Below are 64,529 nucleotides of genomic sequence, written 5' to 3'. Positions count from 1 at the left end.
CGTTTTCCGACTGGTGGGTTTTTTTGCAACACAGATAAATTTAGCTCGGCAGTTAGCCTGCCACCGACCAGGTTAGTTCAGAAGCATATGTTACCCCAGCAACTCAGCTGAGATTCCTGTTAGCGGGAGTAATGGAACTGAACTCTCTCTAAAATTAGCGAGGCTTATCAAAGTTAGCCGCGATTTACGGTTAGCTGCGTTGATGGAATACCCCCCTGGAAATGTCCAACTCTGACAACCACACAAAGCCAGTCCTCTATTTTCCGCATTTTGCTAATCACAATTTACCCAAAGCAAATGGAGTTTGTCCAATCTAGTCTCATGCAAACAATTTGAAATGTAACGTAGCAGATTTCCGCCTGCTTCTTGTAAACAGAACAGAGCGCTGTGACAAACGATCTGTCAGCGTTTCCTGAAGCTCTAACTGGCTTGCCCCATCACATTAGACACAGACAGTAATGTGTACATTAACTGATTACGCGAGACTGCTATCTGCTAGCCAGAGGAATGCACAGAGGATTAAGAATGAGTCCCCAGACAGATCAATACAGGGCTTCTTCTTTTTTTTTTTTATCAGAGAGAGTTACAGAGAGGAGGAAAAGGAGGGATAGCAACAGTGGGAGATAGAGAGAGAGAGAGAGGAAGAGAGAAGGAGTGATAAAGAGAAAGAGGAAGAGAGGAAGAGAGGAGTGAAAGAGAGAAAGAGTGACAGAGAGAGAGAGAAACAGACAAAGAGGAAGAGAAAAGGATTGACAGAGAGAATAAGAGAGAGAGAGAGATAGATACTGTCCTTCTTTCTGTTAAATTGTCTTTTCACCACGGTTGACAGAACTGACATCAGAGGAAAATCTAATGTGCTGTCACACTCGCATTGTTTCCTACCTCAGCCGTGGACTCTTCAAACACAATCTTCAGAAAAAAACACAGACCAAGTCACACACTTTAAACCCTACACACTCCATCACACCGTCAGACACCAGCACACACACACATCACCAAACACACAACCATCAGATACCAACACACGCACACCGCCCAATACACACCATCATATACCCCCCCCCCACACCACCCTACGCACACACCATCAGATACCAACACACACACACACACACACACACACACACCACCCAGCAAAGGCCATCAGATACCAACATGCATACCATCACCACATCACCACATCATCAGATACCAACACACACCTTCATATACCAACATAAACAACACCCAATAAATACTGCGGGAGCCCCAGCCTAGGAGAAGGACACAGCCACTTACAGTATGTGTGAGCTCTATTCACACTAATGTATCCAAGGAAACCAACATTACGCTTGCAAGCATCTAAACATTAAGCTATATTTCGAAGTATAAAAGTGTGTGTGTGCGTTTGTGTGTGAGAGTGTGTGTGTATGGCTTCTCATACCTGCTTCATATGGAGCCTTGCTAAGATAAGTAAAGAAATATTGATCTCCCCTAACCTCCGCATAATTGCATTTCCTCTTCCACAACATTAGTGTCGTGAAACCACACAAATCATCGCTGTAGTTTTCCATGATTATTTTTCATAAACGTTCCTCAAATCCCTTCATTAATCTCCAATCAGAGACTAAAGACTAAAAATCAATACTCTCATCAGATATACTCAATACACACACAAAAAGTTACTCACTGGGGGAGATCATCAAACAAAGTACACACACACACACACACACACACACGCACACACACACACACACACGTGATGCTAAAATGGATCCAAAATTTGATGTTGAAATGGGCACACTCATCTATCTCTGCATCTGCAAGACAAGTGTAGTGCTACAAAGCCCTAGCAGTTGTGTAAAAATGACAGAATTACAGTAAAATATTGTCCATGAGTTCCAACATTCCAGTAGTTTGCAACAGTCAATTTTGCGCCCTTCAAAGGACTGTTGTGTTATCTCTTAATAATGGAGGAATTGAGCATGTAATGAAATTCTCTGACTAATGTGTACAGACACACACACACACACACACACACACATAGATACAGTATGTGCCAATTACACACACTGGTCTCAGAGCAGAGAGGAAGACATTGTAAGAAAATTAAGGACAGGAGGGAGAATAACATAGTCAGTGTGTCTATGTGTGTGTGTGTGTGTGTTCGTGTTTGTGTGCGTGTGCATGTGTGTGTGTGTGTTTGTGCGCGTGTCGTGTGTATGTGTGCATGTGCAGGCGTGTGTGTGTGTGTGTGTGTGTGTGTGTGTGTGACAGAGAAAGAAAAAAGGTTGGAGATAGCAAATTGTAGTTTATGTCTTTTTTTTTTGGAGGGGGGGGTGGGCACTGCCCTACTGTTACCAAGGTAACAAGCAAGGCATTGTGTAGGAATGTATGAGACATTTTAAATGAGAGAAAATAAGACATGGAGAGAATTCACATACGTACATTCTGTGTCAACATCTCACTCACACACACACACACACACACACACACACACACACACACACACACACACATACACACACACACACACACACACACACACACACACACACACACACACACACACACACACACACACACACACACACACACACACACACACACACACATTAAGGCCTGAGTGTGTCGGAATGGTGCATTGGTCATTAATCTGCTGCGGCAGAAGTAATGAGCTCTGTGTTAATTATGACAGGCCCATATGCCTTCACGCGCCTCTCTCCACTGCTCCTGTCACCTGCAGATTTAATCAGGAGATCAGGATGGATGGCAGAGGCCACAGCCCCCCCCCCCCCCCCCCACACACACACACACATTTGAAATGTGTAGAAGCAGGACATCTGCCACATTTGTTTGTTAGTGAGGCAAGGACGCCGTAAGAGGCCATAGACATGATTTCCGATGATGCCATCTGTGGCTGCTGGAGGGTCAGAGAGAGAGCCTCCACTTCTTTCAAAACGCACCCAAACTACGTTATCTGCAATGCATGGAGATACTGTACATCAGGCAAGATCAATAGTACGGTGGCCGAGAAGGGTCACAACACATACATATTCAAAAACATCTGCATTCTCAGGGTCACAACACATGCATATTCAAAAATATCTGCAACCTCAGAAAACACTTTCAAACTCAGAAAACGCGAGCAAATATGGAAACGAACTGCAAACTAGATGGAAACAAACTGCAAACTAGATGGAAACGAACTGCAAACCAGATGGAAACGAACTGCAAACTAGATGAAAACGAAATGCAACTACGAAAACGAAATGCAACTACGAAAACGGAAATGGGGACCATAATCAGTGACGGACCCACACCCTGTTTACGGTGTCCAGAGAAGTGAAAGTGTTTGTAAATCAATTGTATCATATTGATAATGTTTCTGTGAGGCATTTTTGAAAGGCACTGCCAGTTAGTTGACATGTGTCTGGTTTTGTGACCAATAAATTCACCTGAAGTCACGTACTGTAGGCTAGCCATCTGTCATGTTAGCCTTAGCTAGCTAGCTGTCGGCTAATCAGCGGTTTACACACAAATCGTTGACGACCTTTCAAATCCTGAAAAAACGCACGAAACGGACCATGTTGATGTTGTTGTCTTTGTTAGGCAATAGGGTAGCTGTGATATAAATGGTGTAATGAATTTCTAAGTGTAAACTAATTTCGTGTTGAAAATCCTCAAACCTTTCCCCATTTGAATGAATGGAAAACATAGCGTCCATAGGAGATATTTTAAAGTCGAAATATTATTTTTTGTCGGCTAATTGACGTCAGTTCTATGTTAGAATATGCCTATGTATAGTATGTTATGTTATTTGGCATTATTAGACATGATTCTGGCGATTTATAACATGCCCAAAGACGTAACGTTAGCTCTCCAGCAGATTGGAAATTCACGTAGCCCGTCACTGATTATGGTCCCCCAGGAAACATCATCTACTTGCAGTTCGTTTTCATCTAGTTTGCTGTTCGTTTCCATATTTGCTCGTGTTGTGAATATTTGCAGCGTTTTCTGAGTTAGAAAGTGTTTTCTGAGTTTGCAGGGGTTTTTCTGAATTTGCAGGGGTTTTTCTGAGGTTGCAGGTTTTTTTCTGAGGTTGCATACATTTTTGAATATGCATGTGTTGTGACCCTGAGGTTGCAGATGCTTCTGAATATGCATGTGTTGTGACCCTTCTCGGCCACCGTACAATAGAGCACATTTAACTGTATTGATCAGCACCGTGATGATCCATGATAGGTGTTTGAGCAGATTATCATTAGTTGGTTTCCAGGGGAGAAAGATAAACACACACATGCTCATGCACACGCACACGCACAAGCACACGCACACACACACACACACACACACACACACACACACACACACACACACACACACACACACACACAGGCACACGCACACACAGAGAGACAAAGAGAGAGGCATGCAAACACAGAAGCTCACAGACATAAACACACACCTATAGTGAAAGAAACAAACACGATTGCCAAGGAAAATATTGACTCTTTCTGTAGCAGCTGTTACTGTACATACAAACACACACACACACACACACACACACATGGCTGTCCCACACCGCTAACAGGCTTCCTCAGAGATGCCTATGGAGCCAGCAGATGGTGGCATCACCACACGTCCCAGCATTACCCCTCGTTTACCGTCTTCACGCTGGGTAAACTGCATTACAGTCAAGGTGAATTGAGCATCTATGAAATGACCCATATGGCCAGTGGTGGTGTGGCGCAAGTGGCTGCAGTGACCAAACGACAACATACAGTGTGAGTCCAAGTGCCCTGGGCTCAAATCTGACCTGAAGTCCTTTCCCAGTCTCACCGCATCTCTCTCTTCCACTCAATCCCTGCCACTCTTGCCTGTCCTATCTGAATAAATGCAAAAGCCTCAAAAGATACTTTTTAGTGTATTTATCTCATTACACCTGAGGGCCTCGAAGAGTTCTGTCTAAACAGTTTCAAGAGATGAAATCTTAATTTTAGGAGACCCTTCCTTTGTTCAGCCGGGAACTTTAGACCTTTCAGATGTTGTAAAAATATCTCTAAAAAGACTAACCCTGGATGCTAGTAACAACAACAACAACAACAACAACAACAACAACAACAACACACTGCATTTATATAAGGCACTGCTTCATTGCTGCAGTGATGGGGGAACCTTACTAACCACCACCAATATGAATAGCACCCACTTGGGTGATGCCAGTGTAACCTGCGTTGTGTGGAACCACCGCGGTCCAGCCCTGCACACGCCCGGACTCGAACCCGCGAGACAGCAGCACCTCGGATCGGGAGTCGAGCGCGCTAACAATCCAGCTAAAAGCCCAGGCTACTAGCTTTCATGCCAGCAGCGCTCTTGAAGTGTCGGGGAGTGAGGTTTACTAACGTTCCACAGCATAGCTAACCAGCTAGCACCCGTTACACTCACCCCCCTAAACCTCACTCCCGATCCGGGTCACGGCACCAATGTAACCTGCGTTGTGTGGAACCACCGCGGTCCAGCCCTGCACACGCCCGGACTCGAACCCGCGAGACAGCAGCACCTCGGATCGGGAGTCGAGCGCGCTAACAATCCAGCTAAAAGCCCAGGCTACTAGCTTTCATGCCAGCAGCGCTCTTGAAGTGTCGGGGAGTGAGGTTTACTAACGTTCCACAGCATAGCTAACCAGCTAGCACCCGTTACACCAGGTAGCCATCATACACCATAACCCTCACCAAATGTCAGCTTGAGGTGGAGAGTGAGGAAATTAATGATTGAGCTACTTACACCGGGGGATGATTAGTGGACCAGATGGAATAAAGCAGGCTGGGAGTTTGGCCAGGACACTGGAGAAGCCCCTATTTGCTATAAGGGCCACAGGATCTTTAATGACCACTATGAGTCAGGTCCTTTGTTTAATGCCTCATCTGAAGGACCAGAGAATCAAAGCAACTAAAACAAATCACCAACATAACAACCTTCAAAACCAACCAACTGCAAAAATAACTGCGCGAACAGAGCAGCCATAGTGAGCATTTTATTGGGGGTCAATCCCATTTTCTTAAACAAATATCACACAGCCAACATATTGTCATTTGGAGTTTGAAACAAACCTTAATGACCTTAAATTAGACAGAGAGGCTGTCCAAACCCAAACTTCCCAGCTGTGAAATGAAACAACTTCACACAGGCCCAGCTGCATTCTAAATAGAGCGAAAATGAGCAACAGACACTAAATGGCTGATGAGAGAAAAAATTAGTTACAGCTAGCCGCTTTAGGACCAGATGAAGCTAATACTTCTGCCCTCCTCCATTCAAGAAATCCAGAAACAAAGACCTCATAGGCCTACTGGAATTGTCTAACATTTATCCCTTTGGCCAACCATTGGGAATATAGTGTAACATGTGTACATTATGTAGTCATTTATTTGTGTACATTAAGTTTTGTTTTGCTGTTTTCACAGAGGAGGAAACAGTTATTTTGAGGGAGAAGCCACAATCATAATGTTTTGTTTCACCAGATCCTCATCCCAGACCAGATCCCTTGTGTTAGTAGAAGCTCAGTCTGACAGGATACTGCTGGCAGTATCTCTCTCGTTAGAGCCCCACTCCTAACAGGATCTCCCTATTTAGAACCTCACTGTGGGCAGGATCTCCCTCGTTAGAACCTCACTGTAGGCTGTGTCTCCTGCTTCAGAACCCCACTGCTGGTAGGATCTCCTGCTAGATAGAGGCCAAGAGCAGATGGTATGCACACCTGAGTCAAGGGCTTTGCCAGGAGGCTGCTGTGACTCCTCCTCCACCAAAGCCACGTCTCCAAGCAGAGAGAAAAACAACCCTGGATCTGCGCCGGGTTCATTAATGCAGCCATAATTTACTGATGATGCCAGTAAAATGAACTGATGCTGCTCTCATGGCCAGTAATTTGGGGGATTAAATCAAAAGAAGAAAAAAGAAAAAGGAACAATCAGCTGCATATGATCGTGGGTGTCAGCAGACTGCAGACAGCACATCTCAGATGGGGGCTGCTCCTCATGCTTGTCTTCATTTCAGTGAGAAGCCCAGGATCTCCATAGAGAAAAGGGCTACAGTTTCCCCAGGAACATGACCGCTGTTTAAATTATGTGGAGAACATGACTGTAGTTTAATGGTGGAGAACATATAGTTTCATTGTTGAGAAGACAGGCATAGTTTCACTCAAGAGAAGATTGACATAGCTTTACTGAAGCACAGTCACTAACACACACACACACGCACAAGCGCACGCGCACGCCACGCGCACGCCACGCGCACACACACATGCACACACACACACACACACACACACACACTTCTGCAGATGGGGTGGCAGTGAACAGCAGGGTAAGATAAAGGAAATTCAGGCTGTTTTAAAGACTTCATAGCTCTTACTAACTATGTGAGAGGGAAAACAAATTAAGAGACAAATCATCTTCCCATGTGTTTTCGTCAATGTCTTTGCCGTTTGAGTTTGTTTTGACAGCCCTTTCACAGTGTTGTCATAATGAATAAGTATTCCACAGACACACAGGGTGTATGTAATTTTCTCAAATCAACATTCAAAAGTTCACAGAGTTTCTGTTTTGTTTATAATTCAAACCTACCTGTGTTGTAATTATAGCCTCTAAAGTTCTGGAGTGGGCTGTCTAACGAACAGCACACACACACACACACACACACACACACACACACACACACACACTCAGAGGTACAAGTCTTGTTTTTCTTCAATAGAAATATAAACACATTAAGGAGGAGAATGGTAGGGACCACAGGGGATCACTGTGACTGTGGAGGTAGAGCAGACACTGTTTTTAGATAAGGAGGCTGGAGAGGGTCGGGCAGGAAAGGTGACAAGAGGAGATGAGATGGGAGGGGAGGAGAGGAGAAGAGAGGAGAGGAGATAGAAGGGGAGATGAGAGGGGAAAAGAGGAGAGAGGCGCTGGGGAGACACAATCAGAGAGACATGAGAAGATGAATAGGAGGATGACAAAAGGAGAGGAGGAAGAGGAGAGGTGGGAGGGAAGACATGAAGAGGAAGAATGAGTGAAAGAGAAAGAGAAGACATAGAGAGTGACAGATGTGACTCGCTTTTGTAAGAGAGAGAGAGAGGGAGAGAGAAAGAGAGAGAGGGAGAGCTCCTTTATTTCCACGAGTGGACCCCTGCTATTTGAACTGATGGAGCTCTGCTCAGTCAAACCTCTGATTTCCTGCTCAAAGACAGACACTGTGATCAGAACAATCTGCCACAGAGCTGGTGATCTGAATCAGTGCCTTTTGTATATCAAGGGGTTATGTAAATAAAATTGCCTTGTTCTTGTTGTTTTGGCCTGTGAAACGTTTTCACCGGAGACGAGAATGGCATCTATTGTGCTTATAAAGCTCGTTGAGTTTTATTTCAAAACTCAGCAACAACAAATGTAAAGTAAACGAGCTTGGAACGAGCTCACAGATGAGCTATGAAACTGAAGATTATTTGAAATGCCATCACTATCTCCTCTGGTAGTAGTGAGGACATGCTTGCATCCATTTTCAGCCACAGTGAGTATACTGAAGGCATGCTGGGACAAGGAGTATGAGTCAGAAGAAAGAATAAACTGCATATTGACAAGGGCAGCAATGGTGGTCACTCGGGGATCACACTGAATATACCGAAGTGGCAGTGGTAAATATATGTATTATTTCATTGGTACTGTAAGTGGTGTTCAGTATTCATTTCTGTATAACTGAAAGTAACATCCCAGTGACATTGATAAGCCGCGCAGTACACTTCGAGCCAAGTCCAATGCTCAGCTTTCATATCACTAACGAACCTTGGTCAGGTTCTAAATAGGGGCTGTCGCTTTTGTTTGGCTCTCTACTGCTTGTTACAGTAGGGTCATTGGTGTTCACAGTACCACCATCCATCTTGTCCCCCCCCCCATTTACACACACATGCGCGCTGATCCGTCTGACTGCACAGACTTGGACTTCTGTCCAGGGGGCTCCAGGATTGGAGCCATGTTTTGCAGAAAACAAGACACACACTCTCAAAATCAACAGGTTTCAATTGCTCATCATTCGCTCATCATTTGCTTTGGGAGTGCAGGTTGTATTCCTTGTGTAACACTCAGCCCTGCATACTCTCACACACACACACACACACACACACACACACACACACACACACACACACACACAATACTAGACGTGTGCAGTGTGCAGTGCTGAAGTCGCTTCCCCCTCTCCTGTCAGACGTCAAGGTAACCTCCCACAGGGACAGCAGTAATGTCTAAACGTCTGTGAACAGTGCCAGTGGCAGAGGTGGCGATAGTCGTCCCCTACAGTACCTGCAGGCTGCGGGCCTGTTTATGTTGCTTATTGCATATAAACATTGGAAGTGAGCCAGAGTGTGTGTGTGTGTGTGTGTGTGTGTGTGTGTGGCTGGATATGCCTGGGCCTGGGTGCATCCCTGCTGTCATTGCAGCATGTCCCTCAAACCGTCCCCAGAGCCGACAGGAGAGAAAAGGCATTCCACACACAGCCAGTCAGCCTATATCTCACCAGCCCCAATTCCCTGCCCAATCTCCACACCTTTCACACAGCACAGAGCATGCTGTATGTTTGTGTGTGTGTGTGTGTGTGTGAGAGAGAGAGAGAGAGAGAGAGAGAGAGGGAGCAAGATACTAAGGGAATGTGTGTGTGTGTGTGTGTGTGTGTGTGTGTGTGTGTGTGACAGAGGGCAGAGTGGGAGAGGGAGAGGGTGTCTGCAAAATAAAGTGCATGTGTATGTGTGTCTTTGTATGTGTGTGTGTGTGTGTGTGTGTGTGTGTGTGTGTTTCTCTGTGTGAGAGAGACAGAGAGAGAGAGAGGGGGGGGAGAACATTTTGATGAAGGTTTGTGTGTGTGTGTGTATCAGGCCAACCTCTCCGTCTCTCACATGACTGAGTAAGGGCCACTGTGCGGGGATAAAGGGGGGTCACATTCAGCATGCTGCGGACTGATGATCAGGCTCCATTGTCCTCTGTGTGTGTGTGTGTGTGTGTGTGTGTGTGTGTGTGTGTGTGTGTGTGTGTCTGTTTGTGTGGCATGAAGCAAACTGATGATCAGGTGTCCTGTGATAGAGATGCTATGAGTGACCTCTGTGTGTGTGTGTGTGTGTGTGTGTGTGTGTGTGTGTGTGTGTGTGTGTGTGTATGGGAGGGGGGATGTTAGAACAGCAACATGTGACCTCTACTGGTTACATGGTGAAGGTGACGCAAACAAGATGTATGTATGAGTGTGTGTGTGCATGCCAGTGTGTGTGTGTGTGTGCGTGTGCGTGTGTGTGTGGGCACGGTACAGCTCAGTGGGGCTTGAAGGGGACGAAGGGGAAGGAGGCGGTTGGCCAGGAGAGAAGGGGCCTCTTCATCACAGCAGATTGCCTGTCGGAGACGCGCCGGGTGACCATGCATCGCACTTGGACGCCCCTGTATCCCCAATCCGTTTGCCATCGCTTTCCATCAGGCCCTAATGGAGTCCCCAGGAGCTCTGTGTCTGTGTGTGTGTGTGTGTGTGTGTGTGTGTGTGTGTGAGAGAGAGAGAGAGAGAGGGAAGGTGCATGTGTGTATGTGTGTACGTGTGTATATGTGTGTGTGTGTGTGTGTGTGTGTGTGTGTGTGTATGTGTGCGTGTGCGCGTGCGCGCATGTGTGTGTGTGTGTGTGTGTGTGTGTGTGTGTGTGTGTGTGCATGTGTGTGTAAGCGAGGGAGGTTGTGTGTGCGCGCGCGCGCGTGTGTGTGTGTGTGTGTGTGCCTGTGTGTAAAACATTTGGCCCCTGCTAGGTTCCCCTATGTGACATGATCGATGTCTGGAGGAAAAGATGTGAAAAGCAGTTAAAATCCAGAAAACAACGCAGGGATGCTGGAGAGACACTTGTACTTGAAGCTTCCTTCCTCCATTTTTTCTTCTTGCCCCCGTCCATCCCTTCCTCTCACCCACACTTTGAGTCTTGAGTTTCTTGTCTTGGAAAATGATTCTCAGGCTCCATGCTGGTAATCTTCTTTAATTGTCCACTGCTGGACAAGAGCAGTGTCATTTTCGCTGCTGAAACCAGGTTCACTGCTCGGTTCATGAGAAAGAGAAGTGTTTCCACTCAATTGTGTTTGAATGTATGAGTGATGACTGCCTGACTCCGAGATCAGAGGAGCTTTAAAGTGATCCCTTGAACCAATTAGGCGGGTATAGAGGGAACATCTGAAGAAGGTTCCGGGTTCTATGTTTCTCCACGAGTAATGAAGTTCAGAGATCTGTAATGAGCCTGCTGCTTCAGAGGACACCATGGAGACTCACACAGAGGCCGTGTGGAGGTGAGGCACCATCTCATTTAAAGAGTAACTGTCAGGGAGAGAGACATGTCTTTGAAATGTCTCTGCTTTTCCTCTGTGCTTCTGTTCACTTCTCATAAGATGGGGGAAAAAAGTAGTTTTCTCAAACAGGTATCTTAAGTTGTTCAAAGCATTTCAGTGATTGGCCATTTTTCAATGTCCACCATACACGATGCATATTCATTAATCAGGCAGTCCTAGGGAAAGGTAAAACAGGGTATTTTGCACAAGATGCACTTTGTTTTATTAAAAAAAAGGCAATGACGGCAGGAACTATCTCACTTGGAGTTGAACTCTTTTTTTTCAATTTCAGGCGCTGATCCACTCATGAAGCTGCTTCCCTTGGCTTGGCCTGCCTCTGCTCTCACTCTGAGTTCACAGTGATGTATGAGAGGGAGAGATTGAGAGAAAGAGAGAGAGAGAGAGAGAGATGGATGGATGTATAATACATGCCTGGAGAGAAAGACAGGGAGACAGTGGAGCCTCACAAGTGAGGAGGTATATTTGGTTCATTGTGTGTGCATGTGTGTGTGTGTGTGTGTGTGTGTGTGTGTGTGTGTGTGTGTGTGTGTGTGTGTGTGTGTGTGTGTGTGTGTGTGTGTGTGTGCATGTGAGTGTGTGTGTTTGAATCTGTCTCACATACATACACTCACATTTTGAAAGCACAGGAACTATATTTTAGAAGTTACTAAACTCAAGGGCATACAGACCACTGCAGTGCAATGATGTGAGGAAAGACACTTCTTTCTCCTCTCCCTCTACAATCACTCCGTTTCACACAGAGTCCAACGCCACTGGAGCTGTCAGGGGAGCTCTCATAGTCTGCGGTGTTTGGCTGAGGTCTGACACCCCTAGATAGGTTGTGTGTGATTGCTGGAGTGTAATTTGGCAGTGCTGACTGCAGCGAGGAAGCAGAGTGAATTAACTTTGTCTTGATCTTGATCATCGTGAGTCTGACTTGATTAGTTCTGCCTTGTGGATACTTTGAGTTCACGTTCAGCGCAAAGCTTTCAGTGGCCATAATCTGCCAAAAAATATACAACCTTCGATCAGAGACACTCAAAAGCCTCCCAACTCTCCCCTCCCAAATACCACCACCACCATGCACTGCCAATGTACACTAACCAGTAAAGGAGTGAAAATGTGTGTGTGTGTGTGTGTGTGTGTGTGTGTGTGTGTGTGTGTGTGAGAGAGAGAGAGAGAGAGAGAGAGAGGGGTATGAATCCATGTGCCCAAGTCTGTATGCCCATGTGTGTGTGCCTGTGTGTGTGTGTGTGTGTGTGTGTGTGTGTGTGTGTGTGTGTGTGTGTGTGTGTGTGTGTGTGTGTGTGAGGATTCAGGGGGTCCCTGAGGGGTGGAGAAGAGTGTGTGCAGCCATATGGTGAGTAGAAATATAATGAGGTCTTACATCTGTTAGCCTGCACCTTACGCGCCAGAAGAACAAAACTCATGTTTAATAAAGAATCACACTTCCCTTTATGGAGGGCACAAAGTCAAAGCCTGCAGCTGCTGAACTCTTTGTAGCAGGAAGAAAACAAAGATGGGGGAGTCAAAGATGGAGCCGCAACCAACTGCCTGACGGAGTCAAACGGCACCCTGTTGCCTGACAGCGTGAAGCAGCATCCTGCTGTCCGACAGCGTGAAACAGCACCCTGCTAGCTGACTACCGGTAAGTAGAACAGCACCCTACCATCTAACACCTTGTCCTAACCGGACGCGATGTGAACGAACATAGCAATAGAATCGGTGTGTGTGTGTGTGTGTGTGTGTGTGTGTGTGTGTGAATGTTTCATCTGTCAGAGGGCAGTGCCACATATCACTCATTATCACACAGATGCCAGCCCCAGAGAGGCACAAGGATTGGCATCACATCATGCCTTTATAATACATGACAGCTCAGAAGAAAAGCATGTTACTGAATCTATCTGAGGGGAGACAAGTTAATCTTGATGATCGTGAGTCTGACTTGATTAGTTCTGCCTTGTGAATACTTTGTGTTCACGTTCATCGCAAAGCTTTCGTAAAACGTAAATACAGGCTATATTCTACAGGCTATATTCTACAATATTTACACAGAAAATGTGGGGCTGTAAGCACTGAATGGTTGTAGTTTCCCAATCTAATTGACTTGAATCTCTGAGACTTGAAACATGTCCGATTGACTGGTACATCTTTAATGTCTTTCATTGGTTCAGAGTATGCCGCCTCCTCTGCTTTGGATCTTATTTGGACCCAAACCCCAAGATTGGCAAACAGTGCTCAGCAGAACCACAGCTGCACCCAGTTGGGGACAGGAAGTAAATGCCCCTACGGTGTGTGTGTGTGTGCGTGTGTGTGTGTGTGTGTGTGTGTGTGTGTGTGTGTGTGTGTGTGTGTGTGTGTGTGTGTGTGTGTGTGTGTGTCTATTTTACGTATGGATATGTGAATGTCTGTGTGGGTCTGTGTGTCGGTGTGAGTGAGTTGTGTGAATGTTAAATGTACAGTCCTGGAAGCTTCACAGTAGTACACAATAACTTGCTGCTCGATCCTCTAATGTTTATTCCAGTTGGCTATTCCATTACTCCTTTTGGCTGCACAGCCCTGAAACCTGAAGAGAGCTGAACCAAACCCAAACCCTCAACCCTGGCATGCAGTGCCCAAACAGCACCCAGATGGGCACAGGAAAACAGATGCCCACAGGTGCCTGATAGTCTGCCAGGAGCCATCCTCGCATATCACCCTGGCACAGCTGTGTGCCCCTGGGGGGACTGGAGGCTTGGCACACTCGGGGACTCTTATCACGCCAAGTTAATGTGGGGCTCTGGGGCAGAGTCGCTCCGAGCCTCTCGGGCAGATGTGCCAAACACAGACAGCTGTGGGGAGGAGAGGAGAGGCCAGGAGAGAGAGAGAGAGAGAGAGAGAGAGAGAGAGAGAGAGAGAGAGAGAGAGAGAGAGAGAGAGAGAGAGAGAGAGAGAGAGAGGGAGAGAGAGAGAAGGATAGAGACACAGATATAATCAAAACTTTCTTCTCTCAGTGGAAAAAGAGAGGGAGAGAGAGGATAGGCCAGGAGAGAGAGAAAGAGAGAGAATCTAAAGTTTCTTCTCTCAGTGGGTAAGCGAAGGTGGAGTGGTTTTCATTTCATTGACAAAAAATAGGTGGCGTATAACACTTCTGTTGGCTTAAGTAGGTGGAGTATTCTTCATTTCCTCTTTAAATAATCATGTCTGTGTGTGTAGGTGTGCATGTGTGTGTGTGTGTGTGTGTACAGTACCTCGCAAAGTGTGCACACACACACGCACGCACGCACACACGCACGCTCGCACGCACGCACGCACACACACACACACACACACACACACACACACACACACACACACACACACACACACACACACACACACACACACACACACACACACACATTCCATTGAGCCTCCACTGGTGTTGACTGATATTAAAGCCATTTTGTCTTTCAAGTGAACCTGCTATTGATGCACTCCTTCAGCGTAAAACCTTTGGAAGTGCTGTTGGATTTAGAGTCACTGTAAGGCGTAGAGAGACACGGGGCGAATGCAAGGGTATCATTTCAATATAAAAGCCTTGAGAGCCTGAAAAACAGCATAACTCTAAAAGTGAAATTTTCAGACACCTTGAGCACAATAGCACGCACAAGCCTAGATTAGAAAGACACACACACACACACACACACACACACACACAGATATATAGAGAGAGTTTAACATTTCTTTCATGCTGCAATCAAATGTGTGGGTTGAATGTGAAAGGAGCCTCTTGAGCCAGAGGGTCAGTCAGAGACACACTTCAGCTCACACCACATTTCCATCCATCACACAGTGACAGAAGGTGGAAAACTGGGTCACACACACAGACACACACACATACACACACACACACACACACACACACACACACACACACACACACACACACACACACACACACACACACACACACACACACACACACACACACACAGACACTTGAATGCACTCAAAAACACAAGGCCAACCAGATGTAAATTCAGACACACACACACACACACACACACACACACAGGTTGTGGCAGAATCACAGCAGGGTAGATCAATGGCTCAGTGGAGAAGGTGAGGAGGTGCTTATAACAGCTGTCTCTTTCTCACTCTCTCTCTCTCCCCTTCTCTATTCCTCTCTCTTCTTCTCTCTATCCCCCCCCCCTCTCTCTCTCTCTCTCTCTAATTATCAGCAGGCAGATGAGCGGGCAGCACCTGGGTATTGTTTCCACACTGGAGTAACACTGGCATCTGGGCATCTGGACAGACTGGCATCAAGGCCAAAGGCGACACACACACACACACACACACACACACACACACACACACACACACACACACACACACACACACACACACACACACTTATGCCACTTGAGATTGTTACAGTTCCCTTACCTGGTCTGACCTGATGCTACCTCTTCACACCTCTTCGCACACACCCACACATGCAACCCCCCCCCCCCCCCAACCCGCCCGTCCCACACACACACAGACACACAGACACACACACACACACACACACACACACACACACACACACACACACACACACACACACACACACACACACACATTGCAGCTGATTGAAGGGGGAGCATATTACAGTTTTTCTCAAATGCTAAAGCACAAAAGCCAATCCTCTAAACCAAATAACCAGTTGTCTAAACACATTTACTAAATCTAGCCATATTTTTTCAATACCATAAACACATTTCACATGAAGACACAATTCACGAAACACAATCCTCCGTTCTCATAAATCTAGGCACATTTTTCCTTGCTAAAACACATGTTGCAAAACATATTCTCAAATGAAAGCTCATGTTATGCAAAATGCTTGCCACAGTCAGCAATAACTGAACACAATGAACATACCTGGCGTCATTTATTACACACAACGACTCAAAATTCTCTTTTCCAAAACGCTATAAATCTTATTTTTGAAAACATTACTGTACAGTAACAAATCATGTTACTGTATTTGCAGTAATTGTGTGTTTCAGGTAATATCAATAAAAATGCAGCTGTTTTGGTTTTATTGAGTAAAGATAAATTACTGTAACTACTGTAAACATAACCCAATACAGTTTCACTGAGATTACTTGAAAAACTAAATTTAAAAATATATTTATGAAAATTCATTGGTAAAATGGTGGATAAAGCGTTTTGGAAAAGAACTCTTCAAATGCCTAATCCTCTGCGGAGATCTAAGAAGATCCGTTACTCTAAAGTTTTTAAAAAATATGCATTGGCAGTTATGAAACAAAGAACCTTCTCACAAATTGAGCATTGTGTTTTCAATTGTTTTGCTGTAGTGTGTCATGATGTGTATAGTGTTTACATTTTTGAAAGCTTCGAGCTGCTCTTTTGGTGTGAAAGTTTGAGTTTTGAAGTGAGAAGGTGTGGTTGCGCTTATGTAGCTTTAGAAAAGGGTATTGTGTTTAGATATTGGGGAACATGGAGGAAACGTTTGTGAAATGTATTTTAGCATTTGAGGAAAAACTGTAAAGGAGGTCTCCCTCAAGCAGGACATTCTGTAGCCCTTTCAGCGGCCTGGCAGCAGCAATGTGAAGGGCGGCATGCTGAGAAAAGGCTCGCTGGTCTGGAGAGGGGGTCAGTCTGAGAGGGGCAGCAGAGAGAGAGGGGGGCGTTGGTGTGTGTGTGTGTGTGTGTGTGTGTGTGTGTATGAGTCAGAGAGGGACATTGGTGTGTGTGCATGAGGCAGAGTGTGTATGAGGCAGACAGGGACATTGGTGTGTGTGTGTGTGTGTGTGTGTATGAGTCAGAGAGGGACATTGGTGTGTGTGCATGAGGCAGAGAGGGACATTGGTGTGTGTATGAGGCAGACAGGGACATTGGTGTGTGTGTGTGTGTGTTTGTATGAGTCAGACAGGGGCGTTGGTGTGTGTATGAGGCATATACTGTATGGATGTTAGTGTGTGTATGAGGCAGAGAGAAGGAGAGAGAGAGAGAGAGAAATGTTGGTGTGTGTGTATGAGGCATAGAGGGACATTGATGTGGGTATGAGGCAGAGAGAGGGAGAGAGAGAGAGATGTTGGTGTGTGTATGAGGCAGATATAGACAATGGTGTGTGTATGAGGCAGATATAGACAATGCTGTGTGTATGAGGCATAGAGGGACATTGATGTGTGGCAGCAGAGAGAGAAAGAGAAAGAGAGAGAGAGATGTTGGGCAACAGTCTTGAGAGATGGACGTCGTGGAGGGCAGCAGAGATGGTGGGGAGGCTGGTCCATCTCAAATTTGGTAAACAGGTATAATCCCAGCAGTCTGCTCCTCATAAGCACCTCAGCGCAACCAGACCAACACAACTGAACCCACTGATTCCACCGGCAAAGCCCATTGATGACCCGAACCACAGAACCAATTTTAGAGATTCCACCGATAGAGCCCATTACTGACCCAAATAATAGGTCCTGTTTTACAGCGCTGAATGTCCCATTCCAGTCTCAGTGCAGCCACTCCCAAAGAACAAATCCTATCTTAACGGTCCAATCAACAGCACATAGTAGTGACCAGATGCTATTTTGAAGACCTCCCCCAACTGTCATCATGGGCTGGTAAATAGGACAAAATAGGTAATGCAGACACACACACACACACACACACACACACACACACACACACACACACACACACACACACACACACACACACGCACCAAACACGCCCCCCACGCACACACACAACGTCCACCCCCGGGTTTTTGCCCCCGCGCCCCTTTCAAATGGCTCCCTCCAGCCATTCACTCTTGACCAGGTGGAGCACCCCTGAAATGAATATGTAACGATATCTCTTGTAATACGAACACCAAACTCATCTTCACACCTCGATTTGATGAAATGCTTTTGTATACAAAAGTGTGTGTGGGACTCATGCAATATTTATGTGTGACTAATTTATCTGCTGCCACTGGCCACCCACCCTTGCTGAGGCCCTGGCAGTGAGGCGTTAGAGTGGTGCAAATGGGATTGGAGCATCTGCACATGAATGACGGAGTGAATAGAAGCCATTTTCATATTAATGTCCTCCAGCATAGAGAGAGGGAGATGAGTGGCAGAGCATGTTTATGCATATCTCTCTCTCTCTCTCTCTCTCTGTAATTCTCACTGGCTTCCTCCTACCATCCCTGACTGTCAATTTATTAGACCAGAAACCACTTATACAATGTCCACATTCACACATTCTTTCTCTCACTCTCTCTCTTTCTACACACACACACACACACACACACACACACACAGACACACACGCACATGCACACACAAACACACACACACACACACACACACACACACACACACACACACACACACACACACACACACACACACACACACATACACACACACACACACACACACACACACACACACACACACACACACAAACACATATGCACACTAGGGATGCAACGGTACAGTTTTGCCACGGTTCGGTTTGTATCACGGTTTTTGGGCCACGGTAACGGTTCGGTTTCAATATATCAATATTATCTTGGCTCTAGCATACAGGAGGTTATATTTGCCTTTTCTATTTCAAATCAACAATGTGCTTCTACTTACACTTGCAGAGAAAATATTAAATGCATAGCCAGACACAGATGAAGCAGAATCACAAAAATGTAGGCTATTATAAGAAAAGAACACCATCATTGCCTTCTGTCATTAACAGGCAATATTATCCATAGTGAAGTGCAGCATAAAGTAATGTGTAATTATTTATTTATTATACCACTGCTTGGTCAAATTTCCTATTGTGGTGCGCTATTTGAAACGTGCATTATTTTTCTATATACCGCACGGCTATGATGTAGTTCCCTTCTTTTGGGCTTATTACACTTGAATATTAATTCGCCAATGTGAATGTAACGGTAAAAACAGCAATGTTGCATCTAAGACAGAGGCAATATAAATGAAAATGATAGTAGCAGTGGTATATAAGCGGATATCAACTCCGCGCCCTGTGCGTTTCTAGGAAAATAATGCACTTATCGAAGTGTCCGCCTGCGGCGTCGGGTCCTTATTACCACTTCGAACGTGCATTATTTTCCTATAAACGCACGGCGCGTCGTTGATTATCCCTTACCTGTTGTCTTACAGAACATACAGCCCTTTTGTAATATTAAGTAGATTGCATAAAATGTAAACTTTAAAAGTCACTTTCAACTTATCTCTTACACACTTCGTACAGTTCAGGAATCTTACTGCTGAAATGCGTGCCGGAGGGGATACTGAAGCGATGATCGAGAACATTTATCATGTAGCGAAATCCCATACCCGGCAGGGCATCATGTCTTTTCCTATGAACACGCCAATCGCATTCGTTATGTCTTTGTGTTTTTGGGAATTATAGGAATATTGTTGCCGAAAGGCTGCAGCAATGGATGGTTGGGTTTTCGGTGGCAAACTAGCTCTCCGTGCTGCTCCACTAAGGTTACAGCCGGGTGATGGTGGCGCAAATGGGCCGACATGTTGGATGTGTTACCTTTATTAGGTGATCGTTGTGAAGCAGTGCTTGCACACTGTGCTTTGTTTACTGACGGTCTTTTTGACTTGTTCGTAGGCTACTTCGAATGTCGCCATGATCGTGCAGCCGCCGGTAAAGTTTGTTTCTTCTCACATGACTCCTTCATTTGCATTTCAACGTGCCTATTGGGTCTTGGGAAATTCAGTAAAATTCTGATTGGTTGTTGCAAGGTTGACGAGAGGCAAGCTGAACAGTCAGAGAAAACTCATCCCCCGGGTCCTAAGCACTCCTTACTATCGCTCCCAGGCTACGCGCGTGCAATAACCTTGTATTAAATAAAAAGTTTAATGTCTCGTATACCGAAATATTGCGGTTTAGGTGAGTCTATTGAACCGAACAGGCCAAACCGAACGGTTCAATAAATTATTGAAAACCGTTGCATCCCTAATGCACACACAGGTAATGCTTTGTGTAGAAACAAGGTTGATAATATTTATAAGCTATCATGCAGACATGCAAAAAATACATACTGATTCCACTTCCACTTATTTTTTTAGAATAAATAAATTAATGAATAATAATAATAAAAAACATACACATTGTCTTGCCACTGTATTGACAAAACTGATAATTACATGTAAACCTAAAAAACATATTTAGTTTGGCTCACTGTCTACTGCCACTATACCAGCAAGCAGGCCATCCTCAGATGCACTGTGTAATAACTAGTCCAATGGGATCCACAATGGAAAAGCTTTCCCCTGCATGTTAGCAGTATGAATACAGTATGCGGTGTTTGCCAGTGGGGTCAATTGTTTGTATGGCTTCCAATTACTTCCTTTCCCACAATAATGACCAAACCATCTGGTGGAAAAGTTCAGCCTCTCACCCCTGGCCTTCCATTTATCCTCATATCAGTCAGGGAACAAACAACACAGGAAGTAAGTAGCCTTCTAAACCCTCCCAAACCAATGCAATCAGATTTCTGAATGATGACATAACTCGTCATTTTTACTTTCGCATTCTGTATGGGTGTTACTGAGAGAGCTGGTTGAAAAGTTGTGCTTAACTGTAGGCTAGACAAAGTGGAATAGCTCTGAAATATGATATAATATTGTAAACAATATCATTTCTACTCCATCTATCTTCACATCTTGATTTGATGAACTGCTTTTGTATACAGAGTGTCTGTGGAATTCATGCAAATCAGGGAACAGGAAGTACTGTAATTAGCCACTTCTGCTAAACCCTATTGGTATTTCTGAATGAAGACATAACTTGGCATTTTTACTTTCAGATCCCGTATGAGAGTTATTAAGAGTTAGAAAGCTTATTGAAAAACTGCACCCAGCTGTAATGACTTAAAGTCAAGGTGAATATGCATCTACCTGTATACCTGTACCTGCATGTGTGTGTGTGTGTGTGTGTGTGTGTGTGTGTGTGTGTGTGAGAGAGAGAGAGAGAGAGAGAGAGAGAGAGAGAGAGAGAGAGAGAGAGAGAGAGAGAGAGAGAGAGAGGGGGGGGGAGTGGAGAGATAGAGAGATTTTTTGAACGCACCTCACCTTTTTTGATAACACTTTTCATTTAAAGATGGGGAAATTGGAAGCACACCTGCATCAGTCATCATATTCTGCCCTGATGCGGTTCGTCTTCATCCCGTTAGTCTTCCTCACTGCAAACTGTGTGTTCTGCTCTCCCTGTGGTCAATATGAGTATCTAACAGACCAACACGCATGCTGCCCTATGTGCAACCCTGGTGAGTCCTTTTGGCACTGCTGTCCTCTACCTGGAACATATTTGCACATTGGTAACAGACTGAAAAATGGTGGTGGTGATAGCATAGTGGCTTGGGAGCTGGGACTGGGCTAGTAGCCAGAAGAGTTCTGGGTTTGATTACCGGCTGCCTCCTCTATGGGTTACTGTAATTCCCCCGTGAACAAATATTTGCTTATGTTTTAAATTGTTCTGAAATATGCCTCATGCAATTGTCTACAAGAAATGGATATAGAGAGACGGGTGCGCACATCCACAGATTTTCTTAAGCAGGTGCCAGACAAAAAACGTGTCAAAGTGGAAGTGATGGTCTGCACACTGCAATAGCTCCAAAAAATAGTATTTTTATTATTTAAAAGGCAACGTTTCGATCAACAGATCTTCGTCAGTGTGTTTGGGTGTGTGGGTATATGTGTTTGTGTGTGTGTGATTAGAATATGTGGAACACGTTTAATTTTCAGTTAAGAGATTACACAATTGACCACAAATCCTGCACACCCTGCAATTTATGTTTCAAGTATACAAATTCAAAAATTAAACTTGAACTCAAAGCAATTTATATTATTTACTGACACTGTGTGAGAAGTGAAAAGGCCATGCTCTGTTAGCCTCTGGATCTGGTGATGTTTATTAATTTGTTATCTTTATTTATTGGGCTGACATCTTTATCCAATGGGACTTACCGATGTCAATTAATTGCTGGACTAGACTCTCTGGAGCAACTCTGGGTTACAGTAAATGCATTGCTTAAGGGCTCAACAGTGGCAGTTGCGGATGGAGCTCACGACTGCTTGCCAACCCAGCGTCTTAATCACTATACTAGTGTCATAGTTGTGCTGATTTTAACGAAGGGTCATATCCTTGGGATTGATGTGGCAGAGACTACTTTGTAATAGCATGCATATACTCTGCTCTGCTGTATGTCTAAGTGAACTGAACAAACTACTTTTAATGTATGCAAATGTAGGTAATGAAACAGCAATGATATTAGATATCACATCATGATGAATCTATATATTTGTGTTCTACAAAATATGATCGCAGCTGAGTTCTGCACATTCTCTCTGCAAAAATGAATCATGCTTGATTCCATCTCCTATTCCATCCCCTGCTGCAACTTTTATATATGTGAATTAGTGTGTGCCTGTGTGTGCTTGCTTTTGTGTATGCTCTGTCTGTGAGTTTTTGTTTGTGTGTGGTGGGGGTAAAGGGATGTGTGCGTGTGTGTGTGTGTGTGTGTGTGCGCGCGTCTGCTTGCCTGCGTTTATTTGTGTTTTAGGTGTCTCTGTGTGTGTACTGTATGTTCACTTGTGAGTGTGTGTGTGTGTGTGAGTGTGTATGTGTGTGCGTGCATGTCCCCCCCCCACACACAGAAACATGCACACACACACACACACACACGTTTCGGGTGACCCCATCCTCAGTGCCCGAAATGCACATGCACTTTGGGTCTCTTTTATAAGTATGATGGGCCAATAAATCACTTTTTTGTTGTTAACTCCCTTTTTTTTTATATACTTTTTGGGTGGTCACATTGAATGCAGGGAAGGGTGGCGCACATGCTAGCTACTACCACAGAGCAAATAAACAGATCCAAGTAGGAGTGGAGTTCGAAGCTAGCACCAGGACACAGGAGACGACTTTCTCATTTGGCTACCAAATGGAACTTCCAGAAGCTAACATGGTCTTCAGAGGAATGATAGACAGCCGATGCATCATTGGTGGAGTTCTAGAGAAACGTTTGTACCCTCTCCCTGCCACTCTGATCATGGGGGCCTATGTCAATCACCGTGGCGACAAGCTTCAGGTTGGCCTGGGGGTCAATGTTGGCTAAATTCTGTCTCAGGCTTCATGACTCTCCTGCTCCCTTGCACACTAAACTGACACATTGGACTAATGGACCTCCTGTATACTAGCAACTCTGCCAGATGTAGCCTATGTACACCTTAAGGCATTTGGCTGTGGTCGCAACTCAGAGCATTCAACATTGCGGAATTATCTGGACGGCTGGAGCCATATTGGCTGTATGCATGTACCCCAAAAGCATATGGATGGTTTAGTGACTAGAACGCGGACTTTTGGCCAAACTCAGGGTGTGGTGTCAGTAGCCATGGTACGTGCAGAGAGGAGGACTCTGATGTGGTGACTATTAGACACTCTCTGACGCACAGAGAGCTTTGACCTCAAACTATGTTTTCCCCTTTTTAAAGTATACTTGCTGAAGAGTCACATAAAGGTCCTCTGGTTTTCAATCCCCTTTGAGGAAATAAATGAATATTTCACATGCAGAATGTTGAAATATCCCTGAAAGGTCAGAAACACTGTTGGATATTCTCTATTGACCATAGAATATTTTTTTCTCTTCAGAGATATTGTGCATATTTTAAGGTGGTAACGTGTAAGCAAAATGTTGTACAACTTAGAAATACAATACATAATTGTAAAGGTTCACAAAGCTAAGCCATATAGAGAGTTCACATCACACAACACAGTATGTATAAAAAAAGTATAAAACATTGAAAAAACTGCAACTGTCCTGTATTAAAACCGCTGTGCTGTGTTGAAGGCAGTCAAAAAGTCCGAGGCACACCGATAGTGAAAAAAGTTAAAAATCCTTTATTGCATTTGGATAAGCCTACGTGTTTCGACTCTACTGAGCCTTCCTCAGGGCAATCAGTGATCACACTCGCAGGTGTTCTTTATAAAGCAATCAATCACTCTGTGTCATGTGATAAGACACCTGACAGGGCACATTAAAATACCCTAGTTGAAATACAATATTGACAGAAAACAAAAAATAACAAATAAACTTTGGATCACCAAGGTGGAGACTAGACATATTAGAACCCACATAATGCCATACAGAAAAAACCCAGCATACCAGTGTTCTACAGATTACGAAGCATGTAGGCATTATTTCATATAACAAAACATCACATTATTAGTAAACATTTACTTTCAATCACAGAAATGGTGAAAAGTAAATTTCCTCATTGAGGCCCGGGTGTGTGGTGGCTTTAAGTGCATGTATCCAAAATGTTTCCCTTTGTAAGAGGCGCTTCAGTCGGTCTCCCCCCCTGATGTCTTTTTGAACTACCTCAATGACCATGGCCTTGACCTGGTTAGTGTGGCCAGCAGTCTTGTAATGCTGGGCCATTGGATAGTTGGGGTTCTGGGTCCTGATGGCATTTTTGTGCTCAGCCAGTCTTTGTCGGAACTTGCGTTTGGTGCGGCCAACATAAAAGCAACCACATTCACATTCTAACCTATAAACCACAAAGGTGGTATTGCAGTTGGCAAAGCTACGAACTTGGAAACTTCTCTGTAAACCTGTTGTCTCTCACGATGTTGTCGCAATGGTTGCAGGCACCACACCTGTAGGTAGCCTACCTGTTGGTTTGGGGAATTGGAAAACAGGTTTGTTGGCTGGCAGATGGCTTCTGACCAAGGCATCCTTCAGGGTTGGCGCCCTTCGGAAGGAAACCATGGGAGGCTCTGTAAAAAGTGTGGAAAGGGCGTCATCACTCAGTAAAAGTAGGCCTATAAAACATTTTTGATCAATTCAGTCTAAAGGTGGATTAGATGAAATTAAAGAAACAAAAATAAATCCATCAGTAATTGAAGAATTCCTGACTTGCGTATTTCCTGGAGGGGAGTGATACTCGATATTCCTGTTTTTTTTTTTTTTTTTTTAAATCGAGTACTTGTGTGGCAAAGTGAATGGTCGGCTTCACATTCTGCAACATGACGACTACGCCATCTGAGGCCCTTCCCCTCAGAATATAAACTCTTTGAGACTGGATAATGCATTGAGCTACCAGGCAACACAGGTTCGGGATCATAGAAAACCAGAGAGGCATGTGTTCCAAAAATAAACTCTTATTTATTTACATTAAAAACATGAGTGAGTTCTTTCCAGTGTGGGTTCGCTCAAGTCAGTATTACTCTCCAGTGTGGGTTCGCCAACAGCAGTAGTACTCTCCTGAGTGAGTTCGCTAAAGTCAGTAGAGGTGACTATTCAGGGAATGAGACACTCGTGATTAAGTAGCACTCCAATGCACAGCACTCAGTTGTCACAGCAAACAGTGAAAGCACAATCACTCACGCAGGCTTATGGTGACAAATCATGACACACAGTGCAACAAGCTAAGGAATAGGCTAGCCTCCACAACCGAACTGAATTCGTAGTCACTCGTGAGCAAACAGCAGCACACCTGTCGTCACTTCAGTTAATCAATGAGGGCTGACTTCGTGGTGGCTAAACACAGCCAATTTAGCAAACAGAATGGAACAGACGAAACACACACAAAACAAGACAAAACAGCAGCGTTCGTCGGAACTGGGACCAAGACGCCTTGATGTTGCCGCTCCCTGTTACGCCCGAGATCTGCTACACAAAGAACATACGATTAAACCCACACAATTTTACATATTACTTTAAAAAGGTTTAACGTGACGTACCGCTCTGCTGTGGCCAGTCATACGGCCCATGTTCAGCGACTAGCTGCACTCCTAAACCCCAATGTTTGAGTTGGCCCACTAAATGATACAAACGTAGCCAACAACAAACACAATAGGCTACCACAATCACCTACCGAGAAGTCGGCGGACACACGGAACCGGCCAGAGGCGAAGCCAATACGGGGAGCGGTGAAAGTTGAAGTCAGGCAAACGATGGAGCTACGACGTCGGCCTTCAAAATAAAGGCAAAGACTTTATAGCCGCTCCCACGTACTGATTGGCTCACCTCCAATTGCCCAGAACCACTCAGAAGGGCACTGCCAAGCTAACTAAAAAGGGGCATGAACCTAGTCCTGCTACGCTTGCTAGGAGCCTACGCAGGACAATAGTCACAGTCACTGCCGCAGATCCTCTCTTGGAAAATTACTGCAGTTTCTATTTCACATAAAAACAGAAGTGAGAGGTAAAGAAGCGACGAGGACTTGACTTGGCTTTGATGAGACTTGGACTTGCCCTTCTTTGTCTTTACTTGGGGCTTGATTTGGACTTGGCTGCTAAGATTATGACTGGAAAGGCCCATACAAATTTGTTTCTCTGAAATGAATCCCACAGGGATGTTACCACTCCATGATTATGTGAGTATAAATCAGTATGTTACAAGTTAAACTGGTCGACAATGAAGTTTTTTGATACCCTTATACTTTCTGATTGTGTTATTGATGGTTATGGTAATGTGTATTCGGTTAAAACATATGCAACAGAAAACTGTGTGTGTGTGTGTGTGTGTGTGTGTGTGTGTGTGTGTGTGTGTGTGTGTGTGTGTGTGTGTGTGTGTGTGTGTCTATGAAGCTCTGCAATAGAAATAATGGGTTCTGGGAGTTTGTGAAAACATGTCCGGCAGTTTCACTTTCTGATTAGGGAAGTATAAAATGTCAGCATGCTGTTTTCAGTCAGTATGAAAGTTAAAGTTAAAAATTAAGTAACAAAAAACATTCTTACCTTCTTACTATTGTGTGAGTATTGATGTATCTTTATGTGTGAATGTGTGTGTGTGTGTGTGTGTGTGTGTGCGCGCGCGCGTCTGTGTGTGTGTTTACAGATTCATCGTCTGAAAGCCATAATTCTTTCATAACACTTTTCTGTGATGTTTTCAGCAACCAGAAAAATTCTGCCCTGATGAAGAGGCTGTGTTCCGTCTTCATTACCTCAGTGGTCTTCCTCACTGCAACCTGTGTGTTCTGCTCTCCCTGTGGTCAATATGAGTATCTAACAGACCGGAGCACATGCTGCCCCATGTGTGACTCTGGTGAGTCCTTTTGAAGCTTTGCTTTCATTCAGAAAATTTGCAAAAATGGTGACTTAGAAAGCCAGACAATGTTGACGGGTGATATCACATACTCTGTTAACCCTTGCAGGCTTCTATGTGGTCAGTCACTGTTCAGAACTGAACCGTACAACATGTGAGCCTTGTCCTGCGTCGTCTTTCACTGATGAACACAGTGGGCATCTTCAATGCAGACCCTGCACAGTTTGTGATCAAGGTAAGCAAAAATAAACCGAAAGCAATTTAGATTATCTAGTAAAAACGTCTGTCTATAATAGTACTATGATAGATTATAAAGAACCTTCATTTTTCTCCTTGGGTGCAGGGTTGAGAGAGAGGAAGCCATGCAAATCCACCTCAGATACACTCTGTGAACCTCTAGAAGGCACTGACAGGATAAAACAAGAGGAGAAACTATCAGTTGGTGTCATAGTTGCACTGGTTTTACTGGGGATCTTTTGCTTAGTATTAGTATTTTGCGGCTTCGCCAGAGTGTTTGGGCCTGGTTGTGCTCTAGCTGTGTGTGAATGTCTATGCGATCTGATTACAGAAATGTTATAGTATACAGTATGGTTATAGTATTTTTGTATGGAAATGGAGTTAATTAACCCTTTTATTTATTTTGCACCCTTAGGACTGTTGGGGTCAAACTGTCTCTGTACCTTATTCTGGTATTTAAAATCAATTGAGAAATATAAATGTATTCAAAATGTATTGCCTTCATCTCAATTTCCAAAGAAATTCAGATAACATGACATGATCAAGGTGAATTACCTTGGTAGACTCAGCACTGTTTTAACATAATAAATCCTTGGTATTAGACCTGAAGATACTCTATTTGTTACTTTTTTTTATCTGTGTCTTTTGTTGGTAAAATGCAGGCTCATATTCTACAGATTATGTTTAAATATCAACATAGTCTCAATGGGCTGATGTCCCAGACATGGATTCATCCAAAAGATTAAAATTGCAGTAGGCTTTTTTAAAAGTATATTTTGTGGGGCCTTTTGCCTTTATTCCTATAGGACAGTAGAGAGAGAGACAGGAAGCAAGCGGGAAACTGGGTCTCCTTGGGCACTCGGATCCGTATATGGCATGAGCACTTCGACTCGGCGCAGTAATATCATCACTCTTGCACTTGCAGTTTCACTTTGGGGTGAGGATATTACTGCGCCGAGTCTAAGTGCTCCCAAGTGTTATTCCGCCACACAATATAGTTATCCCTCTTACCTGCTTAGAAATGCACCACGTTTTATTTTGTATCACCATACTTGGCCGTGTGACTACTAGTGTAACTGTATTTTAATAGGGAAAACATGGAGGTGTTTGGTCGCTTCTAACTTCATCTCTGTTTGGATCCTAATGAATGAACTGGGCTAGCTAAGTGCTATCAAAGTAGCGCCGCGCACCAGAGCCAGTGAGTGCACGCATTGAAACGTGAGAGGTATGTATGAACTCGTCTTAGTTAAGGAAAATTACATGTTAATTACGTGGAAATTAAGTGAAATTAAGTGAGTTTGGCTAAGGAGCACTGCGGTGCCACTCTGTTTGGTTTCAAGTTGTTATAAAAGCGATTTTTGCTTCCATTTTTTTCCTAAAAATGCCAGACTGTATGCAGTGGCTGCACAAAATAAGGAGGGAAGGATTTTTGGTAAGCACAACATTTGGTACAATTGAAGCACGTCTTCAGGTACTTGTTGACAGCAATGTCAACAAACAGGAAAGCCCATTGCTGTCAAGCAAGAAAGACTGAAGGAAACACCACCCCCTGTTAGGCTCCCCTCTACCAATAAGAGAAGAGCGGGCGTGAAATCTGAGAGGATGGCTATTTTTACTTTCAGATTCAGTAGGAGCGTCGTTGGTAGAGCTGGGTGAAAACGTATTTTTGTTCATAAGGACATTCACTGGAAATCAACAGGGATGTCCACATATAAGTAAGTATCTAGAGCCTTTCTAAGATCTAAGCATAGACATAGTTTCAAATAAGATCTGACCTGTTTCTGACCAGCTTTATCCTTCCTCTTGTGTTAGCCCAAGTCCAATTAAAGGTCAACTTAAGATCTCAAAATACTCCAACACATTGAAGAGTTGAAGAGTGTCGTTCATGCATGCGTGCACACGTGTGTGTGTGTGTGTGTGTGTGTAAGAGAATCCCACTTCATTGAAAGTTTAGTGTCTCAGCAAAAATAGAAATGCCTCCAAAACAATGAGGATTCGGAGTGTTGTGCATGCATGCTAATGTGTGTGTGTGTGTGTGTGTATGTAAAAGAGAGAGAGAGAGAGAGAGAGAGAGAGAGAGAGAGAGAGAGAGAGATAGAGAGAGAGAGAGAATGAGAGAGAAAGAGGGAAAGAGAAATGTTGATGCGGAGCTCCTGTTAACTGTAATGTTCTCTCCCAAACATGTTCCGAACATAAGGGGAAGATTGTGGTAATACCTGAGCAGGTCTTCATCCATCCTGATGTGGAAGCTGGGCTTCATCTTCCTCATCTCAGTAGTCTTCTTCACAACTGGTTCTGGATTCAACCTCCACTGTCGCCCTGATGAGTATCTCACAAACCAACATACATGCTGCCCTCTGTGCAAGCCTGGTGAGTCCGTTTGGATCTGAGCTAAGTCATATTATTCAACGGCTCTTCATAATGTTGCAGAATGCTCCATTCACTTGAATGGGCCTTCCCGACATTCGGAGGTCTGATATTCCTCGATAACAGACCGTTGCTAAGAATAACAGACCACTGCCAAGGAAAGGTTTTGTACGCCTTCTTATTTACATCTTTCATATCACTCCACAAGTAGTCCGTTCACTTCTTGCAGTGGAAGCAGACGGTTGATCAGCTATGTTCCAAAGAATGTTTGATTTAAGTTCAGCGTGTGTTGTGAACTATTTGTTTCTCAGCAAAAGCCATGATAAAAACAGCAGACCTAACAAATGCATGTAAAGAGTCATATGATGTCGTTCATGTATCATTTTGTTTGGGCAAGTAGCTGTCTAATAAGCGGGATAAAGTCTTCAGGACAAAGCAAGACCCCTGATGGGTCAGGGTCCTGTTCTATACTTTATCCCTTACTTAAAGGGATATTCCGCCATTTTTGGAAATACGCTCATTTTCCACCTCCCCTCGAGCAAAACAATCGATATTTACCTTGCTCCCGTTCATCCAGCCATTCTGTGAGTCTGGCGATACAACTTTTAGCTTCAGCCTAGCATAGATCATTGAATCGGTTTAGACCATTAGCTTCTCGCCTGCTAGCTTCATGTTTAAAAGTGACTAAGATTTCTGGTAATTTTCCCATTTAAAACGTGTCTCCTCTCAAGTTAGAAAGTGCAATAAGACCAACTGAAAATGAAACCTGGCGTTTTTCTAGGCTGATTTGACATGGAACTACACTCTCATCTGGCGTAATAATCAAGGCAACTTGCAAACTACTGGCACTACTACTGCTTGTTGTCTATGGGGACTATTTTCAGATGCTGCGTACGATATCACTGCGCCTATGGTACGTTTGCAAGTTGCTAAGAGGGAGGTGGAAAATGAGCGTATTTCCAAAAATGGCGGAATATCCCTTTAACACTGTTACAGTAATAACAGATTGACAGTGTCTCTGTATATCTAGCTTTTGTTTTCATTCTGGTACTTTTTAAATGTATTTAAATGTATTTAAATGTATTTGTATTTTGCTCGCTCCTGCTTCCCTCTGTATTTGTCCCACCCTCTTCACAGCTATCCTGCCCTTCAGTTCGGTGGTGTCACTCTGTCCTCTGTAGTTTCCTGTGATTTTTCCAATTTAAATATTTTTTGTTGCTTGGTATTTCCTGCTCTGAAATATGTATTGTAAAACAGTCAAGTGGGTGCACATATAATGCAATATACATCAATATAGAGTATTATGGAAGTACAGTATATGTATTGCAATGATTAACTGCAATATGTTATGGGAATTCTGTTTATGTTTCTTTGCAGGATCCTGTGTGCAAAAAAACTGTGATGAGTTCACCTCAACAGCCTGTGCATCCTGTCCCCCGTCAACGTATACTGATGAGCCCAATAGTCTACTAAAGTGTGCGGCCTGTACAGTCTGTGACCCAAGTGGGTGAAAACATGTATGTTGTCAATGAGAAAATGTGATTTGTATTTTGTACCATTTGATTTTTAAGTGTGTCAGTGTGTTTCCAACAGAAGCGGGCTTAAAGGTCAGGAGGACATGTAGCCCAACATCAGACACACTCTGTGAGCCTCTAGAAGGTCACTACTGTACTGACCCAATCAAAGATGGCTGCCGAGGAGCTCTGAAACACACCAAGTGCTTATCAGGACAATATATCCTAAGGAGAGGTGTGTTAATTCTCCAAAATGCTAAAGTATGTGACACATATCTACACTCTATAAAGCAGCTCTTAAAACAAATCATGGAATTGGAAAATATACGTTCAGAGGTTTCTAAATCTGTTATTCATAGATAGTCCATGAAGTGACTCATTTAAACACACATTTGCACGCACACACACTTGCACACACAGGTACAGCCTCCTCTGATACAGAATGTGAGACCTGTGAGCATGGCAGCTTTTCAGATGGGTCCTGCAGGTCTCAGTAAGTCTGCCATCTATTGATTACTTTAAATATCCACTGCTTTTTGCATTCATTTATAAAATAATTAGGGCCCGAGCACCGAGTCGCGGCCGCTGAGGCAGCGGCTGCACCATAGGTGCAAGGCCCTATTGTTTTTGCTCAGATTATTATTAATATTATTATTATAATTATTATTATTATGCTCTCATCCTCTTACCCGTGCCACATGTGGCCTTTTTCACCAACTTGTTTATGATTAGTTTCACATTGGTAAGGTTTTGTTTTTACAAGTTTTTACAATTTCTCATTTTCATTCTCACCAGATATGAAACAAACACAGAAGAACATGCAGAAGGGAAAGATACTTTATCTTCATGTGACAAGGCCGTAACTGGAGTAATCGTCGCCGTGGTCAGTTTCATAGCTACCTTGATATTGACATGTGTGGACATAAGTCCACAGAAAATTCTAGAACCTTTAATGTTTACACTGATATGTATGGGCATATGTGGTGGTCTGTGTACATCTGTGTGTGGACTGCACTACTTTTGTGTAGCTGTCAGTGTGATTGGGTGTGTGGGTGTATGTGTCTGTGTGTGTGTTATTAGATTGTGTAGAACACGTTTTATGTACAAGGTGTCTAAAGTGTCTTACACAGACCAACGCAGTACAGTCCAGTAGTTTAACGGTCTAGTCCATGAGGGAATTGTTTTAGATTAGGTACAAATGGTTACTTTTACCAGAGAATGTCTAATAAGGGGAGAACGACCACTCGCTGAATACTTCTGCATGGTACTGCAACTAGAGGGCGATCGCGAGCAAGTGGAGAATGAATGGAGGTGAATGGAGTTTCTCCCAAAATCCACTTTTCTCTGGATATAATTTTTTGTGTAGAAATCGGAATATTGCATGTGAAAGGGGGGTCAAGGAAAATACACACGGCTGAGTATTAGATTTTTGAAGTCCCTTAAGTGCTCTAAAAAGCCTTTCAAACGTGTCAATGACATCATTCATTAGCAGGGTGCTAGTGTGTTATGGGCAACAACGACCAAGCCTATGAGAAACCAAAGGGCCTTAAGAAATTGTTCATTCAACTTTCGACCTATATCCCATATTCAGCTTGCAGAAACTAAAATCCAATTTTCGATTTTTTAATGACAATCAGGTGAAACAGACCAAGTTAGCTGTCTAGCCCCATAGACCCCCATTGTTTGATCACTTGCTCGTGATCGCCCCTAGTGGAACTGCAACAGGAACTGCAGGTACAATGCAGGTACAATGGAGTTAATAGCGAGTGGACCGGCTCTCCATAAATGGGCTCTGCTTTTACTGAGTAAATGTTGGTGGTCAGAGGTCAAGGCCATGGTGACAGTAGAGAGCATTAATCACCAGAGGTTTATGTGATGGTGACATCAGTAATCAGGTTAAGTGATCAGTAGTCTGAGCCTGAAGCCCACCTGTATACTGTAAATATTCCGACTTCTGCTTATTCAGGGTTCTAGCTTAACACTTCGGTTGTGCCTTGTTAGTACTATGTACTTTGAAAACACTTTTCATTAAAAACATTTTAAACATCCTTCATGCCACTGAGCAGGCCCGGAATTTCATAATTTTAGGGTCAAGGTCACTTGGTCTACGTACAGTAGTAGGCTACATACAGTAGAAATTATATGAGTTGAGTTTAGCCTATTCACAGCGGACCTGTATCACTGAATGATAGATAGATAGATAGATAGATAGATACTTTATGAAACATTATAAAAACATGAAACATGACATATTCACCTACATAGAGCTATAAATCGTCTGATTTCAATATTTACAGATATATTAGATGTATTTAACATTTATTCTGTATTTTGCCTGTGAAATCATTTATTAAATAACTGAAACACATTGTAAACTTAAAGCCCAAAGTTAGAGACCTGCATGTAGAAATTTCATTTTCTCCATCGCATAGCACGGCTTAATTAAGTAAAACGACGAATTGAGTCGTGCTGTTTATCACAGCAAATAGTAGCTACTGTAGAATGCACTGTTGAGCTAAGAAAAGGCTCTTTCATGTTACATCTGTGTGATGAGTACTTCTTGAGTAGTTCAACAGAAAAGAATGGGTGGGAATAGGGACGCACATTGTGTGCCTATTTTAGAGTCAAAATGTGAAGAGGGGAGACGGCGGCTAACTTCAACTTGCCCTTATAGGCTTCTGATCACATGATCCCTACAAGACACTTTCTTATTTTTAATCACCAGGGCCTATGAAAATTCTGACTGTGCATTTGTGGTATCTTAGCTCTATCTAATTACACACCACAGTGGCTGGTAAGTTGACCAAATTCAACCGCCAGTGCACAAATTCACCTGCATTTGGCTGGTGGCATGTCCTAATTTCCATCCGTGGTGTACAGTATATATATATGTGTGTGTGTGTGTGTGTGTGTGTGTGTGTGTGTGTGTGTGTGTGTGTGTGTGTGTGTGTGTGTGTGTGTGTGTGTGTGCGCGTGCGTGTGTGTGTGCATGGTTCTGTTTGAGTTTGTGGTTCTATGCATGCGTGTGCACCTCTCTGCATGCATGTATGCGTGCATTTATGTGTGCGTGTGTGTGTGAGACACTGTGAGCCTCTGTGAATACGTGTGTGTGTGTGTGTGTGTGTGTGTGTGTGCGTGTGCATGGTTCTGTTTGAGTTTGTGGTTCTATGCATGCGTGTGCACCTCTCTGCATGCACGCGTGCATTTATGTGTGCGTGTGTGTGTGAGACACTGTGAGCCTCTGTGAATACGTGTGTGTGTGTGTGTGTGTGTGTGTGTGTGTGTGTGTGTGTGTGTGTGTGTGTGTGTGTGTGTGTGTGTGTGTGTGTGTGTGTGTGTGTGTGTGTGTGTGTGTGTGTGTGTGTGTGTGTGTGTGAGAGAATAAGAACACACATACACACAGGGCACTGGGGAGGCTCTCCCTCACCCAAATTCTTCATAGCCTCATTAGTGGTCCTGTCAAGGTCCTATCAGGCCACAATGTTCTCTGAGGGTCCCTGTCAGTGCATGAACATCACAGAACAGAGCAGCTACCGTCTCACTGTTTGTGCAGAATACGATGATGAGCCGTCTAGGGGATATGTCACGTATAACAACAGTGACATACTGTGTAGGCTGGATTCTAAGGGAAATGGCAGTAGCCTACAGCTGTACCGAGTTAAGGACAAGTTTCTTGAGGATATTCTGGTCAAGGTCTTGGACACTAACTCCTCACTGGAGCCACTCGTGGACGATCTGAGGGGCAGACTGCTGGTTGATCTCAACAACTTTCAGATCACACTGTCTGGGTTGACACATGCTGACAACGATATTGCGTTCTATTGTACGGTATGGAGAGGAGCTCAATGCCAAAGATATAGCAAAACGAAACTGATCGTATCTCCTGAACTTGTCTTTGCTCATGATAAGGAGAAAGTGACTCTTCCTTGTATTTCAAAAAGAGAGTCCCCTGACCAAATACACTGGTACACTTACGCTGGGGATGTTTTGCTTACCATTAACCACACCCACCAACAGGAAGTGATGTACATGCTAAACAGCAGCCAGACTGGGGACTACTCCCTCATCATTCCCTCTATGTGTCAACAACACTCTGGGGGGTATAGATGTAAGGGGCGTGACACAATAAAAGACATGATCCTCTTTCTTTGCACCGAAGTCTCCCACTTGGACATGGAGTTTTCTCACGCTGAAAGTGTCCGGCTGGAAGTTACTCCACACTTGAACCTTTCTCATGTGGTGGGGATACAGTGGCACCGTCAGAAAGTTCTGGAACCACAGATTCTGATTCTAGACTCTTTAAAACAAGACCGAGTCATTTTGCCTGAGGATCTAAAAGGCCGAGTGATAGCATCAGATATAAGTGCTAATCAACCTCTGATCATAGCCAACCTCACAGCAGAGGGCAGTGGAGTGTACACATGGAGAATTTATGGACGGGTGAATTTTAGCTTCTTGGCTTGCTCTGAGGGAAGCATCCACCTTGCGTACAGGGATCCGTTTGGGGTGCACTCTCTTTTCTACAGACTGTACGCCCCACTGATTGGCTGTGTGCTGCTGGGGCTGGTCGCTGCTGTGATCTGGTTCAAGCTGAGGAGCAGAAAAGGAGAGCAGACCTCTGGACGTGAGAGAAGAGAGGGTCAGCAGAGTAAAGATGAAGTCCTCTATGATGACGTGGAGATGGCTGAAGACAGTGTCTGACGACAACACATTTTTCTCTGTCTTTGATGTAGCTATAGAGGATGCTGTAAAAGTTCTTAATTCACTGACTTGTAAGTTATTATTTTACTGTCACTTCATCTCTTTTCATAACATGATTCCTTTGACCCATTCATGGGTCATAGTCAAGTGCATGCTTGGCATCTCTGTATATATAGCTGTGTCTCCTCTTTCACTTGACTTGCATATGAACTTAAGTGACATCTCATTCTTAGTCTATAGGGTTTAATAATATGATGTTGGTCCATCCTTTGCAGCTATAATAGCTTCAATTCTTCTGGGAAGGCTTTCCACAAATGTTTAGGAGTGTTTATGGGAATTTTTCTTCCAGAAGCGCATTTGTGAGGTCACACACTGATGTTGGACTAGGAGACTGGCTCTCCATTCTGGCTCTAATTCATCCCAAAGGTATTCTATTGGGTTGAAGTCAGGACTCTGTGCAGGCCAGTCAAGTTCATCCACACCAAATTCTGTCATCCATGACTTTATGGACCTTTCTTTGTGGTCATGTTGGAACAGGAAGGGGTCATCCCCAAACTGTTCCCACAAAGTTGGCATGAAATTGTTCAAAATCTCTTGGTTATATGCTGAAGTATTGAACATTGCTTTCACTGGAACTAAGGGGCCTCGGGGATAGCCCCTTCCTGTTCCAACATGACTGAGTATCAGTGTACGAGCAATTGATTGTTGTATATATGTCTAAGTGTCACATCCAAAACACTGAATAGTCAGAGTGCAGTGTGTGCACATATGTGTGTGTGTGTGTGTGTGTGTGTGTGTGTGTGTGTGTGTGTGTGTGTGTGTAAAGGAGAGAGAGAGAGATGCTGGTGGTGATGGGGTGACTGAGTACATGTCGGTGGTCAAAGGTCAAGGTCACTGTGACTTGGTGTATTGCACTTCTGCCAGCAGATGGCAGTAGAGAGCCTTGCTCACCAGAGCCTTATGTGATGGCCTCTGAAATACCCCGGTGTCTGCTTATTAAAGGTCACTTCTGTTGTGCCTTGTAACTATTCTGTTCTGTTAAAATGCTTTTCATTAAAATGATTTAAGAACATCGTTCATGCCCTTAAGCCCTATCCACCTTGAGGGAATTTCTTCATATTTGGTAGGTTAGCCTTTTACTTGGACCCAAGGATACACTGAATAGAGAAAAGGATGTCACAGATGAATAGTCAAGGTCATTGGGACCTCACATTCTTGTATACAAGATATAGAAGGAATGCCTTGAGAAGATTTCTCCCAATAAAATGTTCACATGATTACATGTTGGTGATTTAAGGTCACTGACACAGGAGACTGACATTGAAATGGTTTGCAGAGGATGACTGTTGGGCAATAGCTCAGACTTTTCTCACCTTTACCTTACCAGGATTTGTTTTGATTATCTATGCATTTCTATGAGAGCATGAAAATCAATCAATATTAAACCAAATCTACTGCATCTTTTGTCATTAATCCGTTTTTCAGACCACACTCAGAATGATCCAAGAGCTTTTCCTGAGCAGAAATGATGTATCACTGACTGACAGATTCTAGGTAGTAGTGATGCGCGGTTCAGCCCATTACCCGCGGATATCCGCGGGTTTACCCGCGGGTCGGGCGGATTTGGGTAGGCCTAATAGTTTTTTCTAAATATTGCGGGTGGGTCGGGTCAAAAAAGTAAAAATGCACATTTCTCACTTGTTAACTTCCGACATATTAGGTGGCGATGCGCCTGCAATACAGGAGGTGTGGTCGAGCGCAAAACATCATTTCTCCTAAATTCAGCACCCAATTGCGCCATGCGTGACTGACTGAAAAAGTCAATCGCGCATTCGCTACTTCATGGACATGGAGCCTAATGATCTGGGATATCGAAGGTTGTGCACAATGCGAGAACACCTCGCTTCTGTCATAGGCTACACGAATAAACAGCTGTGCTTGTTAAATGCTTGGCAGTGTTAAACGCAAAAGTAGGCTAGCCTATGAAGTTGCAAGGGGAAATATGAATGGAAACTTGTTATGAAGATGAGATTTAACACTAGCTATGTCTAGGCTGCAGATTATGAATGGTGTGGAGGAGCGCAGATTGTCAAAATGACCGATCATTGTAACCCGCTGTTGTCCTCATGTGGGCTAATTAGGCTAGGAAAGACGTTAAATGCGTTTTTTCCTTTCCGCGGGTCGGGTCGGATTTGGGTCACAATTCGAACATATTTTTGCGGATTGGGCGGGGCGGTTTGGATCTCCTGAAAAGTCGGGTTGGGGCGGGTTTTAAAAAAAGCCCACCCGCGCATCACTACTAGGTAGGCCTACTGTAGAGCAGGTTGTTCCTTCGCCTGTGCACTTAGTGCATAGCTCTACCTAAAATCTGTGAGTCAGTGGAAAATCAGCATTCCTGTGTGATGAGACATAGATAAGTCAAAATGAAAGTGAAAGCTGAAAGTGAGTTTCACTTTCTCCACTGTGGAGTGGAGATATTTCGGTACCGTGTCAGGCCCCTTTGTACCCCTACTGGCAGTGGCACTGCAACAGCCTCTTAGTCTTGCATGAAATCAACTATATTTCCACACCTGAGATTAGCCACAAAAGGTATAAGACAGGGGCTCAGGACACCATGAACTCCTGTTTGTTGCTTCAGTATTTAACCCTAAAACATTCATTTATTGCAATAACATTATTCTATTCATAAAAAACTCTGTTATCCATTTTATGTTGCGGCTACTGAGGCAGCTGCAATACCACTTACAATAAAGTTTAAGATTACAACATTGATTCACATCTGTACTGAGCAACTTCTTAATGTGTTTAATCAGTTAATGAGTTATATTCATTATTGAGTAACTGAAGTGGCGAATCCACCAAAACTTGCCATGTGAGGTTGATGACAAGGGTTCCCAAGACACAATCCATATGAAGCACGCATGGAGAGTTGAAGTAAATTAGTTGGTGTGAATTTATTCAAACAATCGGGTTGACTTTCAAGTATGGAGAAAAGATGAAAAAAAAAAAAACTATAACGAAAGCACCTAATTTTGTTTGCATTGCGATTGACCGTCATGCTATACACACTGAACATTTTGTGAGTGGCCTAATTAAAACCACCTGCTTCGTGCCACAGGTACAGTACGTCAACTACTGTATCATATGACAGGTAACAGTAAGTACGTACAGGTAAGATAACTTAAAACCACAATTCTATAATTCATAATGTAAATTAAGTATGCTGTTCTTATTTCACAGATAAATTCACCAAAATAATTTGGTTCGTACAGTAACATTACATTCACTGTTCTTTTGTTATGTAGTCCACAGTAACTACAGTAGATGTCAGCAACATGACAAGGGCTGAACAGTTTGATGTTGATGAGTTGCTAGGTTAGGCTGGCGAGACTAACAGGGGAGCTACACCAGATGCGTAACTGAAGCGTTCCGTTCACGACGCGTACGTTGCAGCCGGTCGCAGCAGTTAATTATCGCTGTAGTCAATGGAAGTAGCTACACCAGACGCGACAGTGGCGCGTACATTCGAAAAAAAATAGACCCATCTTCTAAAATGGATTTTACGCGTTGCGAACGGAACGCTTCAGTTACGCATCTGGTGTAGCTCCCCTGTGACGCTGAATACTCAGCAGCCTAACAGCAAACTGCCACATCAAAATGCTCTCCTTGATTCCTTTCTCAGTGGGCAGAAACAGATAACACTGGTGCAATGTGGCGCAGAGCAAGATGCAAGTCTTCTTCGTATCGTACAGTACACCCTTTCAGTGAGTACCCATAAGCCTTTGCAAGAACACTAGAGATAATCACACACCTATCAGTGTTGCCAAAGGTTTTTTAAAAATGTAATAGCTTCTGTAGTTCCTGGAAAAATATATATCCATCAGTCATGCAAAGTACAGTAGTTAGAAACCAGGACCATGTGAGACCATGCAAAAATGAGGCCATACAAAAAAAAAAGGAAGTGAACAATATGGCTTCTTTATGGCTTTAACACCAACTTTTGTTTATTAAGACTGCCGCACAGCGAAGCCCCCCTCCCCCATACACAAACATGCACATACTCACACACACACACACACACACACACGTGAACATACACACACCCAGCAGCAGGGGATGGAGTAGGAGATGGAAACACATTGACAAGAGTGATTTATTTTTGAAGAGAGAATGTGGACTGTGCGGTGGTCATATTTGATCTGATATAGTTGTGGTTTGCAGGATGATGATGTAATGGGTGTGGTGTCACCAAGCTGGGCTTGCTCCCTTAGTTCCAGTGAAAGGAACTCTGAATGCTTCAGCGATAACCAAGAGATTTTGCTCCCGACATTGTGGGAACAGTTTGGGGTTGGCCCCTTCCTGTTCCAACATGACTGTGCGCCAGTGCATAAAGCAAAGTCCATAAAGATATGGATGACAAAGTTTGGTGTGAATTAACTTGACTGACCTACACCGACTCCTGACCTCAACCAGATAGAACACCTTCAGGATGAATTAGAGCGGAGACTGAGAGTCAGTCTCCTCGTCCAACATGTGTGTGACCTCACAAATACGCTTCTGAAAGAATGGTCAAAAATTCTAATAAACTAAATTCTAAATTCTAAACACTAAACCATGTGGAAAGCCTTCCCAGGAGTTGAAGCTGCTATATAGCTGCAAAGCGTGGACCGATGTCATATTAAACTCTATGGATTTAGAATTGGATGTGACTGAAGTTCATATGCGAGTCAAGGCAGGTGAGCAAAATACTTTTGGCAATGATTTATATTTTCACTATTTATAGTGAATTTATATTCCGAAACCATTCCACCATTGTCTACACTGCACTATACTGTATATTTTGTATTGTTTATGCACCACCAGCCTATACTTGGTACATCATATTGCACTTTTTTTTGCACTTCTGGTTAGATATGAATTGCATTTCACTAGCTACGTTTACATGCACCCTTTCTAATCCGATTCAGGCCCAATCGGAATGAAATTCATTCATGTAAACAAGACAATCGGAATGAAAATCGCCGATCGGATTGAAATTTGGATCGGATTGAAAGAGGTGGAACGGACACGTCCGGTACACAGTAAATTTTCCAGTGTTAATTTAACTCCTAGAGAGTTAAGTTTAACACCGCTAAAGATAACATATGGTCCCATTCCAAAATAGTGTTAAAAGTACTCTAAGCACAGTGTTAATTTTCAAGTGTATATTTAACACTATTGGTGTTGAAAAATAACACTTATTGTGTTACTGTATTCACTGACAAGTGTAAACTAAACTTAACACCAATGGTTAATTAACACTATTGGTGTTGTTTCCTCTCTACTTTGGTGTTAAAGCTAAACTACTCCCCTTAGTGTAAACCGTTTTGTTCTCTTAATTTATTGTTGTTTTTCCTCTTATTTTACTTCAGTAAATGAAATACCTGTATCAAATAAAACACATTTGGCAGACACATTTATCCAAACAATCCAAATCCAAACCAACCATGAAGTGGGTAAAAAATGACAATCACATAATACTTTTAAAACTTTATTTTTAGCTTCTCAACTCCAAGATATGTACACATCTCATTGATTCAAAAGTCACATTAAAACAACATTAGGTTTGTATGACATGGCAGTGCACTCTTGCCCTAATATCAGCTACATGAGGAACATCAATGTACACTGTAATCTGGGTAAATACATACATGTTGTGCCGCATCGGCTTGTACTAAGTACCAAAGACAAAATGTGCCCTGAAGAGTTCATTGAAGGCACCAAGGGACGAGGTGGACCTGCATGGTATGGCGTTCTGGTCAAGGATTTGGTGGAGCTCACTCTTCTTCAGTCTGAGTGCTGGTCAGGGCTGAGTGCTGGTCCTGAATGCATCTAGATGTTCCTAGATGCTTGTTTCACTCTGAGAAGACAAATACACATGGAGTGGCAATTACATTTATGTGGCTATAAAAACATCAAAAACGTCTTGTCACAAAGAAGTAACATACAAACCTTCTTGAAAACAAGATTTTTTTCTGCTTGGGAGGCCGCCACTTTTCCCAGTCTCCTCCGACCCTGCGCTGTCGGTGGATTTAGATGCAGCAGCAGTAAAATTAATGCCAGATCACTGTCCCAAGCTGTAAACAACAGAGGTTTCAATTAAGATGGATAAAGAGTTTTAGTTTTCATGTCAAATGAATTAATACAAGAGAAGGATCAGATGTTTCACAACAAAGCATTGATATATGTGTGTCAACCCTTACTTGCTTAGCCTTTGCATCCAGCCTCTGGTGTTTTCTGGAAGGGCTATCTGGAATGATGACCGTCTCCTGCCAGTCCAATGAATTAAGGGATGACGGTTGAGAATACTCAAAAGCCACAATGGAGATAGACTGTCAAATATATAAATATAAAAGGTTAAATACATGTTGCTTATGTGACCGGTGGAATTACTCTCTGCGTTGTGATTGGGTTGTAGAGTAGTGACTGACGCGACACAGGACGACGATTTCGCGGGCTTGCTTTATTCACTGCAAAATATGCAAACAGCACACAGTTTGGGCTTAGGCTCCTTTCCCAACTCCTCTTCCCAAGGGTAACAGAAACAGGGCTTACACACAGGTAACCCAACAAATAAACGTCATAAATCCCCTTAAACAATTCGTTAGGAATTAGAAATTCATTTTAACAAGTAAGCAAAAAAAAAACCCAGCCTGGCTTAGCCTAGCCTCCCATTGGAATACAGTGAGCTAGCTAGTTAGCTCGCTAGCTAGCGGGAGCTAGCATAAACGTAAAAATAGCTAACGTCAGGACCACACAGGATAAACATAGAACACGATAAACACGATAAATTAATGGAAAAAATAATGACACACCTGCAAAATATGCAAACAGCACACAGTTTGGGCTTAGGCTCCTTTCCCAACTCCTATAAAAAGCAACAAACAACAATGCTAAATAGCGATGCTAACTGTTAGCTGTCAATCGCTAACCCATGTAATGTACAGTAATAATTAGCTCGTTAGCTACATGCTTGTAATATGGTAATAACCAGTTAGTTAGCCACAGGCTTATTTTACACCATGTGACTCTATAATATTACAAAATACATTAAACCAGACAAGTTACTGCTACAATACATATAGGGAAACGTACACAAAGAAGCAATATGCTAGATTATAGTTTTGAAAGTGGTGGATGGCAATGTAGTAAGAGGATAAAGATTAGATTTAGAAGAATGAATTAGACATAAGCATACCTCTTCCCAAGGGTAACAGAAACAGGGAAGAGGTGAAGGGGGGGAGGGACATAAAAATAAGGAAAAAGGAAATATCAGTAGGAGATACAGGAAGGAGCAGGAAGCTCAATAAACACCCAGAAGAAGAAGAAGAAGACTATGTACATATTTAGTGTGTCAAAATAAAACATATTTGTGTAATTATAAACACTTGAGTAATACATTTGTGACCTGTTACACTCACCCCTCTAGAATTACACAAAGATAACAAACCCATCCAAGAGAGAGAGAAAACAAAACAGCCGATACAAACACCAGCATGGCAGCTACCTAGAAAGGTCAGACGTGAACTGGGGTGATCAAGTCCCAGAACATCCACTGGGTAGAAGAGGTGCCATATACACCTCAACAGTATGGCTAAACTAACAGTATATCTTGACAGGTAAGCAACAACTTTGGCAGACACTATGCACACCAGGAAAACATTACTATTTCGCAGAGGAACTACAGCCATGAATGACAGCAAATGCTGTAGGGCAAACTGGAAATAACCCCACTCAGCTGACTACACATGAATAACATGACCTATAGCCTCGTCCCCACCCAGAATACTGTGCAACTGAGCCATAGATTCTATCAATCTACATACAGGCCTAATGGCTCTACCAAACCGAGAAGTAGGAAGGGGAGGTACATGGTCAGTATGGTGAGTGACAGTGTAGTGCGGGGAGTTAGGAGGGGCAGTGAATGTGACATGTTCTGCAACATTGCCAGTGTCAACCACAGCACCAGCAGAGGCATCTGGGACGTCTCCAAGAGGCACATCTGAATGGAGGGACCCGAGAACAGCCACATCAGAAGCCACATCTGAATGGGGGCAACCAGGAACAGCCACATCACAGGCCACATCTGAATGGGGGCAACCAGGAACAGCCACATCACAGGCCACATCTGAATGGAGGCAACCAGGAACAGTCGCATCAGAGGCCACATCAAAAACACTTTGGACGGCAGACTGTTCAGCGACCCAGGAAGAGGTGCGGTCCTCAAAAGAGCCATCCTGGCGTGACAGGTCAGCGTCAGCAGGGGGCAGGGCATCCTCAGAGGAGAGGTTCGACAGGCAGGCTTCAGAGACAGACTCATCCGAAAAGTCACATCCTGCTACTTGGCTCGAGGTGGCGTCGCCTGGAGAGACACTGAGCGGCAAAAAGTTGACAGGAAGCAGGAGGTTTCTGTGAAGCACTCTAGTGTTACCCTCGCTGTCCTGGACTTTGTAGATGTGGAGACTAGGCTTCAAGGCCACAACAGTGTGAACATCATGCTCCCATCTGTCAGCAAGCTTACGCTTCCCTCTGCACCCTTTGTTGGCTACGAGAACACGGTCACCGATGGAGAGCGCCAGCCCCTTCACTCTTTTGTTGTACTGGTCAGCCTGGTGCCCTTGCTCAAGTCTCGAGTTCCTCTGAGCGACTACCATGGCTGACTGGAGGTCGGAGGCCAGGGACTTCACATAAATGTGGTAGTCTGCAATCCGTTCATCATGGCTCACATTCCTGAACATAAGGTCAACAGGCAGTCTCGGCACCCTACCAAACATCAAATAGAATGGCGCAAACCCAGTTGTTTCATGCACTGTGCAATTGTACACAAACGTCATGGTGCGAACCATCTGGGGCCACTTCTGTTTTGATTGTAAAGGCAGGGATCTCAGCATGTTCCCCAACGTCCGGTTGAATCTTTCTGTACCACCGTTGCCCATCGGATGGTAAGGGGACGTGTGAGACTTGTGGATGCCAGCTAACTCCGTAAGCTCAGCGATGAGGTCACTCTCAAAAGATGCTCCCTGGTCAGAGTGTAGGCGGGTGGGAAAGCCGTAGACACAAAAGAAGTTATCCCAGAGCATCTTTGCGACCTTCTTAGCAGTCTGGTCCTGACAGGGAAATGCATGGGCCATTTTGGTGAAGTGGTCGGTGACGACCAGGACGTCCACGGACTTGTTGTTCTTGTCCTCAGCTGACCAGAAATCGATACAAACAAGCTCCAGGGGGGCAGATGTTTCGATGCTCTGCAGGGGAGCTCTGGCAGCTGGCTCAGGGGTTTTGCTGAGAACACACCTCATGCAGGTCTTGACATGGTTCCTGACATCTTTCTCCATGTCATACCAGAAGAATCTCTGCCGGGCAAGGGAGAGGGTGCGGGGTTGACCCTGGTGACCAGCCAGATCATGAACACCAGTCAAGGCATCGCTCTTCAGAGAGTCAGGCACGACATACTGGAACCTCTTGATGTTGGTGAGCGGATCTTTGAAAACTCGGTACAGAATCCCATCCTTCAGCTGGAACCTCTGCCACTGCCTCAGCAACTTCAAGGTCAGGTGGTTTTCATGGGCACGTTCACGCCTCGATGGTCTCAGTTTCCGATCAACAAAGAAAATCACTCTCGCAATGGCAGCATCCTGAAGCTGGTGAGACTTCAGCTCATCTGTTGACCATGTGTGGAGCGTGTCTTGACCACCATCGCCCAAGCTCTCTAGATGATCGCCAAGGGAAACGGCCCTCTGCTGAGCTCCACGGTCCCAGACATCCTGTGTGTCCAAAGCAGCAGACACGTCATCACCTGACATGGATAGGGGTTGCACAGTACTGAGAGAGGTGTCCGTCATGGCCTGAGGATGACAAGTGAGACGAAAGACATCCTGAACACAACTGTTATCCACGTCAGAGGCTTGCTGCAACAGATCCGTGTATAACTCAGACAGGAGACGCTGGCTGACAGGCTTCGCGAAGGGGTCACGACTCAGAGCATCAGCCACCACGTTCTTCGTCCCAGGGACATGCTTAATGTCAAAGGTATAAGGGGCCAGCTTGGAAACCCACCGCTGCTCACATGCGTCTAACTTGGGCTTGGTCAGAATGTATGTGAGTGGGTTGTTGTCTGTCCAAACGGTGAAAGTGTGACCCTTGAGCCAGTGACTAAACTTGTCACACACGGCCCACTTCAAAGCCAAGAACTCAAGCCTATGTGCTGGATAGTTGGCTTGGCTCCGACTGAGGGATTTGCTGGCAAATGCTATGGGTCTGGCTCTCACTTCACCATCTTGAACCTGGGATAAAACAGCTCCTAAGCCATCGAGGGACGCGTCTGTGCACAGGACAAATGGTTTGTTGAAGTCCGGATGAGCCAAAACTACACTGGTCATCAGTGATGTCTTGAGGTCTTTAAAAGCTGTCTCACAGGCTAGAGTCCAGTCCCCTGGAGTCAGCTCACGGTAGGTGCCAGGTCTCCTGAGCTTCCTGTCATGCCTACCTCTACGCTTCTGGCCAGCAGTCAGTGCAAACAGTGGCTTGGCAATGGACGAACAGCCGGGGATGAAGTGCTGATAGTACATCACCATTCCCAAGAAGGAGCGAACTCTCTTCTGAGAAGGCGTGCAGCCGTCCTCCATCATGAGGTCCTGTTTGGTGAAGCTAGAGATGACATCAACTTTTTCCTGATCAACAGATACGCCACCCACGTTAACAATGTGCCCAAGAAACTTCACAGACTTGCGCAAGAAATGGCATTTCTTCTGAGAGAGCTTTAGGTTGTGTGCTCTCAATCTGGTGAAGACGACCTCAAGACGCCACAGAGCCTCAGTCTCAGATGGAGCAAAGACAAGGAGGTCATCAAGATAGCACAGAAGCGTAGAGAAATTGAGGTCGCCAAAGATGCTCAACATCATACGCATGAATGACGCAGGACTGTTGCACAGGCCTTGAGGGAGCCTGTTGTACTCATACAGCCCAAGCGGAGTGGTGAAGGCTGTGTACTTCCTGTCAGACTCATGGAGGGGGATGTTGTAAAAGCCAGATGTTAAATCCATGGTGCTGAACAGTGCGTTTCCACCAAGGGCAGCGAGACAGTCAGACTGATGTGGCAAGGGATGTGCATCCTTCACAGTCTTAGCATTCAGCCAGCGAAAGTCTGTACATATTCTGAGGTCACCGTTCTTCTTCCAAACCATAACCAGGGGCGAGGCGTATTCACTGATGGACTTTGTGATTATCCCTTTTTCCTCCATCTCTCCCAAGACTTCCCTCAGCTTGAGATAGTGGGCAGGGGGAATCCGGCGGTAAGGAAGCCTGAACGGGCGATCGTCAGTGAGGTGGATACGGTGGACGAAATCCTTGGCCTCTCCACAGTCGAGCTTGTCCTTGGAAAAGACATCTTGGAACCTTGAAAGTAGCTCAGCCAGCCTGGACTTCCACTCATCCGAAACTTCACAAGCATCAATGTCGATATCTCCTAGGCCGCAGGCATCCAAACATCGCTTAGGTAGGCACATCGACGCCTGGAAGTCTGTAGGGGACTGAACAGCGCTGTTATGGGCTAAGCCCTGGGTCAATGGCAGATCCTCGACAGCTAGACATGGTGACACGTCGGCCAGCTTGGTGTTGCGACGCAGCCTGACTGAGTGCTCGGTGGGGTTCAGAACTCTCATTGGGACCCAGTGATCTCCCCACATAGGCGTAATGACTCTCCCTACCAGAATGTTCTTAGGACCTGAACGGGCTGCTGTGGGCTCCACTATTACTGTACTGCCAGGAGACACTGCAACATTGCTAGGCAACTTGCCCCACACCAAGTGTTCCTGTTTCGGAAGCAGAGTGACCGCTCGCCTCAGCTTAACTGTACCAATAGGACCTACTGACTCTGGGCCTGTCCAGCGAGAGACACAGGTGAGGAGCTCTAGAACCTGCTCACACTCAGGGGTGGAGTCACGAGAGGAGACAAGGTCCCAGTATTTCTTCTCAGACTTCATCCTATTGAGGAGAGGCTTTACTACATTGGTGCCTATGATGAACTCGTCGCGCTGACCAGATATTACAAAAGTGGGCACAAGGAACTTCGATCCAGACACCTCAATCTCCAGTTCGTATATGCACTTAGGGCGCGTGGACAGTCCACCACAACCGATGAGAACGATGTTGCTGGGAACTGGTTGTGGACAGGGGAGGACACCAGAAGCTCTCAACCGCATTTCACCCTCCTCACTCAGTGTACATGACATGGATCCTGAATCCAACATGCCCTTCAAAGAAACAACACCGCTGACTACAACTGGGGTGTAAAAGAGGTCACTTGCGCCCTCAAGCCGCTGTGAATTGAGGTAAATGGCTGTGGTGTTTGCTGGCAAAAGAGTGCAACTATTTACATATATAGATTCCAAATCCTTCTCACTGAGGGTTTTACTAGAGGAGCCCATGGTTCCCCTCTCACTACATGGGCGATCTAGTTTAACTGTGTGGATGAGATGTGGGCAGCAGTGCTCTGTGTCTGACGCGCTCTTGGACACCCACTCTTGATATGCCCAGGCAGCAGACAGTGATGGCAGAGTCGGTCCAATTTGCAGTGGTTGAACGTGGTGTGTTGTAGTGCGCCACACACTCTGCAAGGCTGGCGTGTCTGACTGTCTGGGGGGCGGCTCTGCTGAGATGGCACAGAGTGTGGAGACATGGAGGCAGTGCACACAGAAAGGACTTTGTCTAACATGCTGACCACATGAGACAAGTTCGGCTCAGCTGCAATGGAACAGGGTGGCTGGACAGGCTCAGGTGGGGATGGGCCATATGACTGGGGTGTCTGCAGAGCTGTGGGCTGTGGCTCACCGTGCTGAAGAGTGGACTGAGTGATTGGGCGTACACTGTCTGTGGACACTGGAAAAGGAGGCTGACGAACAACACCCCCACTCCTCTTCAACTCCCTCTGACGCACATCCAGCCTCTCCTGAATCTCTGCCAGCGTCCACCTCTCTGCCGGCTTGAACGAGAGGGACACAGCAAGACTGGGATCTGGACAATGAGACACAAACATCGTGACCACCTCCGTCCCTGGATCCTCCAACTTTCTCCGCTGCCTAAGCAGACACTCTTCAGCTACATCAATAGCTTTGTTAAGACGAATCCAGTACGCCATAGCCGACTCACCATGCTGTGGGACAGTGTCATAGAAATCTCTCATAGGCATGTTGGAGTATGTCAGTTCGCTAAAGTTCCTCTTCAAGATGTCAAAGACAACAGAAATGTCACCACCAGACAGTCCTGGGCTGCAACGAAGGGAGACTTTCACCACATCTCTCGCTTTGCCTAAGAGGCGGCTCATGACAAACTCAAACTTCTCCTGCTCTGAGCGATCTATGCGACGGAGGCAGCTCATCACTACATCTTCCCACTCATCCACCGAAAACTTATCTGTGTGGTCACCTCTGAAGAACGGTGGGAGTTTGGCATCTGACTGGACAGTCACATTCAATCTTGAGGCATCTACTGCCGCCAGGGACGGTGACGAGTGGCTGGTGTGTGGCTGACCACCCGCCTGATGCAGTGTGTGTATGCTAGCTGTGATGTTGTCACTAATCTGTTTAGCTAAATCAGACATGACAATACCCAGTGTGTCTGCACTTATCATCTGTGTGTAAGACATAGGAGCAGCACACGCTGCTGGTGTGGACATAGGGGCCGCACATGACCCTAGTGTAGACACAGGGATCGCACTAGACGCTAGTGTGGCTCTGTTTGTGCGGGGCCTACAGGCAGGATCCCTCAGGGGAGTGGACGTGGCCACTGGACCTCTAACTACGTCCTCTAGTCCTACGGTACTAGCCAGCCTCCCGCTACCAAGACTGTGTGCGCCACGAGGGCGAGCCCTCCCAAACCCAGACGGACGTGTCCTGTTATCCCGATGCACACCAAATGCATCATTAGGCTCAGCCGCATCTGGTGAGTCCCTATCACCACGTGCAGCCATCTTATACATAATATCAATCAACTCAAAATGTAAGACTTGAATACAAATTCAAAATGCAATGTTAAAGAAAATCTGAATATTCATTTAAGCGGCTCAACACATTCTAACCCATAAGACAATGTGGAGCTCACAATACTACTGTCACTTTAAAATAAAATACCCCAGATTATAAAGACAGTAGGCCTATTATAAGTAGCAACAATGGCAAAAATATATACAGGAATATAAACACAGGTATACTGTACTGCTCAGCATTCAACAAAAACATGCATACAACTGCACAGAATACCATGAGAAGAAGCAGGAGGAGGGGGAGGAGGAGGAGGAGGGCTGCAGTCCCCAGCGATCAATCAGGAGTTGACCTAGACGTCACGAAGTCACGGCACCAAGTGTGACCGGTGGAATTACTCTCTGCGTTGTGATTGGGTTGTAGAGTAGTGACTGACGCGACACAGGACGACGATTTCGCGGGCTTGCTTTATTCACTGCAAAATATGCAAACAGCACACAGTTTGGGCTTAGGCTCCTTTCCCAACTCCTCTTCCCAAGGGTAACAGAAACAGGGCTTACACACAGGTAACCCAACAAATAAACGTCATAAATCCCCTTAAACAATTCGTTAGGAATTAGAAATTCATTTTAACAAGTAAGCAAAAAAAAAACCCAGCCTGGCTTAGCCTAGCCTCCCATTGGAATACAGTGAGCTAGCTAGTTAGCTCGCTAGCTAGCGGGAGCTAGCATAAACGTAAAAATAGCTAACGTCAGGACCACACAGGATAAACATAGAACACGATAAACACGATAAATTAATGGAAAAAATAATGACACACCTGCAAAATATGCAAACAGCACACAGTTTGGGCTTAGGCTCCTTTCCCAACTCCTATAAAAAGCAACAAACAACAATGCTAAATAGCGATGCTAACTGTTAGCTGTCAATCGCTAACCCATGTAATGTACAGTAATAATTAGCTCGTTAGCTACATGCTTGTAATATGGTAATAACCAGTTAGTTAGCCACAGGCTTATTTTACACCATGTGACTCTATAATATTACAAAATACATTAAACCAGACAAGTTACTGCTACAATACATATAGGGAAACGTACACAAAGAAGCAATATGCTAGATTATAGTTTTGAAAGTGGTGGATGGCAATGTAGTAAGAGGATAAAGATTAGATTTAGAAGAATGAATTAGACATAAGCATACCTCTTCCCAAGGGTAACAGAAACAGGGAAGAGGTGAAGGGGGGGAGGGACATAAAAATAAGGAAAAAGGAAATATCAGTAGGAGATACAGGAAGGAGCAGGAAGCTCAATAAACACCCAGAAGAAGAAGAAGAAGACTATGTACATATTTAGTGTGTCAAAATAAAACATATTTGTGTAATTATAAACACTTGAGTAATACATTTGTGACCTGTTACACTTAGACATTCATCTTATTAACAATGTAAACATAGCATGACAAATATATTTATATTTAAATATACACATTATCCTTTTTATCTGTATCTGAAACAAACCTGTATCATATTTGATGGTCAACACCCCAGTTGAAGGATCATTTATTATATCTGCAAAATCCTCATCCACCTCTGTCCCAAAACTGTCAAAGAATTGTCATACTCTCCATTGCAGGTGGGACACCAAACTTGGCAAAGAAACGAGAACAAAAGCTTGTGTTAGCAGAAAGATCAATTAATCTAATTATTTATTTTCTATAAAAACGAATTGCACATGTTAGGTTCTTACCTGCATTCAGAAACTCTGTAAGATTAGGCTTCTTACAAACTTCTGGACATTGCCAAGTTCTTCTTTAGTAGCATCCTTTCTGCAGAGAGAAACGGCACTTAGATGCTGTAGCAGCTAACACATGTCGCTAGTCACCCTAACATTGCATTAACTAGCCATTTCAGGCTCCCAACAACACACAGTTCCAGGCACTAATATTTTCCTAGCATTGAACAAAAAAACGAAATACATTTTCACCCCTCCAGAATGTTACAACAACGTTGATTACCTCAACTGGCCTGATCTAATCAGAAGTTAGCTAGGTAGCTGCTAGTCATTACATATCTGCCTGGGCTTTTGGCATAGCATAAAGCTAACGTTTGCTATTTTAACGAACTGTAGTCTAGGTAAACGTTAGCAACTAGCTCGCCTCAAAACACTACAACAGACTCACTGAATAACGATTAGACGGCATTAATGTTTCACGACGTGTATTGTAATATACAGTAACACACACTCTCTCATTAGCACCAGATAACTTTACCAGCATGGACTGTTGCTTGCACCGTTCAGTTAGCACTCAAGTTGCTTAGCTGCTAGTTATCACTTCAAAATCAGGTAACGTTATTTTAAGACCAAAGACCAGCCGGAGCATAAGATCAACAAGTATATAAAGTCATTCCATCATGCGACTTTTATTCACATGTCATATTATTATTTTAATATGTGATTAAGCGACACTTACCGAAATCCTCGGAGGAGAAAAAATGGCGCTGGAAATCTTCTGTTAGATTTGAAAAAATGAGGAGAAAGTAGGCGGAGCTCTCCAGATTACTTCTGACACCACGTCTTTCAACAACGTGATTTTTCACTGACACTGGAGAGCAGTTGACTCTATCTGTTGTTAATTTTGCTCGGAAAGAGTTAATGTACTTTTACACTGCATATTTGACACTGGCGAATTTACTGTGTAGTAAAATAGTTGTCATGTATACACTGGATCGGATCGTTCTCTGCTACTCTTCCCTTCTGCGCATGTTCAGAAAAGGAGGCGCAATATTTCTCTATTCAAAAAAGCCACCACGGTGTGCAGAGAGGGTTAAAGCTAGTAATGAAAGATCTTTGGTTAGGTGTAAACATAAGCACTGGGCGTGAGGTTGAACCATATTTTCTTTTAGGTCTATGGGTTGAACAGTGACGGATAACATGGCATCGGAAGAATAGGCTATTTAGTTTCGTGACACTTTCAAAACAACCACAAAATCTGACAGCATCTTTGAAGTTTAGGAAGTAGCCTACTAGGCTGCAGGCAGTTGGATAGGCTACGCTAACTGGCAGCTGCGTGGGCTTTGGTAAAAGCAACGACTGAAATGCAGTGATGAAGTCTCGTTTTCTGAAAGCCAAATATTAACAGGTAGGCTATGTTTCGGAGACTACAGTGGAGACAGATATTTTGCGATGTCTGAAAAAACAGTGTGGAAGCTAGGTAGACGGCAAGGACCTGATTGAATGCATTTCCGTACAAGTTTGAATTTGTGTTGCTGGGACTTGTTAAACATCTGAGGTGCAAAACAACTAGCGAACAGTCAGACGTTTAGGTGGTTTGCTAACCCGTCAGATTACAGGATAATCAGCTATATTTTTGGCTTTGGAATACTTCTGTATGACCGTGCATGAAGTTAGCATTTGCTGACCGACTTGCTGTGCAGTGTGAAATCGGCCAGTGAGTGTGTTAGGACGCAATTTTAGTTTATATTTTGTCGTTTTGGTCATTCTAATTATAAGGAAAAGAAACGAAACTCTAGGCCTATGATGTTGCTTTTGAACAGAAGAAAGCAGAGGCAGAGGATTGGAAGTAGGGAATATCTCACGCCTCAAACGTCATAGGCTATAAGCGCTCACGTCCATCTCGGGGAGCAAAACTGCAAGCAGGCTATATGTGCGTGAAGCTGCATGTAAACGCGCGCATCCAAAATACTCCTTGCCATGTAAACTTCCACCGATCCGATTGACCGATCAGTCATTCCGATGGTTGCATGTAAACGTAGCTACTGTCTCTGTACTTTGTGTGTGTACTGTATGTGTGTGTGTTTGACAGAATGGGAGATAACATTTCAGTTAATTTCCATAGGTGATCATATCCTGAACTAGAAACCGGGCTCCATCTTCATCTCACTGTTCACTGTTGTTTGTTTGTTTGCATGTGTCACCAGGCGGGGGCGCTATGTCCCACCCTACCTCAGCTACCCCAAGGAGCAATTGCACCCACCAATAAGGCAGACCACCAGAGGATGAAAGTTAAAACATCAATTTGTTTTATTGACAAAAAGTTTCATATAAAAATAAAAAGGGGCCGGCCTTGTAGAGAATGAGAGAGAGAGTGACTACTCCGTATCCGTGCCGAGGGGTGATGCCTTCCTTCCTTTTACGATGATGGGGCTTGGCCAAGGGGTCCGTTGAGCTGGGGCACTGCCAGGGTCGTAAGATAGGGGGCGTCCTAGTATGGCTTTGTCCGTCCTACGGGGAATAGCCCTCTAGTCCTTGCATCCACCAGTCGCGTCTGTGCACCGGCGAGGCTTGGGGTACACACTGTGGCACACAGCAAAGGGCACTCCACACAACAGGTGAGTTTGTCACACGTAAGCACAGCACACTAATACACACATAGGCAGACGGCGGGTCGGTTAGGCAGACAACACTGGTGGTGGTCCCGTAGCTTCTATGGGAGGGGGTCCGATTTAGTATCCGATCACCACGTCGGGCTACTGGGGAGGCCTGGGTTACACACACACGTGGCAGAACAGAAAGACGCTCCACACGATCAAAGGAATTAGTCACGCTTCAGCACAGCACTCACACACACGTCAGGCAGGCGGTCAGTAGGGCGGCGTTAATACAGGTTTGTCACGGCTCCTCCAAAAAGCTCCACCAGGCACAGCGGAGTCAGTGAGGCCAGCTATCCTGGGGCAGAGGGGATAGGGGGGAGGAAAGCAGTACGACAGCAGGATAGCAGCAGTGGACACTGGGTTACAACAGGCACAGCAGGCTAGTAGCATGTCGCTACAGTGGAGCAGGATAGCAACAGTGGGCACTGGGTTACAACCAAGGGGGCAGGCATATTCCCGGAAGTAGAAACACGAAATGAGCTGGTGATCAACGCTCTGCTAACTCCCATGGACGGCCATAGATTGCAGATTTTTTTGCGATCCCATAACTTCATGTAACATGTGCCCTGTGTCGCCCTTCTAGCTTCTGTGAATTCTATATAGGGTATTGAAGGCAAAACTAATTCACTTCCTCGTATATAATGTTGGTTTCTCATAAAGAAGTAAAGTTAGCATGTCGGTTGGAGGGAAGCGAACGTTGGAGGGGAGATTTCCCGTAATGTTTGGATAAGAAGCTGAGTGAGCCTGCACGAAAACCATGACGGAAAGTCATTCGCAAGATCAGTGAAAATGCGTGTAGCCTACGGTAGCCTACTGTTTGATAGGGTAAAGCATTACCTAGAGGCAAGTAAACATAATAATATTAAAAACGAACATTAACAATCAGAGGTTTTCGATCTATCAGACGAGTTACAGCAATGTGCAGGATGGCTAACGTCATGAAGTGAGTACGAGTCTGCGCAGTACGACGGAAAGTAAACGGAATTTTGTTTCAGCCCCCTTCCATTCATAGACCTAAAAGAAATGGACAAACAGACTCCATTGTTCTCAATGGAAGGGGGCTGAAACAAAATTCCGTTTACTTTGCGTCGTACTGCGCAGACTCGTACTCACTTCGTGACGTTAGCCATCAGTGGACACTGGGTTACAACAGGCACAGCAGGCTAGTAGAGCGTCGCTACAGTGGAGCAGGATAGCAACAGTGGGCACTGGGTTACAACAGGCACAGCAGGCTAGTAGAACGTCGTTACAGTGGAGCAGGATAGCAGCAGTGGCACTGGGTTACAACAGGCACAGCAGGCTGATAACTCGTTACAATGCAGCAGTCACTTATCTCGTCCTCACGATCAGTCACAATGTCCAACTCCCTCCCGTCTCGTGAGGGGCCTTCGTGGAGGTTCCAATTTGTTATTTCAACTCGTGATCGATTTACTCGGCTCAACTTTCAGTTCGCTGCCATCCGTCACCGCTTCCTTCCTAGAGCTCCTTGTCCGTCCGTTCCTCCTGTCAATCTGACTACAGAAAGGTAGCCTATAAGAACACTTTTCCCCCAGTTAAGCCCCAATCACAAGTTTCCCAATTACGCTGCCCACCTGAATCCCATGATTGGATTAGCGTTAACAAAGATCCTTAAAGACCAACTTTCAATTTGAAGACCCCTGTGATTGGATGTGTAGACAAATAGTGTATGAACTCGATTTCTGTGAAGAAATTAATCATATATGTACATTTTAAAAGTTTTTGAAAGAAATTGAGAGTAAAATCACTTTCGCGTCTCAAAACCGGCCTGATCGAATGCGACGCGGGGACAGGTGAATCTTATCTCTGTGTAATGGAGTCTGATAGAGAAGAGCAGGTTAAGGCGGAGCAAGATACGTCGTCGTAATTCATGTCTATGGGCGCAAAACGGGGATCACTTCCTCTGCATGAAGGGGGTGTGTCATGTGTGTCATGTCCATAGACTTCAATGGAAAAGAGGCGGAACAGCTCTGCATAAAGGGGGATTTTGCCTCCCTCCCTCTTGCGATTCGGGTTCCAGGAAGTGGCTTCTCATGAAGTATCTTGCTCCGCCCAGAGAATGTCTAATAGACCTCTGAAGTTCGCCTACAAAAAAGCCACCATCTTTGCCCAAATAAGGAGATCCGGTATCTTGAGATTTTTTCAATGGGAAAATAACATGGGGATTTTCAATTATCGCACCTGTTAAACTCTCGCGGGGATGGTGACATTGGAAATGCAGACGTTTTTCACTACACAGTTTTGTTCACTGCCGTCTAGTGGATACTGTGATCTTCGGTAGGTGAAGACAGCACACTTTGATCTTTGCTACCCCAGAGCTAACTTACCATGCAACTTGCCATAGGCAGTTAGCTTCAATTAACTCCCGAATCTCCTTATATGGGCAAAGATGGCAGCTTTGGATCCTTTTTGTAGGCGAACTTCAGAGGTCTATAAGGGGAGAACGACCACTCGCTGAATACTTCCGCATGGTACTGCAACTAGAGGGTGATCACGAGCAAGTGGAGAATGAATGGAGGTGAATGGAGTTTCTCCTAAAATCCACTTTTCTCTGGATATCATTTTTTGTGTAGTAATCGGAATATTGCATGTGAAAGGGGGGTCAAGGAAAATACACACGGCTGAGTATTAGATTTTTTAAGTCTCTTAATTGCTTGAGTTTGTTGATGGAAAAAACTGACAGACAGCCACCCAGATAGCAATTTCCTTTGGGCCGGATCCGCATAAAAGCCTTTAGATCCGCATGTAGCGGACCTACGGTATCTGACTGTGGGCCAGATGTAGCCCACACCCAATAAGCGGACTTGTGTTGCAGATCCGTACAACACAGAATAAGCGGACCCCTATCACACCCAATAAGCGGACCCGTATCGAAGATCCGTACAACACAGAATAAGGGGACCCGTACCACACCCAATAAGCAGACCCGTTTTGCAAATCCGTACCACACACAATAAGCAGACCCGTACCACACCCAATAAGCGGACCTGTATTGAAGATCCGTACAACACAAAATAAGCGGACCTGTACCTCACCTAATAAGCGGTCCCGTATTGCAGATCCGTATATACCACACAGAATAAGTGGACCCGTAGCACACTCAATAAGCGGACCTGTATTGCTGTATTGAAGTGTACATTTCTAAGTGAGTATTTGCCACCTTGAAGAGCACTTTATTAATGCTTCATGTGTACAAATATTTAATGACTTATAGGCTACTGTTATTTCGTGGAAAGGGTGGTGGGTCTTGGATGAAGGAACGTGCCTGCTTGATAACCCCTGTAAAATGCTCTTGTTGCTCTGTTGGTGATGTTTTTTTTTTGCCAACAAATATTGCTTTGTTAGTGATTTTGTTTTAGGTTGTAAGTCAATCCCTCCAATCCCTTTTATTTATTTATTAATTGTTCATTTGATTGAAGGTAAGTAAGGGTGGTACGACCAAAATCACACTGGTCATCTAAAATTGCAAGTGCAGGGTACTTTCTATTACATTACTTAAAATAAATGTAAGCACAGAGCCAGAGAGTTCGTGGTTTGATAAATTGACAGAATATATACTCTGTCTGGACTCGACTCGGGAAAGTACCCTATTTGGTGTTGTACTGTAGGTGGCAACATTATTTCTGCTTATACAATAAACATCCTGACACAGCAATTTATTTTGGCAGAGATATAGAGACAGTAATATTTTACTTGGATAAACAATCCATGTCCTCCTATCAAAGTCATATTTTTGTGCTTCATTCTTGACATCCCCAAACCTTCAGTGTTACAGTAGGTATAACAACGTCAAATCAGATCATGTCTCCATTTGCATGAGCAGGGAAAGTTTAAGTGTCTACAGTATATTTGTAGAAGTATTTCCGGGCATTTCATTCTGCCATTGAGTGGCTCTGTCAAGTGAAATACTAATGTAAAGAAACGACTATTATAAATGACTAATACTGTATATGGCTATAGCAATTAATAATCACTTTGGTTCTTCCTGTTTGGTGTTTGAAAGGGCTCACTGTTGGTTTTGTTATTGTTTACATCACTAGGGAGAGCGGTCATCAAGCGTCTCAGTGGCAGGCCGGGCCCGAGAGGACAATGCGCTTTGTTAGTGAACAGTTCTGATTAGTCCCTCGGCTATTTTCATAATTTCTCATTTTTATATTCAGAGATAAATAGAGAAACACAGACAGAAATGGTCAAATAAATTATAATATAATATAATATTCAGTAATAGTCTGTCCCCTTCCAAAACATTTTTAATGAAGTTAATTTCCAATTTCCATAGGTGATCATCTATCAGATATATGGATAATACAGTTCAACCCTGATTTAGAAATTGGGTTCTCACTGCTCATTGTTGTTTGTTTGTTTGTTTGCATGCTTAGCTTGGTAATTATACTTAGGCCTACTGTAGATCAGGCTTCCTGATCTCAGTCAGTGGCGCCTCAGCCGACAATTAGTCTCTGGCCTTTCTCCTTTGTTCCAAATGCTTGGTCCTGACAAACAATTACTATAGACACACACATCTACTGCTGCCCTTGAGTCTTGCATGTTGTAGTGCCGTCGAGGATCAAGCTTGGAAATTATTTTTGACATCTGTTCCATTTACAGGACATCGTAAGAGATCTTGCCTTTACATCTTTTCATTGTTTTTTTTTATCAGTTATATGTTATATATTATATATGTATAGTTATATATGTATAGTTATCAGTATAATGAGGAGGAGTACAGTGAACTGCTGCTGAAGTGTACTATCAGTACTTTCAAACTACAGGCTGATGATGATGAAGAATTGAAAATTGGAAAAAAAAATATTTGATTTTAATCAATTATTTATTTGCTAATTGACGGCAACTAAGTAAGACCAAAATCACACTCGTATGAGAATATGTAGCCTTTGATTTTAACATTGTCATGGAGTGGGGGAATAGCATGATCTGCACAACAGATAGATAAACAATGGTGCGAATATTGAAGTCAAAATGTATCCTTCAGATTCAAGCTCTTGGACAGGTGACTGTTAGCCTGGGTTTTCCCATACTGCCTTGCGCGGTGATTTCAATCCCGCTGCTAAGCCAGTCTGGAAACTAACGCCCAAATGTTCGCCTGATGTTGGCGAACCAATCACAGAACATCCGAGAAGTTTCCGTTGCCTTCTTGCGTCTACATTCGACGCGAAAGGATTTACGGCAGCCCTTAGCGTTGCATACGAACGAGTTGGGTGAGCTATGCGCATTTGATAGACATCCGTGGCGCCCAATGAACGGATCTGGGCATTTTTTCAAATACGAGAAAATGAACGTCTGGTTGCCAGACCACGTCTCATTTGAGAAGTGGGAGGCGTTAGCCAGGCTAGGTGACTGTCATAATTACTCCAAACTACTGAAGTTAACGGTCCAACTTTGAGTCCAAAGTATGATGGTTTTTGGAAAACAAATCAAAATGTCCTCTGATATTCATCAAATTTGACACAGAGCATCTTCAGACCAAGCCAAATACAGCTCAGGCTTTTTTGTCTTTGGAACTAAAACCGTTAGCCCGTAACAACCAATCCAAATTCACGGCGAAGCCACCAAACAGGAAGTGGGCTCATATTTCAGCAACACTTGCACGCATCAAAACCAAACTTGGTCCATGGACTCAGAACCCTATCAGGAGGATGATTAGCAAAAAGGCATTTTGGCCTGTAGCTGTTGATATGTTTGGAATTAAAACTAGCTAGAGGTATCTGGTAATACTGTGGGAGGTCCGTAGGCTGACCCAGTTCCACTTGTGACATCAACATAATTGATCTTCACAAAACTTCACACAGATGATCTTCAGGCCGAGTCTAACATAGGCCTTGCTTTTTGAAATGATACCTAAAACTATTCGCCCACAACAGCCAATCGAAATTGGCGGCAAAGCCACCAAACAGGAAGTGAGCTCATATCCCAGCCAATCTTGGTTAGTTTCACATGAAAATTGTTGGACTGCTTAATACTGTATGCCTGATGAACAGTCACAGCCTTGAGTTACTATGGTAACTGGCCTTCTGAACTGTCTGCTTGGCCCCCTCATTGATGCTTGCAACTATATTTGTATGTGTTATCCATCGGTAATGTAGCTTATAAATGTCCATGAATATACAATCATCTAAGATGCACAAGAAATAAAGGCTTCTGGGATCAGTTGATAACTCAAACTTGCCAAGAACCTAAACACCCGTTTCATTACATTAAACTCAGGCAGTACCCGCGGTTATGGTCTCATTCAGTAGATACAATGATACAATTATGAACATAACATGGTGTGGTATAACCATTATGTTTATCAGAAGCATCACAGTTAATTTATAACTTAAGAGAACCCAAGGCATCACTTGCCGCACCACTCATAAGCACCACTTCTAGGCAAAAGGGTGTATCAAAATGAAATGTACAATTCAGTCTGACATAGCCAGACTCAATTATATTCAGAAGTCTGGTAGGCTACTGCACTATTGGGACATGATTATGGGGCTTGCAGCCGATTACAGAAAAATGCTGATACACGAGGATAGACCTAGCCAATCAGAGCAACGGAATATGTGAATCCTGTGTGGAGAACAGACAAACCATCCCTCTTCTCAACAAGTGCCTTAATCACTGTTTTCTGTTTGTGTTTTTAAAGTTATTGCACTGTTGATATCATTTTGAAGTCTGTCCATCATTGTATGAAGTCCGCCCAGACAATTTGATTGGTACACACCTCTGGTGCGGGCATGGAGCTTCTTAATGGAGCTATTCCACAACATTTTCCAACCTCAAATTGTGTGGATATTGAACATTCAGGCGGACTTACAGGCTAAGTAAAAAGACAAAATGTTACATACTGTATGTAGTGTGTAAAATTAGCTGGGCCCCAGCTAAGTAGCCAAGATAGAGCCCATTTGTCAGTTTGTGTAACCTACTGTACATAGCCTACAAAAACTGCTAACACTACTTTCCATAATGAACTGCAACCTCTAGTTCCATCAGTGCATCAGTCAAGCAAAGTAGTTATAAACCAGAACCATGTGAGAACATGCTCAAAGGCTACAATGAGGCCATGCAGAAAAAGGAAGTGAAAAGATCTTGTGGCTTCTTTATGGCAAAACACCAACCATTATGCTTTTTATTATCATAGGCCTATACAAGAGCTTGGTTTATTTAGTTCTGGAATATAGTTGTAGCGTGCAGGATGCTGATGTAATGGGTGTGGTGTCAGCCTATTAAATCTGGGCCTTGTGATGGATTGCAAACACACAACATGCTACGGAGGAGTGTGAAGAAGCCAGGATTAGGAGCTCTCTGCTGTGTTTAACCTCCAAAGATGGTAATATTTCAATATTAATGCCGAGTTATTGCTCGCCAGCTCCTTTAGGGTTTGATGTAATTCAAGGTGGGGCAGTAACATCAACTAAAAAGAATGAAAGAATTATAAGTGCATGAAAAATTGCTCTGTGAAATATGGATAAAACAGATAATGCAGAGATGGCTACTAAGGTGTTGATAGGATAGACATGGTGGTTGCATAGTTCCGTGAAAGTTGATAGTTTAAAAGGAGACCGTTTCAAAGTTGAATGTACTTATAATTTAAAAGTTGCCCTGGTGGCACACAACCTGCATGCATATTTTTTCCGCTCAGAGGCGTTAGGGGGAAGCGAGACAGCCTTCATCCAACCCGAAATAAGTCAAATAACCATTAAAATGACTCCGAAGCTGACTAGTTATGGCAAATCAAGCTAAAAAAGACTTAGTTCACCTTTAAAAGCTGAATGTAGATCGTTTAAATGTTGTTGAGACCGAGTTTAATGCAAGTTGATGGACAGAATGTTTAATGGATGTTGATAGGCATGTATTTAAATGGATGATGATACAAATACATTTTAAGTCAAGTCAAGTCAAGTTTATTTATATAGCACATTTCATACAGTACACAGAGGTCATTCAATGTGCTTTACAGAAAGCAAACCAAAATAGCAGATAAAAGCATAGATGGGCAACAGTCAAAGAGCAATACAAAAGAGATCATAATAAAACATAAAACATTGGTTCCAGAAAGCTAAAAGCTGCTTCACCATGTTCAGTTCTAACAGCAGGTTTCACTAACAAGTTTTTCTCCTAAGACCTGAGTGGACCAGAAGGTGTGTACTGCTAGTGGACACTTCAATAGGAATGTGTGTTTGCTTTACCAATATCTTTTAGATAAAGCCTATCAACGAGGTCAAACAACAGACATAGTTATACAAGTACAATAGCTCTACAATATGTCAGATCAGTAAAAATGAAAGTGAAAGCTGAAAACTGAAAGTTGTATGTGGAACTGGGGATTGGAACTGTACAGTGTCATACCCCTCTGCACCCCCACTGGCCTTGTAGTGGCAGTGCATTAGCCTTTGGGTGGTGCATGGAATCAATATGGCTACACCTGAGAAGGTATGGATGAAAGCAATGATCTTGACCTCAGACAGGGTCTTGCTTTTCTCACGACTCCATGCGCTCCTGTTTGTTGCTTTGGTATTTAACTCCAGGATTTGTAAGATGAATTTCCTTGAACACAATTCTAGGATGCACGAGAGACAAAGGCTTCTGGGATCGATAACTCAAACTTGCCGAGAACCTACAGTAGACACCCGTTTGATTACATAGATTCATGCAGTAGCCACGGTTACGGTCTCCTTAACCCTATGAGCCCTAGACTGTTTTAAGGGCATTTTCACTACCTCTAGAAGCATTCATCCTGGGCATTGTAGGTGCCATTCACACATGCTATATATTGTTTTTTTTCAGCACAGTCTAGGCTACTCATATCTGCCACATATCATGTATAAATACTTGCATTGATTTGATTTAGATTTTTAAATAATATAAAAAGTATATCTCACCACAGCAAGCTGACAGCTCAACATGACTTGCATAGTTGTGTAGGCCTGACTGCCCTGAAAATGGCAATATAAGAACCATGGTGGAGGTATACTTTGGGGCTAAGCAATGTACAGAAATATGTGGTGTGTGCCTTCCAGAAATAAATGGCAATTTTTATTTAGTGATGAGAAATGACTTTTTGACACTTTTTGCACTCCATATTTGTGACACTAGCTGATCTGACCTGACTTGTTTGCGTGGTAGCAGACATGATTTGTACACATTATGATTATCTAATAATTGTTTACTGCATTGCAATGAACAAAGTAAAGGCAAAAAGTGTTTATTTGTCAAACAAATTTGGATGCAATATGAGTCTTGAATTGGATACAGGAGTTTGCTAGGATCTCAAAACCGTATTATGAACGTGCCTTGCCATAGCATAGAGAAACACACAATAACGTTGGATTATGAACATAAGCTATTATGCCACACAAAAACATGGGATAAGTGGAGCTAAATGAAGTTACCATTTTGCTGTCACTTCGTCTGTTTTATGGCCTAGAAGGTTGTATTCGGTATCTGTGGATAGCTCTAACTCTCCTCTTTCATCTGACATGCGTGCCATATCTTTCTGATTGTGGTTTCACAAGTAAATCAAACAAGATGGTACTGCTGAAGCATGTCTGATAGGTATTTAGGTCCTGCTCCATCTACTGATTTATAAACAAGCAGTAGTGCTCTTAAGTCAATTCTGTGACTTACTGGAAGCCAGTGAAAGGACTTAAGAATTGGAGGGATGTCATCAGTTTTTTGGGGGGGTTTTGGTGAGAACTGTAGCTGCTGAACACCTGAAGCTGTCTTTTTAAGAAGGCTTGAATTCCATTGCAGTAATCAAACCTGCAAGAGATAAATGGATGAATGAGTTTTTCTAAATCATGCTTTGACATCTGATTCAGCCCTCTAAGTTTGTCAATATGTTGAGGTGGCTAAAAGGTGATTTAGTTATCACTTTCATGTGGT

General features: G+C 44.0%; 3 long non-coding RNA genes across 6 annotated transcripts; 1 reads left to right on the top strand and 2 right to left on the bottom strand.

The window, feature by feature from the left end:
- Positions 1–24,228: 24,228 nt before the first annotated feature.
- LOC134065989 (uncharacterized) lies at positions 24,229–26,341 on the bottom strand. Of its 2 annotated transcripts, none has more exons than XR_009936346.1 (2): positions 26,097–26,341; positions 24,229–26,022 (listed from the first exon to the last, which is right to left on the bottom strand). It is a non-coding gene; the product is annotated as an uncharacterized LOC134065989 (long non-coding RNA). The 2 variants fall into 2 exon arrangements; XR_009936347.1 differs by having other exon boundaries at positions 26,231–26,308.
- A 132-nt stretch (positions 26,342–26,473) lies between these two features.
- LOC134066218 (uncharacterized) lies at positions 26,474–29,881 on the top strand. 3 transcript variants are annotated; one of them, XR_009936393.1, is made up of 7 exons: positions 26,474–26,731; positions 27,251–27,402; positions 27,512–27,637; positions 27,746–28,864; positions 29,028–29,071; positions 29,262–29,354; positions 29,837–29,881. It is a non-coding gene; the product is annotated as an uncharacterized LOC134066218 (long non-coding RNA). The 3 variants fall into 3 exon arrangements; XR_009936394.1 differs by having other exon boundaries at positions 27,746–28,091; positions 28,730–28,864; positions 29,262–29,875; XR_009936392.1 differs by having other exon boundaries at positions 29,262–29,875.
- An 11,897-nt stretch (positions 29,882–41,778) lies between these two features.
- LOC134065657 (uncharacterized) lies at positions 41,779–42,594 on the bottom strand. The gene is made up of 3 exons (XR_009936318.1): positions 42,464–42,594; positions 42,213–42,337; positions 41,779–42,120 (listed from the first exon to the last, which is right to left on the bottom strand). It is a non-coding gene; the product is annotated as an uncharacterized LOC134065657 (long non-coding RNA).
- Between the last annotated feature and the right edge of the window lie 21,935 nt (positions 42,595–64,529).

Source organism: Sardina pilchardus, chromosome 19 (genome assembly GCF_963854185.1).
Source record: "Sardina pilchardus chromosome 19, fSarPil1.1, whole genome shotgun sequence".
Classification (NCBI taxonomy): Eukaryota; Metazoa; Chordata; class Actinopteri; order Clupeiformes; family Clupeidae; genus Sardina; species Sardina pilchardus.
This window is presented reverse-complemented; position numbering and strand designations above follow the sequence as displayed.